This window comes from Urtica dioica, chromosome 8 (assembly GCF_054948205.1).
Source record: "Urtica dioica subsp. dioica isolate 48M chromosome 8, U.dioica_male_clone48M_v1_H2, whole genome shotgun sequence".
Lineage (NCBI taxonomy): Eukaryota > Viridiplantae > Streptophyta > Magnoliopsida > Rosales > Urticaceae > Urtica > Urtica dioica.
The window spans coordinates 40609108-40681196 of NC_142763.1; the positions used below are offsets into that span (position 1 = coordinate 40609108).

The 72089-nt window shown below is 35.2% G+C and overlaps 1 protein-coding gene and 1 pseudogene across 1 annotated transcript; one reads left to right on the forward strand and one right to left on the reverse strand.

Moving 5' to 3' along the window:
* The first annotated feature begins 28131 nt into the window (after positions 1-28131).
* Positions 28132-29478, forward strand: LOC149389806 (leucine-rich repeat protein FLOR 1 pseudogene; annotated as a pseudogene).
* Positions 29479-50079: 20601 nt separating this feature from the next.
* Positions 50080-51284, reverse strand: LOC149389807 (uncharacterized). The gene is made up of 2 exons (XM_089622727.1): positions 50857-51284; positions 50080-50588 (listed from the first exon to the last, which is right to left on the reverse strand). Exons 1-2 carry the CDS (start codon positions 51245-51247, stop codon positions 50230-50232), a joined length of 750 nt encoding a protein of 249 aa, XP_089478853.1. The 5' UTR covers positions 51248-51284; the 3' UTR covers positions 50080-50229.
* Positions 51285-72089: the final 20805 nt, after the last annotated feature.

Genomic DNA, 72089 nt, shown 5'->3' on the forward strand with positions numbered 1-72089 from the left:
ATGTGATAACAATATTTAAATATTAAAAGTATTTAGAATAATAGAAAATACTATTATACCCTTTAAAATCTTGCCATGTCATCAAAATGTGAAACTTAACGTCCAAATACTTAAGGAAGTGAGGCCTTGTAACACGTGTTTGAGTTGTGAGTTGAGTTCTGCAATATTTTCGAGTCCAGGGGGCGAAATGTAACTGAGGTACGAGTCCAGGAGATAAAAATGGGATTTATTCTAATAATTAATCATTCATTCTGAGTTATACAAAATAACTAAGGGATTATAATATTATTTTATGTCATCCGAATCAAATTTATATTCTTTTTTTTTTAAATAAATCAATGCTTTTATTTTCTTCAACGTAAGCAAATCATCTACTCAATTTTTTTTTCTTAAGCTTAAACTTTTTTAAAAAAGAAGTTTAATATTATCGATTTATTGCATTTTAATATTCATTCTTAAAAATTGCGATAAAAATACTTAATGTTACAAACTCATACCTCCATTACTAAATGACCGTTAAATTAGACGGAAAGACACATGTAAACCTCTAAAAATCCTAGAAAACTTAAAAATAAATAATTTATCTGTTTTTTTAAATATATAAATAAAATTTAAACATCTCTCTCTCTCACACACATATATATATATATATGCATATATATATATATATATATATATATATGCGCGAGAGAGAGTGGCTCAAATTTTGTTTGTATATTTATACATAACAAAAATAAATTGTTTATTTTTAATATTTTCTTAATTTTTAGATGTTTACATGTGTTTTTCATCTAATTTAACGGCCAATTAGTAACAGAAGTACAATTTTGTAACATTGAATATTTTTTCTACAACTTTTAAAGAATGAGTATTAAATGACAATAAATAAATAAAAAGATTTGAGTATTTTTGCGACAAATAACTCTTTTATTTTATGGCTTTGATAAAAGCTAGTTTTAATTATGAGAAATTGTCTCAACTACCACCATTTAATAAGTTTTTTTTATTTTCCCACAAAAAGCTTAATTTGACGACCAAAAATACTAGTAAGTCACGTGTACAAATACAATTTTACCTCAACATGATGTCAACAATTGAGATTTATTGTTGACATATGTGAGTTTTGAGTTCTCTTTGTTGACATAGATGTCAACAATCGACATCTATTGTTGACATCTATGTCAACGATTGACATAAATTGTTGACATCAATTGTTAAGAGTAAAATTGTATTTCTACAAGTGGCTTAGTAGTAGTTTTGGCCAAATTAAATTTTTAGTGGGAAATTGGAAAAAAAAAACTTATCAAATGATAGTAATTGAGGCAATTTCTCTTTAATTATTGGCTTTGTAACTTGAATAGTTTTATTTGTGGTAAATGATTCCAGTTATAATAATTATGAACACGTCATACTCTCTAGAAGTTTGTTTTCTATCACGAAGTAAGGGTGTGACTAGTTGGGTTAAATGATTTTTTGATATGCTACAAATTTAAACCAATATAACAATTGTGTTTATTTTTAAACTCAATTCAACTCGATTTTACAAAAAATAACTAGGTTGGGTTTGGGTTAGTACCTCAAATAATTATGCTGTATGCGTAATTTTACAAGTAGCATGAAATGATGTATATATTATTATATCTAGCATGTTTATATTAAATAAAATCAAAATTTTGTTTGTTTTAAAAAAGACTACTTATCAAAATACTCGTACGCATTATCAATAAATAAAGTATTACGAATATATTGTTGAATCTTATTATGTCACATTAATTTTACTAAAAAAAGATTATTGATCTGTTGTGCTTTCCATATTAAATAATAATTCATATAAAATATTTATAATCTTAAGAAAATAAAAAATTAACGTCACCGGATTAGTTCGGTTCAACCTGATCATGACCACCAAAAACCAAACTAACACGAAATACTTATTGTCTGGGTTAGTAATAACCTGAACTTCTTCAAATTCTTATGAGGCGATATAAAAAAATGTGGTTTTATTTAAATGATCAAATTATTTAAAAAGACCGTCTAATAATAAATCTAAAAAAATATTTCACACACCGGGGTATTTGTTCCTAATAATCTTACAAAATTTGTGGCTACATGTGCGACATGCCGCCTGAAATTTTCAGATATGATTCCCGAATTTCATACTGATAAACACAATAATAATGTATGACAATATGAGCAAATAAAAAAAATAATGCATCCTGAAATAATTAAGACACATTAGCACATTACTATTTTGAAAATAGAAACTCATGTGTCATATTATCTTACTATGTATACCAAATGGGAACCCAAAGTACTGTTGCATCTACAGTAATGAAATATTAACTCAACTAAAGATATTAGTGTAAAATCACCTAAAACGATTATTACATCTCTAACTTTGTTACTTAATATCTATTTGCACATGTCTAGCACATGAAAAAAGCTAACAAGGTACTATTTGACTATAAGTCGAAGTCATTAGTCAAAAGCTCATAAATAATATAATATGTAATCCATGTATTAGTATTTATCTACCATGTTTCTTTTAGGTTCATTTTGTTGTGTCTTTTATTTTTTTTATTTAAAAATATTTCTACCTGCTACACACGTGACACGCCTCTCATATACTAATAGTTTGACGTACAAGTCTCATTTGTTTGTTATGAAATTTCATTTTCTGGACCTAAAAGTTAACAAAATATTGAAATTAGACCTCATATTTTAAAAATATCTAAAATTGGACTTTTGTCTCAATTTCGGACACAAATACTTTTTTGAACAAATAAACTTATTTCATTTTCACTCTCTATCTTCTCAATCTCTCATTCGGTCTTTCACGCTCGATTCCGACGAGATATAACTAAATTTGACGAGATACGAGGGAATCCGACGAGCTATGATAACCTAGAAGGACAAAATTTCACTTGAATTTGATTTTTTCCGCTTAAAATGTCCAAAAATATGAATTTTATCGTATAGCAACGTACATTATCGTACGGTATCGTACACTATCGTATATTTGTTGTCAATGGTGCCCACAAGAAGAGTAGTAGTCATTACTTATGTACATTTGATGTAATGAAGTTTCACGAAGATTCTTGTTTGTAACTGCTGAATAATTAATAAAAGTTGAAACGTTCATTCATTCTTCATTGTCTGTTTGAAGCTTTATGATAAACTATAGTCTTTAGTCCTTAAACAAACCTAACAACAAATGAAGAGTCAAATATATATTTGCATGAACAAACTCTTCATGGTTCGCTTAAAACAATATATTCGCAATCTAAAGATCAAAGGGCTATTTATCTCAGTATGATTGTTAGGAGAATCAATGATGTCTAGTTATGAGACATTGATAGTTTGAGATTCTATAGTTCTTCCTAGGTATCTTTTAAAGGTACTGAATTGACCAGTGCACTTCTAGAGACAGAATAAGAAAAACCATTTAACCTCTTATGTCTCGGAGTCACTATGTATGAATTGATCGTGTTTACCTTAATCCTGAAATGAGACACGTCATTTCATAGCTTACGTATTCTCATTTGAGAAAGTCAAAGTTCTAGATTCACTATGTGATATAGACAAGACTTATTGGTGAAGTACTAAATTATGAAGATGTCATAAACAACTTTGTGAAGGGCTCGTAGATATGGAATTCATGTACAATCTTGCTGAAATGCAATGTATATCACCTCATGCTTTGTTCCTTGGAATGTGAATAAATGAACTGGCCGATATCCAAATTGAGTTGTGACTCTTTTGGATGAATCAATGTGACTTGTTAGCTCCTCGTCAATGCATTGTTTCTAACTTATTCACAAGCGACAAATGAGTTGAAGAAATAACAACTAGAAGGGTAAAATGGTAATTTTATAAATCTCATCTAGTTGATGATATTCATTAAGGGTAAACATAGATAATATTCAATGGATCCACTCATTACAATTAAGTAGAATACTTGAGTAGAAAATATATTTCATCTCTCTTCCATTCCTCTTTTTCTCTGAAAATTCGTAGCTTTAGATAGACAACTCAATCTTTGAAAAAAAAGGATGTATTTCTTCTATCTGGTTAAGATTCAATAAAAATAGTTTCTTAAAACGCTTACTGTAGTTTCAAATATCATTATTTTCCATCGTTTCCTTTTTGAAAAGTTAGGTTTAAATGTCTTCCATCTAAATCATTAATCGAAAAATATTTTTATGAAATACATAATATTTTCTGATTATTTTCAAATCAGTGCGCAGACCTGATTCGCTGGTGTGGCCTATTTCCGATTTTCAGGCTTTAAAACATTTACTGTGGATTCAAAAATTAATATTTTGCGTTGATTCTTTTTTGAAACGCTAGTTTTACATGTCTTCTTTTTAAAAAAGTAATAGAAAAATATTTTCATGCTATATATAATATTTTATGATTATTTTACGATCGGTCCGCAGATCAGTTTTTCACAAGTTTCTAAAGTAAGATGTTGTACTTGTTTTATTATTATTAAATAGTTCCGATTTTCTTTTGGCTGTGGTGCCTTCACAAAAAGTTCTCAAAATAACGTTTTATAGTTACTGGAATTTTTACAAAAGTTTTACCAGAGTTTTAGATTTTCCCCGAAACCCTAACAGGCAAGGGTTCGTAATTTCACATCGAATGTCGTTTCTGGAAATTTCCAGAATATAAAGTATGTCTTGAATCCTTTCCTTAGTTGATCCCCGGTAGTTTTTTTATCCTTTTTAAGTTCCGAGTCGTTTTGTGCGTCCAATTCCTTTGACGATCTACGATCGTAACCTTCGATATCTAGGTGAGAATAATCTCACTGCAACACAGATTAGTTCAAAATAAAATACGATAAGTATATGATCTAAATGTGTTAATAATATTTTTTTGAAATTGTTATTGTGTGATTGTTTGACATATGTGTGGTATGGTATGATATGGTATGGTATGATAAATTATGAATGATATGTTATGATACGCTGAGTTTATGATATGATATGGTATGGTATGGTATCTTATGTAATGATATAATATGGTATGTTATGTTATGATACGTTATAAATTAAAATATTTATATCATGTTCTTATTTCTAGTCATGTTATCATGTATATTTTATATCATACGTCATTTATGTATGTAACGAAAATAAAAAGTGAAAAGATAAAGATAAGCAAGGGAACCGTACCGCCTCGAGTTATGGAGGTCTTAAGGAGAATTTCTCGAGCCGACTTATGGGCACAAATGGGGAAATTTCTTGGGCCGAGGCCCTAAGATGTTTATTAGCTAGAGCAAAGTATGGGACCTTGCAACCCTATATCTTTGTGTCTAAAGTGCGCACTGAAATAGGTACGAAAACCCTAGGGGCACCCCAAACTAAAAGTTGAAAGAATCAAGAAAAGAAAGATCAAGTCATCAATTAGTTTTAAAATACTAATAACTGGTTCATGCATTGCATTATCTTTCTTTGTGAGCTTTATATTATTCTCGCTGAGCGTAACCTAATTTCTTCGAAAAAAATGTACGTCTGTGTTGTAGGTAAACAACTTGCAAGGAACTGAGCAAGGCAGACTAGCGGCGTCGATAGCGAGAGGGTTGAGTTATGGTTTTCATTTATATAATAAGTCTTCCGCTACAAGTCTTTAATAAATAAATTTTAAAGTTTTTATTTTCAATTATTTCAAAGTTATGAAGTTTCAAAGAGTTTTCTAATTTGGTTGAGTTTTAGATTATGGATAATGTTTTAGTATGTTTGCTGCTATGTTTTGTTTCAAATTCATATTTTCAATTTTAGTTAAGTACTTCTCATGAAATGTTTGATGTGCAATCTTCATATTTTTCTTAAATGCTTTCGTTTCTTTTTAAGATCTTTAAAATTTTGGTTCGCCTTTATTCGATGTGTTTTTTTTTTTTAAATTCTTTCCAAGTTTTCTAAAGAATTTTCTAAAGTTTAAAAAGTAAGATAAGTTAGACGGTCCGAAAAGTCGGGTCGTCACAGTTGGTATCAGAGCAACGAACCTATGACCCCCTTCGCTATTCGATCGCACGGCTGCCCCCTACTCAAGTAAGTTAGTGCTTTTATTTTTTGTTTATATGTTAGGTATTTTTTTTTACTTAGATGGAAAACGTTCAAGCTGCTCGTGGACAAGGTAGAGGTAGGCCGCGAGGCCGAGGTAGAGGAAGAGGCAGAGTTGTCGCTGATGTCCCAGTGCAAGATGCTTATCATGCCACTCTGTTTCCCGCACAACAAGGAGCAGCAGATAATCCCAACGGCCCAGCCCCCGAACCACAACTAGCCGCCCAACCAGATCTTGCGTGCTCGTTACTACATTGTTGCAACGTACCGAAGCTCAAGAAGTGGAGATACAAGAGTTGAGGAGCCACCTCACCCAAGTGAATAGAAATGTGGGAGAGGATCAACAAGAACCCACCAGCACCTCCTCAAGGCGTACCTCAGATGGGCCAAGTTCTTCTGACTGATGATCTTTTCGAAAGGTTCAGGAGGATGAGAGCTCCAGATTTTGAAGGATCGTCTGATCCTTTAGTGGCTGATGAAGGATGTCAAAGATGAAGAAGATCTTCAACTTCATGAATATCTCGGAAATTGAGAATGTCATATGCGCGTCTTTTGTTCTGAAGAAGGATGCACGATAGTGGTGAGAAACAGTAGCAGTTAGAAGAGACACACGCGCTATGTCTTGTGATGACTTAATCGAGGAGTTCAACAGTAAGTATTTCACCATGCGCGCAATGACCACTCAACAAAAGGAGTTTACGGAGTTAAACCAAGTAACGATGACTGTGACTAAAGCTGTGAGAAAGTTCAACCACCTGGCAAGATTATGCCCCCACCTGGTTCCGACCGAGTTAGAAAGAGTTCGAAGGATGATTCCCATGTTTCAACCAGAACTAGCTCTAGCAATTGATAGTGGAAGTTATCCACCATCCATTGTTGCCGACTGTCTCGAACGTGCAATGCGTGCTGAATACCATTTGGTTCAAGTGAAGAAGGAGCGAGACCAGTACATCAAGACACGGAAGGAAGAGAAAACTCAAAGTAGAGGAATATGCAACAATAAGAAGTCCGACAAGCCTCCCTTCAACAACCAAGTCGGCAAAATCTTTAAAATTTTGGTTCACTTTTATTCGATGTGTTTTTTTAGCCTTTATTCGATGTGTTTTTTTTTTTTAATTCCTCTAACTTTTCTAAAGAGTTTTCTAAAGTTTAAAAAGTAAGATAAGTAAGACGGTCTGAAAAGTCGGGTCGTCACATTAGTGGAGTCAGTTGACATTAAGCTAGAACTTGGAAAAGGTTTGTGAACTTTTGAGTCCAAGTATGCTAGCTCAAGCTTTGTTCATTTGGATCCATGAGGTCAATACCACAAGTCTTTATAGTCGGATTAGTTAAACATGAAAGCTAAGTCAAAACAAGTTCAAATGTTAAACTAGACAAGTTTTACGAAAATTATCTAAAGGGTAATTTTGTCCTTTTGGACATGGGATGGTATGAATGTCAATAAATAAGTTTTTTTTTACATTGTCATATGATGACAATGAATTAGATCACACGGCCAAGTTAAGTGAATTGGCCCTTGAGGATTGAATTTCATTTCATGGAATTTTATGTGAAAATTCTTAATGGGTTTTTCTTATGTTGTCATGAACAAATGAAGAAACATTTAGAAGCATGTTCTAGAAGCTCTCCAAACCGTCCAACCAAGAGAAGAAAGAGAGATTATTTTGTGCATTGATATATGAAGATACTTGTGAAAAGAAAAAAGAGGAAACAAATTTTCTCTATAAGGAAATCAAAGGGGGCAACCAAGAGATAGCAAGCAAAAGAGGAAACAAATCCATGTGGCAATGAGGGCATGTTGGACGTGCAAGGTAAGGATGAGGAAACCAAGGATTTGCTCATGAATATGTGATTTTCAATGGAAAATAGGAAATTACATTTTCAAGGCAAACCTCCTCCGATAAATACCACACCTCACTCACAATTCACACGACACAATTTTAGAGATTGAGAGTTTCTCTCTCTAACCTTGTAGCCGCCCACCCTCTCTCTCTCTCTCTCTCTCTCTCTATCTCTCTCTCTCTCTCTCTCTCTCTCTCTCTCTCTCTCTCTCTCTATCTCTTCTTGTCCTTTTTGTTTTGGCACCTAGGTCCTTATTAGACCTAGTGTTTTGTTTTAGCTTTTTGGCTCATAGACTAGTACTTGAGTCATGGTGTTTAAAAGTGCCCACACACTAAATCTTAATCATACTCAAAGAATCTAGTGGTAGAAACTTTCGTGGTTACTCACAAGTTCAAGAAGCGAGCTGCATGGGGAGACGAGCGTTTCAACTTTCTTAAGGCTTCTCAACGTTCAAGCTCCATTCAAGGTTGGTACCGAGTAAACACTAAATGTATTTTTAAAAATTTTAAATTATATGTTCATGCACTTTGTCTAGGTTGTAAAAATGTTTTACGAGTTTTTAAAGAAATTTTTTATATTTCGCCGTTTGCTAGAAGCGATAAATCTTTTCTTAACCCTATTTCTATTCTAACAAACGGTATCAGAGCTATGGTCAAAGTATAAGCATGTGCATATAATTTGAAATATGAGTTTGAAAATTGTTTTCTTGAATTCACTCGAGTTATGGTTTTGCTAGAGTTGTTATTTTAGATTTTTTTTAATTTATTGCTCGTGTCTTTAAATTAAAAAGCATGTTTATTTTCTACACCCTTGGGATGATATTTAAAACACATTAGAATCATTTCTAAAAGTTTTTAATTTTTTCATAATCAAAATCACGTTTTGATAAGTTTGAGAAATTTCTGGTAATTTTGTGGGAAGTAATATTCTTTTGCTTGCTTTGCTTATTTACTCACTCGTTTTATTTTTGTTGTTATTATCTCTTGTGCTATACTATTACCATGTTAATAATACACATCCAAAAGACTTAATAACACAATAAAACGTTCTATTACACTTAAATCTTTTGCACTTAAGTCCCGATCGAATTTTTGTCCAGATTTCCTTGAGCTTAAAAAATACCTATTGTAAAAGGGACGTATCTTTCTGCTCGGAACTTGGATTTGAATGGTTCTTGAACTAAATTAAAGGTCTGTGAGTTTACTTTCCAAAACAGTTAGAATTAGTTCAATTGGACATCGGAGTCGCCATTTATGGTATTTTTACTCCGAGGTGTTCGCTGCTTAGGATTCCAAGATTTCTTAAAAATTTAATTTTGAATTCCGAATTCCGACTCCCACTCCAAGAGTTCTATAATCAAATGGAAAAATTTCCTTGAGCAAAAATATTTTTCTAAATGTTATAAACATAATGTGTAAGATTGAAAAGTTTTAATTTTTGAATATTTAATTGAAATTGATTTTTTACAAAACTAGTTTGAATTTTGAAAAACCGTTTTCACTTTCAAACTTCAAAATGTTTTGTCATCCAAATCAAATAAGTTTTCAAAATGTTTTCAAAACTATATCTATATCACTTATGTTCAAAATTTATTTGCTCTTGAAAATTTAAGTGGGAGGTTGTGGGGGTCTAAAAACTCAAATACTAAAATATCGTTTTAGATGGGCTTAGGCCCGATTGAAGCCCATGATCCATTCAAGAAGCGGCCCGCGAAATCAAGTTTGGACCTGACTCGCTCTCCGCAGGTCGGCCCAAGCCCAGCAACACTTCCCGGTTCGATACTCCAGTTCGTCCACGTCATCCTAGTCAGAAGCATCAGTCAAAGAGGAGACTACGCCGCAAAGACCGGATCTCGGACGACTACGACCTCGGCGAGAAGAGTGGATCGGGGAACACGTGTCTTCGGCTAGAAGGTTCCATCTCGCCTATAAATAGAAGAGGATAGGACAATTTTCACACACGCAAGATCTTACTCTCAGTTTCCAATTCTAATTAATATTTCCTTTGTATTCTTATATTTGATCGTGAGCTCGACCTTTTGAGTTCGTCACTTCGTCCCGTTGTAACTTCCTCTAAATTAATAAAATTAATTAATATTCGTATATTATCATATAATTCTTTATTATTAACTTGTTTCTTATACGACGTCTTTCTAAACCCTTCTTAAATACTTGTCGTTTCATTCTTTATTTGTGATTGTTGATCGATCTGAAAATCGACATCAACAGAGGTCTCCTCGTAAACTAGTTGAAGAACTGCAAGAAGATGTGTAATCTCAAACTTCAAGTGTTCGAATGAGTTAGAAGTTCACACTTTTCTCGTACACTTTCCCGGGTAGAAAATATAGTAAAATTTCTGAGTATGTACCTTATGCTTTTATGCACTAACACCGCTCTTCCTATAAACATGGCGATCTAAGGTTCAATTTCTAGAATTCCACTCTATCGCTCTATAACTAGGAAATTTGTTTCCGAACTTATAAGAGACGATGTGCTAACTCTAAAAACTAAGCGGGAGGGTTGTACTTGTTGTTTGCAACCCACGATCTCCAACACTAATGAAAAGTGCAATTGTCTTCAGACTAAGAGTCACCCTCATGGCCCTCTCTTAAATGAGAGTACTCAATGGCGCTTTGAGCTCTGATCATTGCTCAAAGAGCTACGTCCGAGAGTGAGACAATGAGACAAGGCCTCCCCTCGGTGGATTGTTTTTCAAAGTCGATCTCTTGGACTAAGTGGTTGGTTACACACTTAGACTATAGCCCTAGTAATCTTCCCTCGAGGCCCTGCGAAAGGATGTGGGTGATCAAACTTTTTTATAAGGTGGCTAGTCAAATATGATGTATTGACATCTTGACTATGCACTAAAGATGAGTCATTTACTTATGAAAGAAGACTCTTTGCGGCCTTCTCTCGAAGGAGTAGAGTGTCATTTCGTTCATAACACCTTTGGATTTTTTCTGTCTTGTTCATCCTAAAAACTTAAACAAATTTAAATCCTAAACCAAAAGACTAATCATAAACTTGTTTCAACCTTTTCAGCATAATGACTCTCAACCCTCTCTCAACCATCATTTCCTCAAACAAACTCGAAGGCGAGAACTACGTAGACTGGGAACGTAACCTCGACATTGTCCTTACCGTTGACAAGTACAAGTGGATACTCACCACCCCATGTCCTCAAATGAATGATGATTCGACTCAAGAGGAAAAAGTCGCCTTGGCGGCCTGGCTCCGATCCGATGAGATTGCGAGGGGCTATATCTTAGCATCGATGAACAACGTGCTGCAACAGCAACATCATGACATAGAGACGGCCGTCCACATGCTCTACAATCTCCATGAGATGTTTTGAGGGCAAGGGCGTCAAACCAGACAGTAAGCAGTCAGACAGTTTATGAACTGTCGCATGAAGGCTGAGACTCATGTCAGGGACCATATGATGCTGATCATTAGTTACTTGAACGAGATGGAAATCCTAGGATCCGAAATTGATGGGGAGATCAAAATAGATATGATCTTGGAAACTCTCTCCGAATCTTTCGATACCATCAAGCTGAACTACTCCATGAACAAGCTAGAGTACACTGTTACCGAGCTTATGAATGAGCTTCACACTGCTGGAGGTCTCACTAAGAAAAAAAGGACTCAAGGAGAGGTACATGCTATTGAGCAAAGAGCCTTCACCTCTGGATGTAAGAAGAGACCTCGCAAGGCCGAGAAGAAGAACCAACCTAAGGTTCAGAAGAAGAAGAAGCCTCGGGTTGCTAAGGTGGACAAGTCTAAAAACAAGTGTCACCACTGCAATGAACCCGGACACTGGCGCATGAACTGTCATGCCTACCTCAAAACTAAGGAAAAAAGTATTGTACTTATTACCGAAGCATGCTTAGTAGCTGATAATGTATCAACGTGGATTCTTGACTCCGCTACTACTAACCATATTTGATGTTCCTTGACTGGTTTCAGGAAAAGCAAAAGTTTAGAGGAAGGTGACTTCTCCTTCAGATGGGTTGATGGGAGCTTGGTGTCGGCTAAGGTTGTGGGATCAGTGACGCTGTCTTTTGAAGACAGAACTTTAAATTTGAATAATGTTTATTTTGTTCCTTCCTTCGGAAAAAAGCTTAATATCTGTTGCTCGACTTTTTTGAGCAAGATTATTGTTTAAAGTTTATAAAGAATGGAATTCGTGTTTCTCTTTCAAATTCTTTTGTCACTGATGCATGTATGAAGAATGCTCTCTTTTACATTTATCCCAAGCAACCTTCACTTTTAGACACTGAAATAGATAGCGATCTAGTTAGGGAGCCAAAGAGGATCAAACTTTCTGATTCCTCCGATATAATAAAATCGACATATCTCTGGCACGTAAGACTTGGTTATATCAGTCTAGATAGGATTAAAAGACTTGTGAGGGACGGTCCACTCCAAGCCTCTGCAATAGGTTCATTACCTACTTGTGAATCTTGCATAGAAGGAAAAATGACTAAGCGACCTTTCTCTGATAAGGGTCGAAGAGCCACTGAGTTGCTGGAACTAGTACATTCTGATATATGTGGTCCGCTCAGTCAACAGGCACGTGGTGGGTACAAATACTTCGTTACCTTCATTGATGATTACTCAAGATATGGTTTTGTCTATTTGCTCAAACACAAATCCGAGACCTTTAATGTATTTAAGGTCTTTAGGGCTTTAGTGGAAAAGCAAACTGGCAAAGTGATCAAAACCCTTCGATCCGATCGAGGTGGTGAGTATATGTCTGGAGAGTTCGATGACTTTCTTAAAGAAGAAGGTATCGCTTCTCAGCTTACAGCACCTGGCACACCTCAACAAAACGGAGTGTCAGAGAGAAGGAACCGAACTCTAATGGAGATGGTTAGATCAATGATGATCTAGTCATCACTCCCTCTTTCCTTTTGGGGATATGCCCTTGAAACAGCAGCTTACACTCTAAACCAAGTTCCATCTAAAATGGTTCCTGGTACTCCTTATGAGCAATGGACTGGCCATAAAGTAAATCTAGGCCACATCCGAATTTGGGGTTGCCTTGCACATGTGCTAAGGCAAAAGACTAGCAAGTTGGCTAGTAGGTCAGAATTGTGTCTGTTTATTGGATATCCGAAGGAAACCAAAGGTTTCACATTCTATAGTCCTGAGGACGACAAAACATTCGTTAGCATGAACGCTCGTTTCCTTGAGGAGGACTTTATGAAAGATGTAAAACCTAGAAGCAAAATTGTGCTTGAAAAAAAGTTGGGTGAGGAAGCTTCTACCTCAAAATTGTGCAAAATTGAGCAATTCGATATGAAAGATCTAGGAGAAGCCACGTACATTCTAAGGATCCAAATCTTTTGAGATCGGAAGAACCGAACTTTGTCGCTCTCTCAAGCATCTTATATTGATAAGGTGATGGATCGTTTCTCGATGCAAGACTCCAAGAAGGGCCAAACACCCTTTAGGCATGGACTCTCACTCTCTAAGGACCAGTCTCCCAAGATTGCACAAGAGATTGAGGACATGAGAAAAATTCCTTACGCCTCAGCCGTGGGAAGTCTCATGTATGCAATGCTTTGTACTAGACCAGATATCTGCTTTGCAGTTGGCGTAGTAAACCGTTTTCAGTCCAACCCTGGACCCGAGTACTGGATTGCTGTTAAGCATGTTCTTAAGTATCTTCGGAGAACTAGGAGTTTGATGCTTACATATTTAGGTACTGACCTGACTATGACGGGATATACCGACTCCGATTTTCATGCGGATAAGGATTCCAGAAAATCCACTTCAAGATCTGTGTTCATCCTAAATGGTGGATCTGTTGGAAGAGTATCAAGCAATCTTGCATTGCTGACTCCACAATGGACGTAGAATATGTGGCTGCTTGTGAAGCATCCAAAGAGGCTGTATGGCTTAGAAAATTCCTTAAATATCTGAAGTCGTTCCAAATGTCGACGAGCCCATGACCCTTTATTGTGATAATAGTGGGACTGTCGCTAACTTAAAAGAACCTCGAAGCCATAAGCGCTCTAAGCATATTGAGAGGAAATACCATTTGATTCGAGAGATCGTGCATCGCGGAGACGAGGTGGTGAAGAAGATCTCAACGGTGGACAACCTGGCAGATCCATTCACCAAGGCCCTAGCCAACAAGGTCTTCGACCAACATCGGGATGGATTAGGCATGAAGGACTACTCACATCTTCTTTGAGTCAAGTGGGAGTTTGTAGTCAATGGTGCCCACAAGAAGAGTAGTAGTCATTATTTATGTACATTTGATGTAATGAAGTCTCACGAAGACTCTTGCTAGTAACCGCTGAATAATTAATAAAAGTTAAAACGTTCATTCATTCTTCCTTGTCTGTTTGAAGCTTTATGATAAACTATAGTCTTTAGTCCTTAAACAAACCTAACAACAAATGGAGAGTCAAATATAGATTTGCATGAACAAACTCTCAATGGTTTGCTTAAAACAGTATATTCACAATCTAAGGATCAATGGGCTATTGATCTCAGTATGATTGTTAGGAGAATCTATGATGTCCGGTCATGAGGCATAGTGAGTTGGAGACTCTATAGTTCATCCTAGGTATCTTTTGAAGGTACTGAATTTACCGGTGCACTTCTAGAGACATGTCATTTCATAGCTTACGTATTCTCATTTGAGAAAGTCAAAGTTCTAGATTCACTATGTGATGTAGACAAGACCTATTGGTGAAGTACTTAGTTATGAAGATGTCATGAGTAACTTTGTGAAGATCTCATAGATATAGAATTCATGTACAAGATTGCTGAAATGCAATGTATATCACCTCATGCTTTGTTCCTTGGAATGTGAATAAATGAACTGGTCAGTGTCCAAATTGAGTCATGACTCTTTTGGATGAATCAATGTGACTTGTTAGCTCCTCGTCAATACATTGTTTCTAACTTATTCACAAGCGACAAAGGAGTTTAGGAAATTACAACTAGAAGGGTAAAATGGTAATTTTGTAAATCCCATCTGGTTGATGATATTCATGAAGGGTAAACATAGATAATATTCAATGGATCCACTCATTACAATTAAGTAGAATTCTTGAGTAGAAAATATATTCATTTGAACCGAGAGATTTCAAATCAATTCTTTAGTGGAGTAAGTTGACATTAAGCTAGAACTTGGAAAAAGTTTGTGAACTTTTGAGTCCAAGTATGCTAGCTCAAGCTTTGTTCATTTGGATCCATGAGGTCACTACCACAAGTCTTCAATAGAAGGTAAGGATGAGGAAACCAATGATTTGCTCATGAATATGTGATTTTCAATGGAAAAGAGGAAATTACTTTTTCAATGCAAACCTCCTCCTATAAATACCACACCTCACTCACAATTCACAAGACACAATTTTAGAGATTGAGAGCTTCTCTCTCTAACCTTGTAGCCGCCCACCCTCTCTCTCTCTCTCTCTCTCTCTCTCTCTCTCTCTCTCTCTCTTTATCTCTTCTTGTCCTTTTTGTTTTTGCACATAGGTCCTCATTAGACCTAGTGTTTTGTTTTAGCTTTTTGGCTCATACACTAGTACTTGAGTCATGGTGTTTAAAAGTACCCACACTATACTAAATCTTAACCATACTCAAAGACTCTGGTGGTAGAAACTTTCGTGGTTACTCACAAGTTCAAGAAGACTAGTGGGAGAGGCGAGTTGCGTGGGGAGACGAGCGTTTCAACCTTTCTAAGGCTTCTCAACGTTCAAGTTCCATTCAAGGTTGGTATCGAGTAAAAACTAAATGTATTTTTAAAAATTTTAAATTATATGTTCATGAACTTTGTCTAGGTTGTAAAAACGTTTTACGAGTTTTTAAAGAAATTTTTTATATTCCGCCGCTTGCTAGAAGCGATAAATCTTTTCTTAACCCTAGATCTATTCCAACAATATTATCGTACATTATAACGCAATTTCATTTGTATGAATTTTATCGTACATTATAATTATAATGTATCGTATCTTATCGTACAGTATCATATATTATCGTACGGTACCGTACATTATAAGTATAATGTACATTATACTTTGTACGAATTTTATCATACATTATAATTATAATATATCGTATGACATCGTATCAAATCGTACACTATCGTACGACATCGTATTATGTCGTACACTATCGTACGACATCGTATTATATCGTACACTATCGTACGACATCGTATATTATCGTAATTATATAATTACGATAATATACGATGTCGTACGATAGTGTACGATATAATACGATGAGATACGATACATTATAATTATAATGTACGATAAAATTCATACAAATGAAATTGCGTTATAATATACGATAATATACGATAGTGTACGATAATGTACGATGCTATACGATAAAATTCATATTTTTTGGGCATTTTAAGCGGAAAAACTTAAATTAACGTGAAACTTTGTCATTATAGATTATCATAGCTCGTCGGATTCTCTCGTATCTTATCGAATTTAGTTATATCTCGTCGGAATCGAGCGTAAAAAGATCGAATGAGAGATTGAGAAGATAGAGAGTGAAAGTGAAATGAGTTTATTTGTTCAAAAGGGTATTTGTGTCCAAAATTGGGACACAAGTCTATTTTTATATATTTTTAAAATATAAGGTTTAATCTCGATATTTTATTAACTTTTAGGTGTATAAAATGAAATTTCTCTTTTTTATTTTTTGCTAGCCTTGGATTATCTTTACCAAATAAAAGATCATCTGTATATCTGACTTTTACCGCATTATTCTTATGCACATACACATACACATACACATACACATACACATACATATACAAAACAACATGTGTCTATGCACTTATTATTCCTTTAAGCTATACATGTATATCTACATGCAAAGCGTATCTCTTTCACCAGTTTAACTATAAAGATTTGTAAGCCATGTGATTTTGAATATAGTCTATGTTTGATAATTTTAAGGATATAGCCAAATGGTTTATGTGACAATAATTAAGGTCCGATTAGCCAAATTTATTAACAAATTTGTCACTTTCTCTCTCCTATTTTTTTCAAATAATTTTTTTTACATCAAAACTTCAAAAATTCGTATTTTTCTCATACGTACTCGAAATTGAGTGATTTCAGATCCTACAAATTCGTGGCGTCGAGATCTTCAAAAATAGACATATTGTGTTTGATGAGAAATTATATTTATGTCGATAATTTCAAAAAAATTCAGTTCTTTCCATATTTAAAGTAGTAACGTGATTTTTCTACATCTATGGTATTAAACATGATTTTTCATCAAACACGATGGATCTATTTTTGAAGATCTCGGCGTCACGAATCCGTAGGATTTGGAATCACTCAATTTCGAGTTCATATGAGATAGATATGGTTTTTTGAAATTTTTATATAAAAAAAATATAGGAAAAAAGTAAGAGATAAAATGACGTATTTGTTAATAAATAAGGGTAAATCAAACCTTAATTATTGTCACATAAATCTATTAGCTATTTACCTAAAAGTTGTGAAACATATGGTAAAAACAAATTTCATAATTTCATTTCGGCTATTTTATTACATTGCCCTTAACTATATACTACGTTCGTACCAACATACAAAAAAAAAAAAAAAAAAAAAAAAAAAAAAAAAAAAAGATTATCAGGTAACAATATTTAAGCGGGAAATTATTTCTTCTATAGACGTTGTTTATCGGACATATTTGTTTCCCTTTTCTATTACAGGGACATACCACAAACTCAATTACTACTATAATCTTGCGCTACACTATTTTTTTATAACAAGAATTAGAGATGTTTATATGTGCTTTCTATTTATACATTGTTATTGCCATACATATTAACTTTTATTTTTAATAATTCAATTTTTACATCATACATTATATCATCAATTATATTCAATATTTAAACATAAATTAAGCACAATTTACAACATATAATTTTCAAACATCAATAATGCATTTAGTAGAGATTGAATTATTGCCCTTTTCACAGAAATTGATTAACAAATTAGAAGTCTTACCATCCAAATCAAGCGCCAGAGAGTTATCGCTATTCAACTTAAAAAGAACAATATTTCTTCCCCCAAAAAAAATATGCCATATAAAATAATGCAAATATTTATATCTTATCAATATTAAGGAAAGTAGTATCACGTTAAAAACGTTAACTTAGAAGGACAAACAAAATTTCTTCACTTTTACGTGTGCCACGTGAAACTGTCACCTGACCACTGTATATGGCGAGCTTTTACAACTGTAACTTAGAAGGACGAACAAAATTGAACAAATTATAATAAAGGTTATTGGTAATAAAAAAAAAATGACGACAAAAAGAGAGATTTTGATTGTGAATAGACCTATCAGGCACGCGGGTCATTGTAAAAGCTTTGGCCGCAGATTCTTTATTCAATGAACAAAAATCCCAACCGCTTTCTAAAAAAAAACTCAGTCTTTTTTTTTTTTTTAAACGCTGCGCAGTGGACCAATCAACTCAATATACATTTACGAAGATATATATATATATATATATATATATATATATATATATATATATATATATATTAAACTACAAAAAAAAAAAAAAAAAAGACCGCACGAATAAAATAAACACAAATTCTTATAATTTTTTTTAAAGATTTTAGTCAAAATTAAATTTTATTAAAAAATAAAGAACAATTAAACACAAATTCTTATATTTTTTTTTTTAAGATTTTAGTCAAAATTTAATTTTATTAAAAAATAAAGAACAATTAAATCAGTAGTCCAATAACTTATCATTTAAATAAAATAGGTAAAATTTATTTTATTAATAAAATAGTTCATTAGTCCAAAGTTAATTAAATTAATTGTTCAATTAATTAAACTTCGGTTTGATGGACTATTTCCCTAATAAAATGAAATTTGGGCTAGATGCTTAAAAATGATGTAAGTAATTGACTATTTGCAACAAATACTTGAAAAATAATCCACTAAGTCCGCAATTATTTAATTAACTAAAAAATCAATTTAATTTACTCTTTAACTAATTAATTAACTGCACCTCGTGAACTATTTTTTAATAAAATAAAATTAAACTATAAATTACAATACAAAATTAAAATATTTTATTTTCATGTGCTTTTTATTATTATTGTCATTTTAATTGTTTAAATTCTTATGCTTTTTTAATGTTATCGTGTTATCAATTGAATCAACACGTGAATTTTTTTAACAAAATGTTTTTTGTTTTATCGACATATTTTAATATTTCGGTCACTTGTGTAAATTAGAGATATTTTTAGTACCAAACTATAAATAAAATTAAACACGTGCACTAATAAGCAGTATCACACTTAGAGTGAAGAATCACTAAACGTTACAAAGTCTGAAGATCGGAATTACGTCAGACGAGCGAATCAAGTCCGTGCACTGATTAGAGAATAATCGGAAAATATTCTGTATTTCATAAAAAAATTATCCGATTAAGGATTTAAATAGAAGACATTTAAATCTATATTTTTAAAAAGAAACGATGCAAAATAACGACTTTTGAAACCACAGTAAACGTTTTAAGAAATGATTTTTATTGAATCTGAACCAGATAGAAGAAATACATACCTATTTTTTTTCAAGGATTGAATTGCCTAAATAGAGCTACGAATTTCCAAAGAATAAGAAGAATATGGGGGAGAGAGCAGAGACTAAGCGTGAAAAGAACATGAGTGTATGCTTATATAGGACTTGATTAAATCTTAAAAGCCCAAAACTTAAAAGCCGAAACTTAATCCTACTCTACTCTTAATGTATTAATTATTACTTATATTATATATAAACACATACGTCCAAAAACGACTTTATATATATATATATATATATATATATATAAATGTACGACAACATATATAATATATAACCTACAACTTTTATATAATTAATACATAAATAACCTATATTATATACATATTCCCAATATACCAATTTTTCACTAATTATATATTCATATGTAGCTATGTAACATTTATATATACATATATACTCGATATATGTAAAAAAATACTACAGTAATGTATATATATATATATATATCTATGTATATACATATATGTGTATTGATATCAATACACGTACATGTGTACACATTTAAAATTTATATATAAGGAAATAACCTTATATATAACTATATATAATATATTACACAACATATCATATATACGTATCACAAGCACATACTATATATATATATATATATATAGATATATATAAATACTTATCACAAGCACACTATACTTATATATATAAATAAAAGGCATATATATTAAATCTACTAAAATACTAAAAAAAAAATCAACAATATTTATAAAAAAAAAAATCTGGGGTATGGCATGCATATTTCGGTCTACCAAGATCTAACAATGATATTGGGTCTACCAAGATCCCATCTTTTTGCTAATCTTGCCGAGGGTACTACTCCACCGGTCAATTATGTCATTAATGGAAAAAAAATATAATATGGTTTATTATCTAGCTGATGATATATGGTCGAAATGGTAGACTCTTGTTCAAACTATTCACGATACATGTGGCAAAAAAAAAAGTTATTTACAATTAAACAAGAAGCATGTAGAAAATATGTGAATTGTGGAGCGTGCATTTGAAGCATTGAAATCAAGATTTGCAATTGTGGATAGTGAATAATATAATAAGGGTGAATAATATTTTTAGTGTGAAATTTGATGTTGTAGTTGGAGTTGGAAAAAAAAAATTGGTGCTCAATCAATACAATAGTTGTGTGATTTCAACACCAAATTTGATGATGGGTTGGAGTTGCCCTAACACCCATTTTTTTTTATGGGTAAACGCATAGATAGATAAACTGTAAATAAAAAAAAATTACAATTTAGTATTATCAATTAATATATCACTTGTATAGGTAAAGAACAAAATATATGATACTATCACTATATATCATGGTCTCAAATGTCGACGAAAATCGTCGATTTCCGACGAAAAAGTCGATGCCGAAAGGTCTTCGGCCGACAAAAGGTGTTTTTTTTCGTTTCGTCGTCGTTTTTCGTCGTTTTTCGTTTTTTGTCGTTTTTCGTTGATTTTCGTCATCTGTCGTTTTGTCTGTCGTTTTTCTTTTTTGTGTCGTTTTTTTTCCTACCATTTTTTACTGTCGTTTTAAAAAAAATTATATATATTAATAGCACACATTTATAAAATATTATATATATATATATATATACAATTTTCTATTAAAAAGATTATATACATAATGTATTTTCTTTATATATGTTTAAAAATTGAAAAATATATGTATGTATCACATGTATATATTTTAAATATATTTTACCACATTTTTTCCGTTCGGTTTTCCATCGGCTTGTCGGTTTTCCATGAAAAACGCCATTTGAAAATGGCAAATCGAATGCCCTTTTCCACATTTTTTCGTTCGGTTTTCCATCGGCATGTCGATTTTTCGTAAATTAGGAGGCTCAAAACGGCAACAAAAACGGCATTTTGAACCTTGCTATATATATAAGTGGATTTTTAGTTATGCATTCTTCGGTGTAATATTAGTAATTACGACGGATTCATCGTTTTTCTTGGTCGAATATCATTATATAATTTTTTATGTTACAATTATTTCTTTCTTTATTTTACGTTTTTAACTTCTTTGTATTTTTTTATTTGCTATATATATATATATATATCAAGGATTGAAATGCCGATAGCCGATTTCGTGTCGATGGTCTCAAAAAATAGAAATTGCGGTGATCGATGAGAATTGTGACGGAAAAAATGTGAAAATTTGAAAAAATTGTGCCGACGAAAATTTTGATAAAACACGGAAATGACCGACAGAAATAATGTTGCATAATTCTTAATATAACAAATAAAATCCATACTTCAGACATGTAACAAAATTAGTTTCAAACACACACATAATAAGTTTAAACTCCAAATTTAAGTCTCCAACACATGTAATAAGTTCACACATTATAAAAAAAACATAAATGAAGTGTCCAAAACACTTAATAGGTTCAAAAACAAAGATAAGTTCAAAACACATACTAAGTTCAACATAGATAAAAAGACTCAGCAGTAGGTTGAGTGGCGATGAAGTTGATAGTAACCTCCGGTTCGTGCTTGGAGATCACAGTAGTCAACCCATTAAAATAAATTCGGATTCTATCAAAACAACATGAAATTCTAACTTTGAAATCTAAATCTCAAACATGAAATAAATTCGGGTTCTATAAAAAACAACAATAAACTATAACTTTGAAATCTAAGTCTCAAGTATCAAATAAGTTTGGATTCTATTAAAAAAAGTTGAGAAAAAATTTGCGAACCGCACAACATAAATACATATCTTTCATTCAGCAAGATTTTTCCAAAAAAATCAAAACAATTCGATTTTATCACAAACTCAAACTGTTGGCACAAAACAGTAGGAATAACACAGCAACGTCGCCGAAATTACCAAGAAATGACGGAAATATAGTTGATTTTGCACAGACGGCGTCGAAATAATGTGGGCACGGTCGAAATGACGAGGATACGTCGCCGATTTGCAAGGTAAAGTTTCCAGACGACATTCAGAGCGAAACGACATGAAAATTGCGACGACATTTCCACGACAAAACGATGACATAAAGTGGCAAAATGATCAAAATGTTATTTTTGTGCCGGAATCCCAAAAATAGCGCAATTTCGACGAAAATTTTCCGCAATACCTTGAAATTTTAATCCTTGATATATATTAAATGCCATCCACAACATCAGAGTCTATATCCTTGAGAAAATTACTTAAATATTCAGTTAATACTATTAATCATTACTTACAGTAAGTACGTGCTATAATTCAATGTACATAAATCGCTACTTACAATTATTAATTATAATCCAGTGTTCGAGAATTGACGAATAATGACGGAGATGAACGTTGAAATCGTGAACAAAGCTATGTAGACGAAGAGCTCAAGATTTTTTTTATTTATTTATTATTGATTATGATTGAAATGTAATCTCAATTATGATTTTGGTTTAGCGTGTTTAGAGATATTTTTCTTTGGTTATTGCAATTTTCATCAAGTCATGATACTATTTTCAAACAATATAAGGTGGTCAACAAATGGCAAAGGAAAATGATTTTGGGCATATTTGTCAATTTATTTCAGTTCATAAAACTGAAGGCTAATTTTCAATTTTTAATCAAAGCCTTGGCTAAAATACAATTTTAACATTTCCAAGTGGAAATATAGATACAATATCTGTGAATAAAATTTACATACTAACCTGATTCGACTAGCTAGAAAGAATGATGATTCCGCAATAGTATTATATTGAAATAATCGATAAAATAAAAGTCAACATCAAGAAAACAAGAAAATAAATTGAAATGCCGTGAACATACCTTAAATGTGTTAAGAAGGTTTTTCATAATGCCGTTCAGATGAAATTTGAAAGAAAAAAAAATGCTCAATCAACATAAACAATGAGAGAAATAGAATAACTCATTCATATAATTTTGGAAATAACTAAACTAATTCAATCACATATTTGATTTTAAAACTAATACAAACAGCAGGTTTTAAATTCAAACCGCGTGCAGTACATAAGTGCAAGATTGTAAATCTGAAATGCATACGTTGTGCCGCTACACCTGTGACTATTTCTAAAAAAAATTGAAATGTTAGCTCAAATGTAATTATTAAGTCTGAAGTAATTTAGTTAATTATAATTTTTGTAAACAAATGATAATAATATCAATATTTAATACGTTAATAGTCTAATAAAAATCAAAGTGACAGACAAGTATTTGGGATTATTTCATCCAAGTCAATAGCCTTGAATATGAGAAATATAATAATAATAATAATAAGTGTCCATCAGAAAAATAGCCAACTTAAATGTTTGTTATTGCTAAATAACAAACTTTTGGTAAATCTTAAGTAAATAGCCTGTTGTTACGTTATGTGTTAGCTTTTTTTTTTACTGCAAGTTGTTAAGAAAATATGTCAGTCAACATGCTTCAGGATTTGTAGAGACATATTTTTCTTTGTGCGCAGACTGTTTTTCTGGCAAGTTTGTTGTTTTGCCAGATCGTATCGCTGAAGACTTTCCCTGATGATCTTCACACATTTATGGGTAAGGAAACCCTAGTTCGACTTCCAGATTTGTATGACTGCTATAAAAGTCGAGTGCTCCCCCCTTAGCAGTTCTTGACGCTTTATCAAATATTTTAGGGTTCCTAGACGTCCTCAATTGGCAGACTAAAAAAACTATTTGTTTTGATAAGAGCGGTGTAATTCTACAAATACTATTCCAGAAGTCTGAGTGTCTGTGAGAATTGGATCTTGTGTATACGTGATTGAAGTCTTCACGTGCGTTGATATTGAAGGTGACCAAGCATCGAAGCGTGCTTGAAGAGTGGAATTCAGAGGGGTCTCAAATTCAGGGGAGTCTCTGTTTTGGTAATCACTTGTAGTAATAGTTTCTAAGGTGTTGATGTTTATGTTGTTCATGTAAGTTCTTGTTTATATTATTGACTACTTGATGGTGAAATCCTCTCCACTGACTGTGAGCCCCTGCACGTAGGTGAGACGCGTTGCACCGAACTGGGTAACCATATTGTGCGTTTTTATCTTTACGCACTGTTTATTTCATTATCCATAATATGTGATAAAGCAAGTTGTCGAACATATTGCTGCTACATTGTGTGCGACATCTTGTCTTTCACTCAAAAAATAATTTCATAGCTATTTTCATGTATTTACAGGCGTAAATCTTAGATAAATAGTCACCTATATATGTTAAGCCACGTCATTATTTACGGCTATTTACCTAAGATTTACCAAACGTTGGCTATTTAGCAATGTCAAACGTTTAAGTTAGTTATTTTTCTAATTTTCTGTAATAATAAATACTACAGTTTTTTTTGTTTTTTTTTTAACAAATATGTCGCATACCGACAAAGAGAAACGATAAATAAAATAATATTATCAATAGGATCGCGTATAGAAGATTTAACGACGACTTATCGACGACATATAATTGCAATTTAATTCTATCATTGCAATAGTTTAGTAGGATCACATGATATAAATCATACTGAGTTTTTAATTTAATTTCGGGAGTGTAGGGCATATAGCCCGTTTTAACGCTCTATGTTCTATCCAAATTATCTAAAATTAAGAAAATAACTCTAATTAAAATATGACGTCATATCATGGAGACATAGATATAAATTGGACTATCTTTTTTATATTTTGATAGTAATATTAACTATTTCATATAATTTCTTCTTTAAATCTTAACTTTTTTATAAAATGGAAAAATAACACAAAAAACTATTTGAAACTAATTAATAAGCAAAATAACTACAATTTCAAGTTTTTAGTAAAATGGGCAAAGTTACTTTGCCAAAAAAATTGTTCATACATAAATTTTTTTAGGGGCAATTAGAACACTGATCCAATAATCCACTTTGCTTTTAAATAAAGCCAAAGTTTTATTTTATTAAGTAAATAGTTTACCAAGTCGAAGTTGATTAAATTAATTGTTCAGTTGACGATTGGGCTATTTCCCTAGTAAATTGAAGTTTGAGCTAAATTCTTAAAATGAAGTAGATTTGACTAGTTGCAACAAATATTTTTATTTTTTTTTATTTATAAAGAAATTTATTACTTTAATTTTTTTAATTAATAAGTGGTAACTAGCTAGTTGGTAATTTCACACAACCTCTAAAATGGAGACTGTGAGTTCAATCATCATTAATAAGATCAAAATTATTATTGAATCCTAAACCTTGCACATTTCCAAGAAAAAAAAAATTAAACCTTTAAAATTTTGGTTATTTTTAATGTACGAATACATTTTAAATTTTTTAAAAAATAGCAAAAGTTTAATTGTATAAAGAAAGAAGTCCACCAAGTCGAAGTTGATTAAATTAACTGTACAATTAATTAAATCAACTGAACAATTAATTAAATCAACTGAACAGTTAATTAAATTAACTTCGACCTAATGAGCTATTTCCCTAATTAAATGAAACTTGAGCTAGATTCTTAAAATGAAGTAGATGATTTGCTAGTTGCAACAAATACTTGTTTATTTATTTATTTATAAAAGTAATTTATCATTTTAATTTTTTTTAATTAATATGGTAACTAGTATAGTCTAGTTGGTAAGTCTACCTATCTCTAAAATGGAGACTGTGAGTTCCATCCTCAATAATAAGAGGGAAAATATCAACAGCATCACTTTAGTTTAATCGAAAAATGCGATTTATACCCTCAGTTTTTAGAAATATCAGACATATCCTTTCAGTTTAATATAAATTACATATATCTCCCCTAAAAATATGTTATATTTCAAATACCGCCATTTTCGTTTATTTTTTTACAAAAACAATTTGAATTCTCCAAAATACCCTTTATGAAATAATTTTTTATTTTCTATTTTATATATAAAAAAATTTGAATTAAAAACTTTCTTTATAAAAAGTTAAGGATTTTTATTTATAAGAGAAGTTTTAATTTTTTTTAATAAAATAGTAAATAAATGTTTATTCTATTAATGGTATTTTGGAGAATTCAAATTATTTTTTGTAAAAAAAATAAACGAAAAGAGTGGTATTTGAAATGTAACATATTTTTAAGGGAGATATATGTCATTTATATTAAACTGAAAGGATATATATGATATTTCTAAAAACTTGAGGTATAAATAACGCATTTCGATTAAACTAAAGGGATCCTGTTGATATTTTCGCATAATAAAATCAAAATTATTATTGAAACCTAAACCTTGCACATTTCCAAGAAAAAAATTAGACCTTTAAAATTTTGGTTATTTTTAATGTACGAATGCATTTTAATTTTTAACAGTGATTGACTGGCTATCTATAAAATCACCAAGTGTGGATCAGAAAATTACTCCATCAAACAAATTAACTCTCCAAGAAAGAAGGAAAAAAGAAAGAATGGAAATAACGAACAAAAATATGATAATTTCGGTGGCTCTAGTGGTCTCCATCACAGCAACATTTCTGACCCACTCTCCTACTCGTGCAATTAGACCACTGATCCAATAATCCACTTTCCTTTTAAAAAAAGTCAAAGTTTTATTTTATTAAGTAAATAGTCTACCAAGTCGAAGTTGATTAAATTAATTGTTCATTTAACGATTGGGCTATTTCCCTAGTAAAATGAAGTTTGAGCTAAATTCTTAAAATAAAGTAGATTTGGCTAGTTGCAACAAATATTTTTTATTTATTTATAAAAAAATTTATTACTTTAATTTTTTTAAGGGTCAAGCGGCTATATAGCCAAATAGAACTTAAGCTTTTGTAAAATAGCCATAGTTTGTCAACTATAAGCAAACTAGCCAAAGTAAGATTAATCTAGGCTGGATTAAATTTAATCTCAACAAACTATAAAGACAGAATGTAAGTTTTATGAAGATTGGATTAAAATTAATCGAGGCAGGATTAAAAGTCGTAGTACTCTCAATTGACTATTTTGCTATACCTAATGAAACTATGACTATTTTGCAAAAATCATAGTTTGAATTGGCTATTTCATACCATTTTTTTTTAATTAATAAGTGGTAAGTAGCTAGTTGATAATTTCACACAGCCTCTAAACTGGAGACCGTGAGTTCAATCATCATTAATAAGATCAAAATTATTATTGAATCCTAAACCTTGCACATTTACAAGAAAAAAGAATTAAACCTTTAAAATTTTGGTTATTTTTAATGTACGAATATATTTTAAATCTTTTAAAAAATAGCCAAAGTTTTATTTTATTAAGAAAATATGCCACCAAGTCGAAGTTGATTAAATTAACTGTACAATTAATTAAATCAATTGAACAGTTAATTAAATTAACTTCGACTTGATGGACTATTTCCCTAATAAAATAAAACTTGAGTTAGATTTTTAAAATGAAATAGATGATTTGCTAGTTGCAACAAATACTTGTTTATTTATTTATTTATAAAAGTAATTTATCATTTTAATTTTTTTTAATTAATAAGTGGTAACTATTATAGTCTAGTTGGTAATTCTACCTATCTCTAAAATGGAGACTGTGAGATCCATCCTCAATAGTAAGATCTAAATTATTATTGAAACCTAAACCTTGCACATTTCCAAGAAAAAAATTAGACCTTTAAAATTTTGGTTATTTTTAATGTACGAATGCATTTTAATTTTTAACTGTGACTGACTGGCTATCTATAAAATCACCAAATGTGGATCAGAAAATTACTCCATCAAACAAATTAACTCTCCAAGAAAGAAGGAAAAAAGAAAGAATGGAAATAACAAACAAAAATATGATAATTTCGGTGGCTCTAGTGGTCTCCATCACAGCCACATTTCTGACCCCACTCTCCTACTCCTGCAATCCCTACGACAAGCAGGCCCTCCTTGAGATCAAGAAAGGCTTCGGAGGCGAGCCATCCCAGTGGGACCCACAGACGGAGTGCTGCAAGGACTGGTTCGGCGTGGAGTGCGACGGCTCCGGCCGAGTCTCCGCCCTCTTCGTCAACGAGCACGACGGCCTGTCGGGACCCATCTCCCCGGCGATCGGCAAGCTCACCGGACTGCGGTTCATCAGCCTCAGCGGATGTCCCGGCATCGGGGGAACGGTCCCGAGCTCCATCGCCAAGCTCACCAGCCTCGAGAGCCTCATCCTCAGCGGCTGCAACCTCTCCGGCCCGGTCCCGGAGTTCCTCGGCCACCTCAAGAGTCTCGACTACATCTCCCTCTCCTCCAACCGCCTCACCGGAGCCATCCCCAGCTCCCTCGGAAACCTCCCCAAGCTCAGGCTCCTCCAGCTTGACGGTAACCAGCTCACCGGTCCCATCCCCGACACGTTCGGGAACTTCAACCAGACCAACTACTTCGCTCTTTACCTGAGCAACAACCGCCTCTCCGGCAAGATCCCGCCCCAGCTCGGCCGGAACAAGGGCCTCTCCCACTTGGAGCTGTCGGCGAACCGGCTCGAGGGCGACGCGGCGTTCCTGTTCGGCTCGGAAAAGAAGGACCTGTTCTACGTCGACCTGTCGAAGAACTTGCTGTCGTTCGACTTGTCCGGCGTCAAGTTTCCCAAGGATCTGATCGTCTTGGACATTTCCGGCAACAAGATATTCGGAAGCCTACCGGCGGGTTTGACAAAGCTGAGTTTCGATACGTTCAAAGTCAGCAACAATCGGCTCTGTGGAAAGATTCCGGTCGGCGGCAGCCTCCAGAAGGTCGGCGCTTCGGCCTACAGTCGCAATCGCTGCCTCTGCGGGGCTCCGCTGCCCAACTGCGTCAAATGAATGTTCTAAGCTTCTTATACTTTCTTTGAATGGCGGTAACTCTGGGGTCAAGTAGTTATGATGTTCCAGCCACTTGCGGTTCGTTCGAATTTTCTTGTCGTTTTTCCCGTTATTTCTCGTTTTGTCCACAAGGTTTGGATTCAGTGTTTAAGGATCATTGTTATGGTGGTAATTTCGTGTTCATGTCTTGTTTATTGCGGTTTTAAAATTTCTGGTAGTTCCAAACCTGGCCATGGATTAAGCCCGCTTGAAATGTTATATCTTTTTTTTAACTATTTTCTTTTTATTACAAAAATCATCGGTTTAAATTATACTGTTTATTAATCATATTAAATGATTTATATAATTAATAGTGTTTTAATCGTTTTCACTCATCTAAAAAAACATCTCGCACCAAATCAACTTCTTCTCCTTTTAACCCTGAACCATAAATTATAGCATTATATATCAGCTAAAGTAACCATATTTAAAGAAAAACAAAATATGACTAAGATGCAGAGTTTGAAATAAATACTGTATATCCAAACATGGACATGTTCGAACCAGATGCTACCATGGACATCCAACTCTCTTGCCGCCAGTTATTATGAAAATGTAGCTATTTTTAAAGATCAGGGCAGCTCAGGCGGGTCCAATAACTGATTAGGTTTTAGGCAAAAACAAAAAGAGAGAATTAAGCATATAACTCATTTAAACTAGCCATATAATTAAAATATTGACCTAATTATCTAAAAATTAACAAAAAAAAATAGCTTAATTTCAAACACATTGTCATACCAATGATTAACTTACCGCCTACCGCTACTGTTACCGCAACTTCGATTTTAATGGTTTATTGCTAGTGATATACTGTGGTAAGCGACGGAAGTTTACCGCGAGGTATTATATAAATAAATAAATGGATGAGTTAGCTCAATAGCCAATAGCCCACCTTCATTTTGAAAAATAGCAAACATTTGGATTATTTAAAAAGATAGTCCGCCTTAAATTAGACTGAAAATTCAAAAATGCCCCTAAATCCTAATTTATCTCTTCTTTAGTCATCGCCGTTTCTCTCTCCTCCAAATCATGCGCCCAAATCCTCCCCTTTTTTTCTACACCAAAGCCACGCCTCCATGCAGTTCCTCTGACGATCAGCTCAACGCCGATTCGGGGGAGGGTCCAATTCATGGACTATTTGGACGAGGAGGAGCTGCGAGCCATCACATTAAAGAGCTCATCTGTGTCACTACTACAAATTCAATTTTCTAATCCGAAAAGGTATTAGGTGCGACATGTCGCATTTAAAAGTCGCACCTAAGCATATATTAGGTGCGACCAGGGACGAAGCCAGGATTTCACTTTAGGGGGGGCTAATTTGTAAAAAAAAAATTCGGGGGGGGCTAATTTGTAAATTTTAAGGGTAAAAAATTGTAAAAATAAAATAAAAAGTGGGTAAAAAGTACAAATTTTTTTTTGAGGGGGGGCTATAGCTCCCCTCATATACACATGGCTTCGTGCCTGGGTGCGACATGTCGCACCGGATACCCATCCAGATAACTAAATATTTCGCTAAAGTTAAGTGGTATTCGGTGCGACACTTTTCAACCTCATCGACTCGTTGGGGCGCATGGACTTTTAGGTATCCACAACGGAGCGGCTGAGCGACGTTGCTCTGGTTTTGGTTGACGCGGTGGAGGGCGTCCACACGGTGAGTCAACGGTGTTTGGTTTTGAATTAGCAGGGACATCGTGAGATTCATAGCACTTCAGTAAGGCAACGATGCATACAAAGTTAGACGAAGGTCTACGAGATTTTGCGGGGAGACTTGAGCAACAGATCCACGCAGATCTACCACCACCACCAGGTCTACCGTCTGCAGTAAATTAATTAACTGGAATAGTAAATTAAATTAACTTGAAGAGTAAATTAAAATTAACTGGAATGGTAAATTAAATTAACTCTTCTCCGACGTCAACTCTTCTCTTTTCACTACAATAAATCTCACCATTACCGACGATTTTTTTCGTCGCTAATAACCCCATAATCGTCGCTAAATCTATTTAGCGACGATTTTTATCGTTGCTAAATGTCCGTGCCTAAATATATTTAGCGACGAAATAGTCGTCGCTAAATATTTACCGATGATATTAGCGACGATTTTTTCGTCCCTAAATGTTTAAACGACGAGTTTTTTTTAATTATTTAGCGGCGACTTTATCGTCACTAATTTGCACGGGCTAATTTCGCGCGCGTATTAGCGACGATAAAGTCGTCGCTAATAAGTTATTTTTTTAATAATTAGCGTCGCTAATTATTATTTTTTTTTCGATTTTTGAAATTATTAATTTTTATCGTCGTTAATTATTTATTTTTTACTTTGTTTTTCGTTTATGAAATTCTAAAATGAAAAATCAAATAAAAATCAAATTATATTATCGAAATGAACTTATATATAAAATACGGTTACGATTTCGATTATCGACAAATATGTAAATAAAAATCTACTATATACAAAATATGTAATAAAACACTAGTCGCGACCTTTGCTTCGTCGTCCCGCCGCTCGTTTTCCCCCGCCTCGACGTGAAACGCTCTTCTGCTGGCGCTGAAACTATGCATGGTGCGGCGGGATTACAATTTGCTCATCAGCCAACTGACTCGGACCGCCGGGCGTCGTCTGCTGGCTACCATCGGGAGTCATCTGATGGCCGCCCGTTGGAGTGTGGACGTCGGGCGTCGGAGTGTGGACGCCGGTCGTCGGAGTCTGCTGGCTGTGGGTCGAAGGAGCCTGCTGCGAACTCTGCGGAAATTACGGCAAAAACGAGCTCAGGTTGAGGCCGGGCACCTGAGTCTGTATTGCCTCGGCGAACGAGGCGAGGGTCGACGTGAACACCTTATGCGAGATATATCCTGAATGTGAAGTCCCAGCCTCCGAACCGTAAACTTCGGCGATTTCAGCCGCCATCCGCGCTCCCTGTGGCACCAAGCGTCCGACGCCGGTCAAGTGATCACTCCGCGAACCCATAATATCGCGGATCGCCTGCTGCTCTAGGACGACAATATCAACGTTCGCTCCTTGTTGCTCAGCCTCCGCTCGCAACGTGTTGAACCTATCGACCAGTCGATCCTGATATAATTAACTAGTTACTAAATATTAATCGAAAAATAAGACAAAATAAATATAAACTTACATAACGTGCGGAGGCTTCAGCAGTCCGCCATTCGGACTTGTCGGACTGATGTTGGCGCTTGTAGTTCGCAAACAAGCTCTCGAAAGCGCCTGTCTCGGCGCTCTTCTGCGTGTAAATAAAATTTCAAGTGTTAGATAGTTTTAATGATTTGATGTATCATATAAACATAAAACTTACGTTTTTCATGTGGTGGGTCGAGAACCCAATCGTCCCCTGTCGAGTCTTCGTCTTCTTCTTCGCACGATTCGCATTGTTCTTCGCTTGTATGGCATGTAATTTAAATAAACATACACGTAAATAATAAGTTGTATAATAAAAGAGTAAACACATATTTAACGTAAATGATTTGATTACCTTAAACTCATCGCTCGTATATCGTTGTATCAGCATCTCCCATTCGGTGTCGAGCTTAACGGTCCTCGGTTTCATCGACCGCGCCACCTGTACGCTGCTCTTGCAGTCGATGTCGAACCATGACCGCAAGGTATGCTTCCAATCGCGAAGACGAGTCTTCGCGTCTCGAATGATTGCCGCATCGACAATCGCCTTCTTCTTCCCGGTTGAATCACCATCGACTCGAATGTCGTACTTGTCTCGAATCGCTGCTCGGATCTCGGCCTCCTTCGCCGACCCCACGTTCGCATTCGTCCACCTTGGGACCGTAGGCGAGATCTTGTCTCGGACGACAAACCCGAGCGTGTTCGCCAACGTCGCGAGATCCGGATCCATCTCTCGCTCTGGCTGCAAGAACGACTGAAATTCCTCGTTATAAATAACGACTTCCTTCACCCCGGGGCGCCGTGCACGCTCATATCGAATCCTGAGCGTCGGCCCACACACGGCCGGTTCGATATCCTCGTCTTCTTCTTCGACGCCATCGCGTACGGGCGCCGACTCGCAATAATTCGGGAGACGGGATAAGTAGTCATCCCCGCCTCCGCTGCCTCTAGCTCATGTAACCGTAGCCATCTGAAATTCAAAACAAACGATCCTACCGAAATTTCGGCAGAACCTCCCCTATAAACTTAACAACCCGGCATCAAGCCTTTAACTTTAAAACCTGCATAGAAACATCCTAAAACTAACAATAAATCGAACCTCAGTGGTTCGTTTACTAAAATACATAATCCATAAGCAACTAATTAATTTCACATTTTTATTCTTTTTTAAATCTATACTTAAACAATTAAACAATTTTAAATTTTCTAATCGTAATTAACAAAATTAAATTTCCTAATTTATTAATCTCTAATCTACTATACTTATATACATAATTAATCTCTAATCCTAATTTACAATTTTAAATTATCAAACATCCTAAATTATATCGTAATTAAATCCTAAATACTAAATTATATACTAAATTATATCCTAAATACTTATATCCTAAATAATTATATATATAACTAATTATGTAAATACTTATATCCTATATAATTATATATATCACTAATTATGTAAATACTTATATACTAAATTATATCCTAAATACTTATGTAAATATTTATAATAAAAATAATTTTAATATTTATACCTAATATATAACTAATTATGTAAAGCTAAAATATTTATACTAAATTATGTAAATATATAAAATATAACTTATATATATATATATATATATATATATATATATATATATATATATATATAAACTTACCGGCGGTGGCGGAGGAAGAGCCGTGCAGGCGGAGGAAGAGGCGGACCGGGGAGGACGAGATGGACTTCGGCGTCGGCGGCGGATCGGCGGAGGACGGCGGTGGACGGCGACGAGCTTCGGAGAGACAAATCTGAGGAGAGAGAGAGACGTGAGGAGAGAGAGATGTGAGGAGAGAGAGACATGAGAAGAGAGCGACTTACCGGAGCTTCGGGACGGCGGAGGACGGAGATTCGTCGGAAGAGAATCGGTTTTTTGGGAGAAATGGGAGAAAATGAGATTTTTAGGTCGGGAAAGGAAATGGGGGAAGCTGATACGCGACCTGGTATTTAAACACATTTACCGACGATTAAATCGTCGCTAAATGGTCAATTTCGTAGCTAAATGAACTTGCCTTTTCAGTTCATGATAACTAGGCATTTAGCGACGATTTAATCGTCGCTAATAGTTTTTTACACATTTAGCGACGATAAAATCGTCGCTAAATCATTTCGTTTAAATTAATTTGGAGGGATTTTTCCCTCTTTAAATTTCGTTAAAATTCGAAATTAATTCCAAACTATTAGCGACGATAATATCGTCGCTAATTGTTTTCCCGCGAACTTAGCGACGAATAGAAATAATTAGCGACGAAAATATCGTCGCTAATTATCTTTGCCGCCAAACTTTAGAAGTTTTGGCACCAAATAATTAGCGAAGATATTTTCGTCGCTAAAAGGGTGATTAGCGACGATAAATTAGCGACGATTAAGTCGTCGCTAATACTTCCGTAGCTAAATGTCATATTTCTAGTAGTGTTTTCACCTCTCGCGCAACTACAATCACCACTAGTGAACTAAATTAACTTAGAAATAAATTAAATTAAGTACATATTAAATTTAAAAAAATCTCACATAGTAGGTCACTTGAAACACTGGATTTGCAATCTAGCCAATGTTTTAAGCATGCTGAAAATGGAGCCACATTTGGTGATGTGGCTTCGTTAATAAGATAGTATTTTACATGATTTTGCTTAACATTTTCATACATTAATTTTGATAAAAGGTTAATTTATCAAAATAAACGAAACGTTGGCTAGTTTCTAAAAATAAAATTTGAAATTGGCTAAATAGCTACAACTCCCCCAAATAAATTAACTTTGCGGTAAATTAAATTAACTGAAAGAGTAAATTCAATGAACTCTTCTCCACATAGGTATAATACTGTACCTACGAAAATATGTGGGATATTTACCTACTAAAATTAAACTTAGGCTGGATTTTTAAAATTATGTAGAGAATTAGCTAGTTACAACAAATACTTGTAAATAAATTAATATGAGTGAAACATGCGGTATCTGTGAAATTTGCGGAAAAACATTATGGTATCTGCATAATTTGATAAAATATATATGATATTTTATAAACAATTTTGGTATTTGCGGAGTATTTTGCGATATTTGCAGAATTTGCAAAAATTAAGACATTTGCATAATATACTTGAACCTCTACCATGGGCGGGAACTCGCGCTCGAATCGCATGGGAAGTGCAAAATTTTATTATGTGTGTCATACTAAATGAGACATAAGCATGAGTTGAGATATATGATTATTATTTAAATAGTTTTACTTCAGTAGTCATTGGCTATTTATTTACAGTTTATTCCTCAATAAAAATATGCATTTTCGTGGTATCTACCATAACGTAGTTGGTCATTACATATCACCTCTAAAGTGGTGGTCATGAGTTTAATCCCACTTACAGCAAAGCTGTCCTTCAAAAAAAAAAATTATGCATTTTCAAAATATGACAAAAAAACAAATAATTATGTATTAAAAAGAACAAAAAAAAGTCGAATAATCTTTACAATAATTGATATAAAAGATCAAAATATTACATGATCCAATATAAATTACCAAAATAAAACAATTAAATGTCTGTCAGTTTTTGCACTTCAAGTTGCGCATTTAATCCATATATCTAACGAGTAAACAAACATGCAAAAGTAAAATATGATTGGATGAATGAACCAAGTTAAAATTTCGTCACTTTACTCTTTTTTGTGGTTTCAAAAGATTTATCGTATTGAACGTGGATAGTATTGTGACGTTTGTTGGATCTTTTGTAGTATGTGTTTTAAGTTTGACAAAACAATTTGTGATTATTGTTCAAGATTGTCTGTGACGACCCGACTTTTCGGACCGTCTTACTTATCTTACTTTTTAAAACTTAAGAAAATTTGAGGTAAATTTTTTTTTTAAAACATAACTTAAAATATAAAGTTTGAAAACTCGTAACCTAAAAATAAATTTTCATTTAAACTTGATGAACGAAAACAACCAAAAAGTCGAAGTTGCATAATGGAAATTTAAAACCAACAAAATACCATCGTAAAATAAATTCCATAAATAAAGTCGTAACCTTTAACGAAATTGAAAAAAAACATAACTTTAACCATGAAAAATAAAACCTTGGGTTTGGATTATTGAAAACTGAAAGCAAAGCGGAAGTCTTTTATTTTCGAAAACGGCAACCATAACCCAACCCTCTCGCTATCGCCGCCGCTGATCCACCCTCCTCACTTGCTCATATGTTGTTTACCTACAACACGGACGTAAATACATAGAATGAGCTAACGCTCAGCGAGAATAACTATAACTCACAAAACATAAGCAATAAAACAAAAATGCATGAACCGGTTATTCGTATTAACTGTGACATGAAATACCCTATTAAAAGTCTATCGTATTTTAGTTCGGGGGTCCCCTAGAGTAGCCGTACCGATTTCAGTGTACACTTTGGTAACGAACCATGGGGCTGCGACCTCCCATAGTACGCCCCGTCACATACATAAACATATGAGGAACTCTCTATGTGAGCCCGTAGTTCGGCTCGAGAAATTCCTCTAGGTACCTCCGTAATTCGAGGCGGTACGACTCTCTTGCTTACTTAACTTATTAATCGTGTTTATTACGTTAAAAATATGAGCGACGTAAGATAAAAACATACATGATAACATAGCTAGAAACATAAGACGTGTTATAGATATTCTAACACACATCATAAGATAATAACATAAACTCACATATCGTCATATCATATCATAACAAGCACATTCCGAACAAACACGCACACACAAAAATTCACACAATACATAAATACTTCATATCACATAATACGTATTATATATATTTTTTTAACTAATCCGTGTTGCAGTGAGATTATTCTCACCTGGATATCGGAATTACGATCGAAGACCGTCGAATGAAAAGGATGCTCTTAATGACTCGGAACCTAAACGGAAAAGGTTGACTATTACTTATCAGGTAAGAAAAGGATTTAATACATGACTTAGTTTCTGGAAATTTTCAGAAACGAGATCCGACGTGAAATTACTAAAATACCCCTGGCTATTAGGGTTTCGGAGAAAACTGAAACTCTGGAAAAACTTTTGTAAAAAATCAAGTACGTATAAAATATAATTTTGAGCACTTTTTGTAAAGGCATCACGGCCAAAATAATATTTTAACTATTTATTAAAAATAAAAGAAGTGCTAAGATAAATCTTTAAAGTTTTTGTCAAAAACTGTCTGCGCATCGTTTTGAAAATAATCAGAAAATATTCAGTATTTGATAAAAATATTTTTCGATTAAAGGTTTAGATAGAAGACATTTAAACCTAAAGTTTCCAAAAAGAATCAACGCAAAAACAAATTTTTTGAATCCAAAATAAGTGTTTAAAGTCTGAAAATCGGGAATAGGTCTCAGGTCTGTGCGCCGATTTGAAAATAATCGGAAAATATTCTGTATTTCATAAAAATATTTTTCGATTGCAGATTTAGATAGAAGACACTTAAAACTAACCTTTCCAAAAAGAATCAACGCAAAAAAAAAAAAATTTGAAACCAGCACAAGCGTTTTAAGAATACGTTTACAGGGAATCCGAAACAGGGAGAAAAGAAAGCATACCTAATTGGAGCTACGAATTTTTCAAACCAAAGTGGAATGGGGAGAGAGAGCAGAGAAAAAGCGTTAAAAAAAAGAGGAGGGGATGCTTAAATATGACTTAAATAAACCCTAAAAGCCCAAACCCTAAAAGCCCAAACCTAATCCTACTTCTAATATTAATATATTAATTATTATTATAATAAAAAAAAACATAATATATGCTTACGCACATCACATGCACGCATATAAATAACTTTATATAAATATATATATATATATATATATATATATATATAAAACGTATACAAAAAAAACTAAACTGATTTATATATATATAATATATATATATATAATATAATATATAAGATACTTTTATATATCTATATATATATATATATATAAAAAACGTTAACTAATTTATATTATGTAAAATAAAGTAATATGTATACTTTAATTTATTATAATGTATATATATATATATATATATATATATATATATATATAAAAAGTATGTATACATAACTTATTTATAATATATTATATCCATATTTTGTAATCTAAAGAGTATATTAAATTTTAAAAAAAAATACCCTAAAGCTACCACATAAACAAATCATTCACTACTACTTTATTAAAAAAAAAACTAACGTAACTCGAACACAAAAATTTTAGCTTTTTAATTAAGGTAAAAAAAATTGGGATTTCACAATCTCCCCTACTTATTAGAATTTTCGTCCCGAAAATGAACAAAAGTCGAGAAAAAACATAAGAATTCTTACTTGGACATACTAAAAATCTCTGAAAAGATCGGGATATCGTGTTTTCATGTCTTTTTCCCGTTCCCAAGTAGCTTCTTCTATCTTATGATTCCGCCATAGCACTTTTACCAAAGGAATCACCTTGTTCCTCAAAACTTTCTCTTCGCGATCGAGAATCTGGACAGGTTTCTCTTCATACGTCAAGTCTTCGTGAACTTCGATGGGCTCTTGGATTAAGTCGTGCGTTGGGTCAGGTAGGTACTTCTTGAGCATCGAGACATGAAACACATTGTGCACCAATGCCAACTCGGGATTCAGGGCTAGACGGTAGGCTACTTTTCAGATTCTTTCTATGATCTCGAAAGGACCAATGTACCTCGGGCTCAACTTTCCCTTCTTGCCGAACCTCATCACACCCTTGAGAGGTGCTACCTTCAAGAACACCAAATCTCCGACTTGAAATTCCAAAGGTCGTCTTCTCTTATCGGCGTAACTTTTCTGTCGACTTTGGGCAGTTCCCATTCGATCACGAATTTTCTTGATAGTCTCTGTTGTGTCTTGGATAAAATCTGTTTTCTGGAGATTATTTTCTCCCGCTTCAAACCAGTTAATTGGAGATCGGCACTTTCTCCCATAGAGAGCTTCATACGGTGCAACGCCGATTGAGGCTTGGTAGCTGTTGTTGTATGAGAATTCAATAAGTGGCAGCCTCTTACTCCAACTCCCACCAAAATCCATGACACATGCCCTTAGCATATCCTCTAGGGTCTGAATCGTCCTCTCGGATTGGCCATCCGTTTGGGGGTGAAAAGCGGTGCTAAACTTCAGTTGCGATCCTAGCGACTTTTGCACGCACCTCCAAAAGTTAGAAGTGAAACGACCATCGCGATCTGAGATGATGGATAGAGGAACGCCATGCAGTCTCACCACGTTATTCACGTATAACTCAGCCAACTTCTCCACGGAGTACGTGACCTTCATCGGGATGAACCTAGCAGACTTGGTCAAACGGTCCACCACTACCCAGATAGCATCATAACCCTCAACCGTCTTAGGTAATCCAACCACAAAATCCATTGTGATTTGTTCCCACTTCCATTCAGGAACTTCGATTGGCTGTAATTCTCCAGCTGGTCGTTGATGTTCGGCTTTCACTTTCTGGCAGGTAAGACATTTACTGACAAACTTTGCAACGTCACCCTTCATTCCGTTCCACCAAAAGTGTTCTCGGAGGTCTTGATACATCTTCGTGGAACCTGGGTGAACTGAATACGGTGTCTCATGTGCTTCGGTAAGAATTTGCATTCGTAACTCATCTTCGTTGGGTACACAAATCCTTCCATCGAAAAAAAGTACATCATTCTCCGAAATGGAAAATTTTGACTCTTGGCTTTCCAACGCATCGTCCTTCAACTTTGACATCTCCGGATCACGCATTTGCGCTTCCTTGATCCTCTCAAAAAGATCTGACTGTAAGGTCATATTGGCTAATCCTTGTGTGATAATTTCAACCCCTAAATTGTTGATTTCATCAGTGAGTTGAGGAGATAAAGCTCGCATCGTCGATAGACTAGCCTCACCCTTCCTACTTAAGGCATCTGCTACCACGTTTGCCTTTCCGGGGTGGTAATGGATACCACAGTCGTAGTCCTTAACCAATTCTAGCCACCTTCTTTGCCTCATATTCAACTCCTTTTGAGTGAAAATATACTTTAAGCTCTTATGATCGGTAAATATCTCACACCGAACACCATACAGGTAGTGTCTCCAAATCTTGAGGGCAAAAACCACTGCGGCTAACTCCAAATCATGAGTAGGATAATTCCTCTCGTGATTTTTGAGTTGTCGTGACGCATAAGCCACTACTTTGCCGTTTTGCATTAACACAGCACCAAGACCTGTCTTTGACGCGTCGCTGTAAATAGACAAAGGTTCTCCACTTTCAGGGACTATAAGTATTGGCGCGCTGGTGAGTCTTCTCTTCAACTCGCGAAAACTCTCTTCACATTTCTCGGTCCACTCATACTTCTTATCTTTCTTCGTGAGGGCGGTGAGTGGAGCAGCTAATGTAGAAAACCCTTCAACAAATCTTCTATAGTAGCCTGCTAAACCGAGAAAACTCCTGATCTCTGTAACATTTCGAGGCGGTTTCCAATCATTGACGGATTCTATCTTGGAAGGATCAACGGAGATCCCATCCTTAGAAACCACGTGACCAAGGAAATGCACCTTATCCAGCCAAAATTCGCACTTCGAGAATTTGGCATATAGTTGATGTCGTCTCAAAGTCTGTAGTGCAACTCGCAGGTGTTCTTCGTGATCTTCGACACTCTTAGAGTAAATCAGAATGTCATCAATGAAGACTATTACAAATTTATCCAAGACGTCGCTAAAGATCCTATTCATCATATCCATGAAGGCTGCTGGGGCGTTAGTGAGTCCAAAAGGCATGACCGTGAACTCGTAATGACCGTAGCGGGTGCGAAAAGCAGTCTTTGGAACGTCGTCCTCTTTGACTCGTAATTGATGATAGCCGGATCGCAAGTCAATCTTCGAAAATACTTTTGCTCCCTTGAGTTGGTCAAACAAGTCATCAATCCTAGGAAGCGGATACTTGTTCTTGATGGTGACCTTGTTAAGCTCTCTGTAGTCGATGCACATACGGAAAGATCCATCCTTCTTCTTCACGAATAAAACTGGTGCTCCCCATGGTGAATGACTTGGGCGGATGAATCCTTTATCCAACAACTCTTGAAGTTGTGTTTGCAGCTCCTTGAGTTCAGCTGGCGCCATTCGGTAGGGGGCTTTAGAGATCGGTCCCGTACCAGGTAGTAATTCAATCCCAAAAGAAATCTCACGCTCTGGAGCTAAGCCTGGTAATTCTTCGGGAAAAACATCTACATAATCCTTCACCACTGGCACGTCGTCGGGAGTTGCTTCTACATCCTTAGTCTTGTCCACTACCGACGCTAGGAATCCATAACACGCTTTACTCATCAATCTTCTAGCTTGTAATGCTGACACCAACATCTTAGATTTCTTGAGTGGCCTTCCTTCAAAGGTAAACCCTCTTCCCGTTACCGGTTTGAAGATTACCCTTTTTCGGCGACAATCGATCATTGCATTATTCTCGCCTAAGAAGTCCATACCCAAGATGGCATCAAAGTCTTTTATTTCTAAGACAATGAAATCGATCCTTAACTCATGACCACCAATTATTATCGGTACTCTTTTTAAACAGTACTCTGATAATAGCACATCACCAGACGGTAATGCCGTCCTGAAAACCTTCCTAGTTTTCACTACACTATCGCCTAATTTCCTAGCCAGTTCTAACGAAATAAAACAATGTGTAGCACCAGAGTCAAACAATACTAAAGCGTCAAAATGAGCTATAGGAAGCTGACCTGCTACCACATTCGAAGAGCTGGCTAGAGCATCAGCGTTGGTGTAGGCGTAGATGCGGGCTTGTTGTGGTGGTGGAACTTGGGTGGTTGGAGGTGCTTCTAAACGACCTTGGGAAATCTGTGGCCCTTCGATGGCAGCTTGCATGAAGTTAAGTCGTCCATTTGGGTTGTGCTGCTGATATTGTCCATTCTGAGAGGAAAATGATTTCGGACAATCCTTGAGAAAGTGTCCAGGCTGACCACACTTGAAACAAGTCATGGTTCCCTCCCGGCACTCTCCAGGATGCATCTTCCCACAAGTCTTGCATACTGGAAAGGTCGTTCCCTCTACCTTGATCTTGTTGTTGGCGTTGCCACCATTTCCAGGATGACTTCTCTTCTTTCCATTCCCATTCCATTGGGGTTGTGCCTTGAAGCCTTGACGGTTATGGTTAGGCCGGGGATTTCCTGATTGGTTTGGCTTCCTGTTGTCGGGACCTCTGCTTTGACCTTTCTCCTCTTTTCGAGCCTTGTAAAACTGAGCTCGTTCCTCCTTTACTTGGATCAAGTGGTATTCAGCTCGCATGGCACGTTCGAGGCAGTCGGCGACTGTGGTAGGTGGCTGACTTCCACTATCAATGGCTAAGGCCAATTCCGGTCGGAACATCCCCATCATCCTCCTAACTCTTTCTGTCTCTGTTGGAACCAAGTGAGGACACAGTCTGGCCAATTGATTGAACTTACTAACAGCTTCAGTCACAGTCATCGTCCCTTGCTTCAGCTCCGCAAACTCCTTCTGCTGAGTGTTCATCGCTCGCATGTTGAAATACTTACTGTTGAACTCCTCAGTGAAGTCTTCCCAAGACATAGCGCGTGTGTCTCTTCTAGCTGCTACTGTCTCCCACCAGTAGCGTGCATCCTTCTTCAGAACAAAAGACGCACATATGACTTTCTCAATTTCCGAGATATTCATGAAGTTGAAGATCTTCTTCATCTCTGACATCCACTCATCAGCCACTAAAGGATCAGTGGAACCTTCAAAATCTGGAGCTCTCATCCTCCTGAACCTTTCGAAAAGATCATCAGCCACAACAACTTGGCCCATCTGATGTACATTCTGGGGAGGTGCTGGTGGTGCTTGTTGATCCTCTTCCACATTTTCATTGACTTGGGGGAGGTGGTTTCTCAACTCTTGTATCTCCACTTCTTGGGCTTCGATACGTTGTAGCAATGCAGTGACGAGTACCGCAAGCTCGGGCTGGGCCGCTGGCTGAGGTGCGGGGGCTGGACCGTCGGGATTCACTGCCGCTCCTTGTTGTGCGGGAAACGGAGCGGCATGATGAGCATCTTGCATTGGGACATCAGCGGCAACTCTGCCTCTTCCCCTACCTCGGCCTCGTGGCCTACCTCTGCCTTGTCCACGAGCAGCTTGAACGTTTTCCATCTAAGATTTCGAATACATTTTCGCGATTAGGGTTTTTGGCTTCTAAAACTATTAGGATTGATTATAGAAAAGACTTAACATGCAAAACACCCTCATACAAAGAACTTTATGAAACTATTAAGATAATAGTAACTTAAACATATAATCCAAATTCGAAAGTGATACTCAAAACCAAAAAAAAAACAAAACTAAAACCTCACAAAAAATAAAAGGTATTTCAAACTTTAAGGAAAAACAAATAAAACCAAAAATCCTAGAATAGCAAGAAGAATTTAATCCTCGACTGGATCATCCTCAGAAGGATCTTCCTCCGATTCTTCCTCTACCGGGTCCATATTGGAATCGCCCTCTGGAGGTAGGTCATCGTCGACGAGCTCCATATAATGCTTAATGTATCTATTAAACTCTTCGAAAGTTATTCCAGGCGCGGGTTCATAGGTGCAATACTTCCCTTCCTGTTTTTCAAAATCAGAAAGTCCATTCCAGTACACACTAATCGCGTCTTCATCATCCAAAAGAAAAGGAACGTGGGATAGCATGTCAGAGGTTCGATTATGGTACTCCTTTGCAGTCTCCCCATCTTTCATCTTCCATGACCTCAAAACATGACGATAACGCCTTCTTTCCATTTTTGCACGCCAGCCCTTATTGGTGAAATTTCGTATAACCCCATCCTTCATGTACTCCCATCCAGCTCCGGGGTGATCCCTTAGCTTTTCTTGCCAATACTCCAATACCTTCCAGTGGACCTTTAGTTGTGCAAAGGAAACTTGCAATCTCTCTGGAACTTGCAACACCTTAAAACGGATGTCTATGTTATTGCACCATTCTCGTGTGCCGACGATATCTGTCATCGCGCTGCTAAGAACTAGAGGATTTGTCTCTAAGAATTTGATCATGAGGTCACCATCAGCAATGCGGCTCTGGCTTTCCGCGATCACGTGTTTTGTTACTTCAACGTCCATCTAACAAAGAAGAAATATAAAAGCTAAACATACAACATAATAAAACAAAATTAACTTACTTGAGTAGGGGGAAGCCGTGCGATCGATAGCGAAGGGAGGTCGTAGGTTCGTTGCTCTGATACCAACTGTGACGACCCGACTTTTCGGACCGTCTTACTTATCTTACTTTTTAAAACTTAAGAAAATTTGAGGTAAATTTTTTTTTTTAAAACATAACTTAAAATATAAAGTTTGAAAACTCGTAACCTAAAAATAAATTTTCAATTAAACTTGATGAACGAAAACAACCAAAAAGTCGAAGTTGCATAATGGAAATTTAAAACCAACAAAATACCATCGTAAAATAAATTCCATAAATAAAGTCGTAACCTTTAACGAAATTGAAAAAAAACATAACTTTAACCATGAAAAATAAAACCTTGGGTTTGGATTATTGAAAACTGAAAGCAAAGCGGAAGTCTTTTATTTTCGAAAACGGCAACCATAACCCAACCCTCTCGCAATCGCCGCCGCTGATCCACCCTCCTCACTTGCTCATATGTTGTTTACCTACAACACGGACGTAAATACATAGAGTGAGCTAACGCTCAGCGAGAATAACTATAACTCACAAAACATAAGCAATAAAACAAAAATGCATGAACCGGTTATTCGTATTAACTGTGACATGAAATACCCTATTAAAAGTCTATCGTATTTTAGTTCGGGGGTCCCCTAGAGTAGCCGTACCGATTTCAGTGTACACTTTGGTAACGAACCATGGGGCTGCGACCTCCCATAGTACGCCCCGTCACATACATAAACATATGAGGAACTCTCTATGTGAGCCCGTAGTTCGGCTCGAGAAATTCCTCTAGGTACCTCCGTAATTCGAGGCGGTACGACTCTCTTGCTTACTTAACTTATTAATCGTGTTTATTACGTTAAAAATATGAGCGACGTAAGATAAAAACATACATGATAACATAGCTAGAAACATAAGACGTGTTATAGATATTCTAACACACATCATAAGATAATAACATAAACTCACATATCGTCATATCATATCATAACAAGCACATTCCGAACAAACACGCACACACAAAAATTCACACAATACATAAATACTTCATATCACATAATACGTATTATATATATTTTTTTAACTAATCCGTGTTGCAGTGAGATTATTCTCACCTGGATATCGGAATTACGATCGAAGACCGTCGAATGAAAAGGATGCTCTTAATGACTCGGAACCTAAACGGAAAAGGTTGACTATTACTTATCAGGTTAGAAAAGGATTTAATACATGACTTAGTTTCTGGAAATTTTCAGAAACGAGATCCGACGTGAAATTACTAAAATACCCATGGCTATTAGGGTTTCGGAGAAAACTGAAACTCTGGAAAAACTTTTGTAAAAAATCAAGTACGTATAAAATATAATTTTGAGCACTTTTTGTAAAGGCATCACGGCCAAAATAATATTTTAACTATTTATTAAAAATAAAAGAAGTGCTAAGATCAATCTTTAAAGTTTTTGTCAAAAAACTGTCTGCGCATCGTTTTGAAAATAATCAGAAAATATTCAGTATTTGATAAAAATATTTTTCGATTAAAGGTTTAGATAGAAGACATTTAAACCTAAAGTTTCCAAAAAGAATCAACGCAAAAGCAAATTTTTTGAATCCAAAATAAGCGTTTAAAGTCTGAAAATCGGGAATAGGTCTCAGGTCTGTGCGCCGATTTGAAAATAATCGGAAAATATTCTGTATTTCATAAAAATATTTTTCGATTGCAGATTTAGATAGAAGACACTTAAAACTAACCTTTCCAAAAAGAATCAACGCAAAAACAATTTTTTTGAAACCAGCACAAGCGTTTTAAGAATACGTTTACAGGGAATCCGAAACAGGGAGAAAAGAAAGCATACCTAATTGGAGCTACGAATTTTTCAAACCAAAGAGGAATGGGGAGAGAGAGCAGAGAAAAAGCGTTAAAAAAAAGAGGAGGGGATGCTTAAATATGACTTAAATAAACCTAAAAGCCCAAACCCTAAAAGCCCAAACCTAATCCTACTTCTAATATTAATATATTAATTATTATTATAATAAAAAAAAACATAATATATGCTTACGAGCACATCACATGCACGCATATAAATAACTTTATATAAATATATATATATATATATATATATATATATATATATATATATATATAAAACGTATAAAAAAAAACTAAACTGATTATATATATATAATATATATATATAATATAATATATAAGATACTTTTATATATCTATATATATATATATATAAAAAAAACGTTAACTAATTTATATTATGTAAAATAAAGTAATATGTATACTTTAATTTATTATAATGTATATATATATATATATATATATATATATATATATAAAAAGTATGTATACATAACTTATTTATAATATATTATATCCATATTTTGTAATCTAAAGAGTATATTAAATTTTAAAAAAAAATACCCTAAAGCTACCACATAAACAAATCATTCACTACTACTTTATTAAAAAAAAAACTAACGTAACTCGAACACAAAAATTTTAGCTTTTTAATTAAGGTAAAAAAAATTGGGATTTCACATTGTCTGCATCAAGTTATTCAAGGCCTCAGATTACTTAAGTCACATGTCCTCCCGCGCGAATAAAAGTGGAAATATTATGCTTTCAGTTCAGATCTTAAAGGATAGATATTATCAGATATTTGGTTTTCAAATAATATATATAGATTTTCAGAAGATTTAGTGCAAACCTAATAAATCTCTCCTAGGGTTGAAATTAAGTTTGTTACCTTTTTTTGGTCAATTCTTGCCGATCTTACTCTTAAGCCACTCTCTTTTCCTTTGGAGATCTTCATCGACACTGGTTCAAGATTGCGCTAATGTTGTGTTTATTTGTGTAGAGTCTGTGAGTGTGTGTTTTGCATTGATTTGTTAAGTAAATCTTCAGGAGAGGATTGTGTGGAAAAGAGAGAGAGAGAGAGAGAGAGAGAGAGAGAGAGAGAGAGAGAGAGAGTTTCTGATCTAAGGGTAGATTAGGTCGCAATCTGTTGAAGAATCAAAGAAGCTAGGCGTTTGAGAGGGAGTCTGCAAACCTATATCGTTGTACCTTTTATTGAGAATTAGTTGATTGATTTTCACCACTGGACGTATCAGTCCCCATGAGTAGGTGTTTTATCACTGAACATGGTTACTAAATCTTTGTTTCCTTTATCGCTTTCTGCTTTAGATTGCTTGTTCGATTATTTGGTTTATTTTATCTTGCATAAACAATCAGTTCAATTTATTGTCATAACTAATAGCTGAACAACCATCTCTTAACACGTTTTGTAATTTCAAAGTTCACACTGAACTAGTATATTTGAGATCACTTAGTGACTAATAACAATTGACGAAGAAATATTGAGCTAAATAAACACATAAATCAAATGAGATTAAATTCAATAATAACGAAACCTAGGATAAATTTCAGCAAACTTATTTACTTGCAATTCAATATAAAGTGTGGTTAACAATGATTCTGCCGTCACGAAAAAAAATTCCACGCCGTGACGAGCAGTGTTTCCTCGACAGAAAATATGTCCGTCGTGGTATAAGTTAAATAAAGAATAAAATTTAAAACTTTGCCCATGTTTCGGAATAAAATAAATCGTCATGGTAGCACTCGTCACGACAAAAAGTATCGCGTCGTGACGATTATACGTGACCGTCGTTGAAAGTGAAGACATGACGTTAAAATTCATGTCATGACAAAAATCAAAACAACGAATGCTGACGTCATTAAAACATGTCGCTGTGACGTGATATAATTTTGTCATGACGAAACATGATTACGTCATGACCGATGAATCTGAAGTCGATGTCCCTGTGACGTGAAACAATTTTGTTATGATGAAACATGATTACGTCGCGACCGGTGACTCTTAAGTCGTGACGAAAATGAAAACAAAAAATACATGCTCTCGGGAGTTTAAAATGGAAATTATCGCTGCGACGAAAAATAATTGGATCATGACTTTACTTACTTTTGTCTCGTCTCCGAAAAAGCTCGTCGTGGCGTAAACGCCATTGCTATGACTAAATCAAAGATAATTAATATTTTTCATACAAAACACTTGACTTGCTTGCATCGCCAAAATTAAAAGAATAACTAGGTCGTCTAAAGTCGACATAAAAATAAACATTTAAGTGAATTAAGTATTTAGAGTATTATAAAAAAGCTGATAAATATATTTGTAGATAAAGCTTTTGTGCCGTATTGTTTGGGACTCCAATTGCATTTACTTTGGCTGAATACACTGAAAAAAATTCAATTGACTCGTCTTGCAACTAAGATTTTTGCATACTTTAACATATATTCACATATAAAAGTGATCTAAAATTATGACTATAAAAGTGGTTAAAATATATTAATATTTATATTCATGTAGAAAACCTAAAATGTTCAAAAAATAAGATATATTGATATCAATATAAGTTCATGTAGAATAACGTATAGTCAATTGTATTGACTTCACGAGCTACAACCTTTGAATCATATAGTCGTATTGTCATTGAAAAAAAAAATTATATGGACTAATATTATCAATTAGTTTTTACACATGGGAAGAGAGAGAGAGAGAGAGAGAGAGAGAGAGAGAGAGAGAGAGAGAGAGAGAGAGAGCAAATTTACTACCCCGTAAAATACGCAATAAACAATAAGAACCGTTACGACACACTAATCAGTGTCGCTATGATGATCACATTGAGATTTAATCTAAGATATTGTCTTTTATTCTTTGTCCATAATTAATTTCAAGTTTCATTTTATTAGGGAAATAGCCCATCAGGTCTCCGTTAATTATATTAAGTGTTCAATTAATTAAATTGACTAAACAGTTAATTTAATTAACTGAGGCCTGATGGACTATTTCCGTAATAAAATGAAATTTGAGCTATATCCTTAGAAATAGGTAGAATTTTGGCTAGTCGCAAGAAATATTTGATTAAAAAATGTCATATATGCTTTTTTTTATTAAGACGTATACACAAAAATAAAACTTTTTACTTGATCATTCTCTCTTCTTTATAATAAGGGTCTTTTAGCTATATAGCCACCATTTGATTTATAGCGTTTTGTATAATAGCCAATATTTTGTTAATTTTTTGTAAATAGCCATCTCAATTTATTTACGGCACTCAAAAAGACAAAAAGCCCAAAATAGTTGGCAATAATGTTTTTAGATATTTTTGTCTTTTTTAATGCCATAAATAAGTTGAGGTGGCTATTTACAAAAAAAAAAAAAATTAGAAAAGGTTGGATATCTAGCAATTCTTAGACTTTCGGTGGCTTAATTGGCTAATTTTTTGTTATAATAATCAAAGCTATCGTAGAGTTGGCTTTAGTTTTTTTAATAGCACTTATAATTTACACTGAGGTGGGAGAAAAATGAAAATTTCATATTCACAAATTATGTGTTGTAAAATTTGATTGAACATGATAGATGGATTTGGAATAAGAAAAAATAATCATAGCAATATTAATAAGCTCCCAACAAACACGCATATATAGTAAACGGGGATTCTTAGAAGGACAAGATCGGCTCAAACGAGAAGTGATAAAATTATACAAGCGAAAAATAAAAGAATTTGACCATCAGTAATTAGAGAAAGGAATTTTTATGTAAACCACAGTAACATTCTTCAGTAATGAGGCACTGAAGGTTTCTCTTCTGGCACGGTGGGCTCTTCATCCTTGGGGTAATGAGGTGGCTCCTCAGTGTAGATGAGGGATCCAGCGTTGTAATAACTTGTGTCTCCCTCATTTCGTGACGGACTAAGGTATGATTCACTATTTGGTGCAATGACATCACAGGTCTCCATCGGAGAGTACTCGGGATATGCCTTGCACTTTTTCAGATTGATTGAATGCTTTACGAGCTCTTCCATTAACAACGTCGCAACGAAGCACCCTTTTTCGTTGGTTTCTGAGCTTGTCACATAGTAACCGTTGTTGTATCCGCTTGCATATGAACTTTGGCACTTGATTATGGCTCTTCCTCCTACAAAAAGAAAAATAATTAGTAAATTATTATTTGAAGTAGCTTATGAAAAGGATGTTTTGGTCTCTTAAACTAATGTTTGTAGTAAAATATCCTTACTCTATCATTTGATAGAAATTTAATATTTTTCATACTATTACTCTTTAGGATATGCAATTCTACCCATAAATTATTTGATTTTTTTTTTTAATTAAGCCGTTTCTAAATTCTAGAAAGGATCAGTAGACCTATTTTATATTATTATTGATGAGCTTCAGCTTAAAACTACCTTGAATCGGAGTAAAGGCGCTTCCCGATTTGCAAAGAATGAGTCCTTCGACGGCAATTGCATGGATGTTTGGAAATAGCCCTTCGTGGAGTTGGTAGTCGTATGTCTTCTTCTCGATACCATACTGAGGCACTTCTGGCTCCTCGGGATTTTCTTGCGGGGTTGGAAACGTGTAGCCCTCCTTCTGGAAGTATTCATCACCGTGTAACTTATAACCGTGAAGCACATGCTCATGAAGATCATGATCATGGAGGAATTGACCCCTATGCTCAAACGGGGAAACATTACTAGTATCGGGGTTTTTCGTGTTACTACCGTAATCGGGGTTGGCAGAGGAAATCAAAACTAATGACAAAAGAATCAAAGGAGAAATGAGTTGCGTGGGAGCCATATTGAAAAACTATTGCCACTTTGTGTAATGATAGGAATTCGACTGTGGGTTGATGACATATGCCGTGTTGCTTAAAGTACTATATATACATGCAGCAAAATAACTTGTTATCGAATAAGTTATTTTCTTTACAATTTTTTAGTTGATTGCACGATGCCAAACAGTCTCAATTTAAATTTTATATTGGTTGTATTGCGATTTGCAAATCTAGGTCGGCCTTATTTTTTCAATGATTTTTCGTCGAGCCAATATATATATATATATATGCGCCGGCGGCTTGTGTTCCTAGACCAACCATCAATAGCCGGAATGTGCTCTCATCAACTTCTATCGTAAAGAATTAAAAAAAAAAATGAGATTACAAAAGATTCGTGAATCGATTTTAATTTGAAAGCCTTGTACAATCAAGGATAGATATTGATATAACAAGCTTATAGTGGGAGCCAATGAACCCATCTACATACCTAACGAACATACAAGTACATGTGCAGAATATAAAAGTATATTTTCAGCGTTGTTGTGTCTATTGATATTAATTATATATTCAAGCGTTATTGAATGATTGAGATAATAGGTTTTCTTGAATCCCCTTTATTATCGTCAACAAGAAATGTCATATTTTCCAAGGAAATATTGTTTAAGAAACGCGGTAAACCATCTAAAATTTGTAATCTTGATGAAGAACAATGAGTCGAAAACTCGGATTCGAATGTATCATTAATTGTTCCTAAATTAAAAAAAATTGGGTGGATAGAATATATGTAAATCTTCAACTTATTCTTTCCAAATCCTTTATTGCATTTCGGATGAAAATAGATTCACATATACATAGCTAGACTGTTAGTTGTCTAACATATATACGTAATATGTAATATGTATGTGTGTCCAAGGTTTAAAATATCGATATTGATATCCATACCAAAGTATTGATTTTACGGACACATCGAGTATCGACGGATATTCTATAATAATTTCAATACCGACTACCGATTATATCGGTGATATATCGAGTACCGATGAATATATCGACAGAAATCCTATAACAAATATATATTTTTTAAACAACCAAATATATATATATATATATATATATATATATATATATATATATGTATGTCTTGGAGTCCAAATTATAAAAATACAAAATCAAATACTACAAAGTTCATGACAAGAAATAAACTTAAAGTAGACATTACAAAACATAAAATAGTTCTCAAATGCTTCAAATTAAAGAAGAGTAAAAGACTACGACCTTTGAAAGTCCGAATCAGTTATAGATCGAGTGTCGAGGAGGTTGAAACATATGGGATTGCACCAGTTGACCTTGACAGTATACGAGCCACGACATGTATGATGAATAATATTTCATCTCTGGAATCCTTTTCTGCTTCGCACTCTCTAATCAATATAGAGACGGAGCCGAGGGGGCACTGTCCCTGAGCCTCCACCGGGACTCTCAAACCCCCTAGCAAATCTTTCTGAGGTTTCTTCGTGACGGTTCTTTTTGAATTGTCTGAACAACTCTCTTTTCACCTCGGCTTCTTCATCTGAAATTTTGTATCAACCTTCGACCGACGTTAATATCAGAACTCTTCTTCTTCTGCCTCTTTTGGGAGCTTCTAGAAGCATTTCTCGGATCTCAATTCGAACCTCGGGAGGAGCTTTAGTGTATGCTCTCGCATTTTTATTGGGATTGTTATCACTCAAGTGGTATTTCATTCGAGTTATCCCGCCACCTTTCATTTTCCAATCACAAAAGTGCCACGTGAACCCGTTCGCACTCCGTTGGATGGGCTTACAATACTATCTTGCCCCTTCGTCGGTCATTTCTATAAATAAAAATTCACAATCACAATTTATAATTCGCAACTTTTTAATCACAATCACAAGTTTTGATTCGCATTTTCTAAAATCACAATTTATCTATCCTTATTTCAATATCACATATTCTTGTCCAGAATCATAAATTCCAATTCACACGCCGGATTATCCTAATTTCTATACAATACCATAATTTCTACACTAACCTCTTTTAAATAATGATTCTGGAAATTTTCAACTCGTCGAAAAATTCACCAGCCATAGTCAAAATGGGTGGCAAGTAGCCGAAAAATAGAAAAACTCGCCGGATCTCTAAAAAAAAGTTGGAGATCTGAAAGATAATCAAGTCTAATCTCAAGTATTCAAAAAATTTCACCAAAACTCGAGTTAAATCTATGTAAAAATGAAAAATAAATTAAAAACATCACAAACTTAATTTTCAGAGCTAACCATGCATTCTGGTGGAGATATCACTGGTTATCGGCGTTGGTCCATAAAATTTCTTCTAAGCTCAGCGATTTCTAATGGAGATGGAGGTGTGACGGTGATTATCACCGATATGCTATAAAATCTCCAAAGCTTCTGTCGATTTTGAGCTAGTAAAGTTCGGACGATTTTTTCAAATTTTGGCCGATATATAGCGCTATTGATACCTTACTAATTTATCGCGATATTTTGAAAAAAAAATCCCAATATATCTCGATATTAGAACGATATTTTATAAAGCATTAACGTTTATTAGTGATATTTTATTGATGGTACAAAAAAAGGAGATATCAACGATATATCCCTATATATCGTCGATATTTTGAACATTGTGTGTGTCCATGTGTTTGATCAGAGCACATTGGTTATGAATTAAAAAGAAGTGGGAAAATCTCATTTGAAAAAGAAATATTGTTGATCTCAAAAGAGAAGATTTGCAAATCACTTCACAATCAAATGAAGCAAGTTATGTTATTTTGAGGGTGACAATCGTGCATTCAACTAAAAACTGTCGTGAAGAAAAAATAAATAAATTATATGATAATGTAACAAGCTATTGAGCTATCCCTATATATATAGTATCTCATCTACCCATACAGTCTCATTATTATCGATACACTAAATACTAACAATAATATTTAGTTTAAATTAAATGGCTCTCACCCGCCTTATTATTTCTCCTCTGGTACTTTTGTCATTGCTTGTCATTTCTTTGGCAAACCCTAATTATGATAGTCATAACGAAAACCCAGATACAACTAGTCAAGAAACTAGTAATGGCTATTCTATTGAGCACAGTCAATTTTACAAGGTTCGAGGAGATCGTGACCAGGATACTCAATATTGGGTCGACGAATTACTTCACGGAAACAAGTACAAACAAAAAGAGGGAAACAAGCCGGCGATCCCACAAGAAATGCCAGAGTATGGAGTTCCAACAAACAAAACGCCAGAAGGGCATGAGTATGTTCCGAGTCATGGTCTTGAGAAGAAGCCTTACAGCGATGTCGTTGTTGTCGAAGGACTCATTCTTTGCAAATCGGGCAGCGCATACACCCCAATTCAAGGTTCTGTCACAAATCTCTCAAGAATTATGATTTCGCTATTTGTTACAAAACAAATTTGAAATAATTACTCATAAATTCATTTGTTTTTGTAGGAGCAAGAGCGATAATTAAGTGCCAAAGTTCAGACGTGAGCGGGTACAACGAAGGTTACTACGTCACGAGTTCTGAAACCAATGAAGAGGGATGCTTTGTGGCAACGTTGTTTATGGAAGAGCTCAAAGAGAAGTCAATCCATTTGAAAAAGTGCAAGGCATACCCCGAGTACTCTCCGATGGAGACCTGTAATGTCGCCGCGCCTAATAGTGAATCATATCTTAGTCCATCACACAATGACGAAGGAGAAAATTATTATCACGCAGGATCACTCGTGTACACCGAGGAGTCATATCATTACACTAATGATGAGCCAAAGCTGCCCAACGAGGAGCCTGAGCTACCGAAAAAGGAGCCTTCCGTGCCTCACTATTGAAAATTAACCTACTTCCATATATATGAATTGTCTTCCAATGATTTATTTGACTATTTATTTCTTGTTCGTTATTTTGTTTCGTCACTTCTAGTTGGATCATCCATAAATTGCCTTTCACTTTCCATTTAAACGGGTTGTTAATCTATTTTTGTGTTATTATTTATTTATAGTGATATATGCAACATTTAAGATGAATCAAGAAATTTATTTGAGGGTGGGTTAAAATAGATTCTTTCAAATGATGTGCAATAATAAAATTTTAATTTTGTTAATCCATAGTATTTAATAATTTTTAACGAAAAAAGAAAGTTTACATAATTTTAAGAAGGAAATGGGGTTTTTTTTTCTATTGATTGCAGCTTTCTCCAGACCCCTGAGATATGCATGAAAAAAGGCTCAAATGGAACGATCCCTCCGTCACCCCATAATGAAAGGGGTGATCTTGTAGATTTTGGTCTGTGAAGATACATTGTTATGTGCTCCGTTTTATTTTCTCATTGAGGCCGAACCTAAATCTGTGTTCGAGAGATAGCGGACCATATACTAATAAAGGACATATGGATTCTCAAGAAGAAAGGAGCCATGGTGGTCCCTCTCGGACCAAATAATATCTAATATATTCCTCTGTCTCCCTAAACAACATCACCACCATGTTTATTTATAAGTGTCTGCGACATCATCAACATCAATTCTAAATTTGTTTCTTCTAAATTACGTCAGTTAATAATCAGTAATAATTTTCAATAAGTTTATGAGTTTTTTTTATGGTTTTCATATTTTTTTCAAAATTGAGTAGTTAATAATTTGTAATAACTATTAATATGTTTCAGAGTTTATGGTTTTCTGTATTCAAAACTGTGCAATAAACATTCGTTCAAAACTTTTCATTAATTTATGGGTATATGATGTTTTGGTTTTTAGTTCTATTTCTATTCGCCTTCTTCGATTTTTTTTTGTTCGTGGGTTATGTCGAAGAAGAAACGAAATGGAAATGTGATTTTTTTTTAAAATAAATCTTTTAGGAGTTACTTTCTTATTTTGCGATAAGTCATCAAATTTGTTTAATTTTTCTTCGTTTTTTTAAAACAATTTCTGAAAAAAAATATATAAAGGAAGTTGGCCGACAATGTATGAGGGTATTAACATGAAAGGATAGAGGTTAATAAATTCTCTTGGTTAATTAACTAAAAGTTTCAAAACGTTGACACCTTAAAGTTACAAGGTTTCTATGAAATGGTTAGTTTGCTAGGTATCTAAAATAAATCTAACAGAATACTAAAATAAATTTATTTATTGGAAAAATAATTCCAGCCCTCCTCACAATTATACAGCCTTCTCTCTCTCTCTCTCTCTCTCTCTCTCTCTCTCTCTCTCTCTCTCTCTCTCTCTCTATATATATATATATATATATATATATATATATATATATATATATATATATGTATGTCTACATTAAGTATAGGGAGAAATTGCCTCATCTACTACCAAAACAATAACTTTTTCCAATTTCCCACCAAAACCATAATTTGACCTAAAATGCCACTAACTCATTTGTACAACTACCATTTTACCCTCAACTACATTTTTTCTTACAATCTCAAACCAACCCACATCAACTCGTTTTAATGAGCAAATATTTAAGTCTGAAACATTTTCTCTTCTTATCTCTTTCTCTCCGTCGCTCTATCACTCTCTCTCTCCTGTAAATCTCGTCCAAGGTCGGTCACCCATGAAACCCCCACTCAAACATTGAAACCCTCTGCTTCTAAAAACCCTCACCCAAGCGTTGAAACCCTCACCCAAGCTATGAAATCGTGGCTCTGAAATCCTCGTCCAAGTTCAGCCCCCGCACAACGTCCTTGCCCAAGTTCTGACCCCAGATCCTCGCTGAAACTAAAGCTCCAGGTTCGTTGTTTCTTCATTTAAAAAAAAAATTGTGGTTTAAAAAGTTTTATGTCATTTTTATAGATTATTTAAAGAGATTTAAATGTTCTGTTTGGTCTGGGTATATACCAGATTTTCTGAAATCGTCAACGAAGTTCATTAATTGTTTACTTTAGATGTCAACAATGGACGTCAACTGTTGACATCTGAAGTCAACAACTGATGAGAGAAATTGACGTCTAAACTCTACAGACTTCATCAGTTGTTGACATTAGATGTCAACAATGGACGTCAATTGTTGACATCTAAAATTAACAAATAATGAACGTTGTTGACTCTAATATTGTAAAAAAACGCAGAAATGTAAAAAAAAACACTCCCTTGAATCTCCGGCAACAAGCTCTGACGAGTTCGAACCCCGAAAGAGAAAATGTTCTAAAAATGAGGTACATTTTGATGCCAAGAAAAGTTGATTTTTTGTTATTATTTTTTGTGATTGTAGATGTGATTTTTTATTTTTGGTTACTAAAATTGTAGTCAATTGATGCACAACTCACGGAGTTCCAAATGAGCCAGGCTGAGTACATATGGTACTTGGATACTTTTTCTAGTAGTGAGCCTGGATCGCGTCTGATCATCGGTGTCGAAAGTGTTATGAAAGAAGTCTTCGGAGACGACTGGGAGACTAAGTTGAACGAAAAGGGAGATTTTATGGAAGTCGTGCACATGGGAACACGACTCTTTATGTTGAAAAGCCAGAGAGAGGAACTCCTCTTCTATAGGATGATGAGGATTAAGAAGAAATGGCCCTTAACTTGAATGTTTGAAACTTCTTTATATTTATATATAAATTTGTGTATGGGTTTTTGTATGACTTGAATGCCTGAAACTTCTTAATATTTATATTTGTGTATGGGTTTTTGTATGATTTGAAAGCCTGAAACTGCTTATTATGTCTATTTAGACTATGTTTTATATATCTGTAGTGTTATGAATTGAATGCCTAAGTAAAGAACTAAATTTAAATTCATCCATTAGATGTCAACAATTGATGTCAACTGTTGACATTTGATGTCAACAACATCTAATGTCAACAGTTGACGTCAATTGTTGACATCAAGGTCAACAATAGACGGGTTTTGTTGACATCAATCGACAAAAAAAGCAAATAGACATCAATGTCATCATGTTTAACACAAAAAATGAGTACTTAATCTATTACATGAATAAACCAAATGAAGAAGAAGTCATAAATAAGTACTTCAATATTACTTTAACCAACCAAAATAAAAATTTTCCTAATCATCATCCATCTCCATGTCCGATCCCACTTTGGTCCCTATTTTCACCGCCCCGTGTCGGTATAGGTCGATCGTGAACTTCTGTAGGTTTTTATGCCGTGGCATGTTGGCGTAGGTTTCGACTTTAAACCGCGCTGAACTGGTGTCTTCAATACCCAGGGCCAAGAGTGTTTCAGAGCCTTGTAGCCGCCATCACTACGTACAACAAAGCATAGGCAGAATATTTGTTGACTTTAGACGTCAACAATTTCCATCCATCGTTGACATTGATGTCAACAAAGTTCATTATTTATTGACTTCAAATGTCAACAGTTGACGTCCATTGTTGACATCTAAAGTCAACAATTAATGAACTTCGTTGACGATTTCATAAAACCTGGTGAACATACCCAGACCAAACAGAACATTTAAATCTCTTTAAACAATCTATAAAACTGACAAAACTTTTTAAACCACAATTTTTTTTTAAATGAAGAAACAACGAACCTTGAGCTTTAGTTTCAGCGAGGATCTGGGGTCAGAACTTGGGCGAGGACGTTGTGTGGGGGCTGAACTTGGACGAGGATTTCAGAGCCACGATTTCATAGCTTGGGTGAAGGTTTCAACACTTGGGTGTGGGTTTTTAGAAGCAGAGGGTTTCAATGCTTGAGTGGGGGTTTCATGGGTGACCGACCTTGGACGAGATTTACAGGATAGAGAGAGTGAGAGAGCGATGGAGAAAGAGAGAGAGAGAGAGAGGAAGAGAAAATGTTTCAGACTTAAATATTTGCTCATTAAAACGAATTGGTGTGGGTTGGTTTGAGATTGTACTAAAAAAGGGTAAACTAGCAACGTAGCCATTTTGAAACATGGTTTTTGGAATCTAGCCAACGTTTGGTGAATTTTGCAATATAGCCAGTTAGTGAAATTTACGAATATAAAATACCTAATTTACCATTTTTCTTATACTTACTTGATCAAAACACTAGCACACGTTTGACCGGTTTGAATTGTATACAGCCAATTAATTTCAAATTTTTTTCGCAATTTAATTGGATATTTAGCTAATTTAATAGGAGATTCGGTGATATAATTAAAAGAGAAAATTTAATGCAATAAATGCACAAAAAATTTACCATAATTAACAGGAATTAACAAATCAGCAGAGATATACAAAAATTTACACTGTATTTGCTTACACGGCTATAATTTCAGCAATTTAATTTCAGCTTTTTGAATTCATAATAGGAGATTCGGTGATGTAATTAAAAGGGAAAGGAAATATTTATTTGATTGAATAAAGTCAAACAAGATAAAGAATACACGTAATTATGATAAAATCCTGTTCAAAATTAGAAAATAAATTTGGAAAACAAAAATACCGTATTAAAGGAAATGAAAGAAATCGGCTCTACCTGCACATATGTAAATTTACCATAATTAATAGAAATTAACAAAACTACGAAGATTAACAAAAATTTACGAACATTTACACTGTATTTTCTTACACGGCTATAATGTTCATTAAAGAAAAAAAAAGTTCTATAACCAACTTTGCCAAATATAGAATTTTTTTTAAAATTCGAAATATAAACCGAATATAACAAATTCGGCTACAAAACCAAGTTTCAAAACGTGGGCTAGTATTTTTGAAACCAAACCAAGGCTAATATAGTAAATACCATCTTACATAAATATGATACGTCATCAAATTTGGCTAGATTCGAAAATTAAACGAAACGTAGGCTAGATTACAATTGCAACGTTTGATGTGGCTTAGATCGACTAATTTTTCAAGAAAAAATGTAGTTGAGGGTAAAATGGTAGTTGTACAAATGAGTTAGTGGCATTTTTGGCCAAATTATGGTTTTGGTGGGAAATTGGAAAAAGTTATTATTTTAGTAGTAGATGAGGCAATTTCCCTTAAGTATATATATACATATCTCCTTAAAAAAATGAGACCATACACCTACATTCTTATGCGCGAATTGCTGCCTAAATCGGGAGTCTTAGCCGAGAGGTAAACAAAATTCATTTTTATAACCGTTTTCAGATTAATTTAAAAAAGGATAAGTTACATAAATGCCCCCTGAACTTTTGACCATTTAACAACGTGGTCCCTACTTTTATTTTTCTTACAGCGTCACCCTTGAACTTTGACAATCTTACAAACTTAGTCATTCCGTCTATTTTTCTCAACAATCCATCCATTTTTGCCCATGTGATTGGCATGTGACTATTTAAACAGGGACAAAATTGTAAAATAACAAAAAAATATTGATTTTATAATTATTTAATATTATTAAAAATTATTATTTATTATATACAAAAATAAATAAAAATAAAATAATTATTTAAAATATGAATTTTTAATAAAAATGAATTGTAAAAATGAATTATTATTTATTATTAATTTTCTATTATCGTGAAAAAAAAATATAATGGAAATGTATAAAAAAAAAGTATTAAAAAAGACAACAAACAAAATGAAAAATGAAATTTTTTAATTTTAGTTTATTAATTTTAAATATAAAATAATTAAATAAAGGATATATAGGTAATTTTAAATATTCAAGTTATTACACAAGTTAAAATAGACGGAATATACTCCCAAAATTTGACGGAAGGACTAAGTTTGTAAGAATATGAAAGTTTAAGGGCGACGTTGTAAGAAAAATAAAAGTAGGGACCACGTTGTTAAATGGTCAAAAGTTCAGGGGGCATTTATGTAATTTATCCTTTAAAAAAAATCGGCTAAAGAACTAGTCTAAATAACACCCCCCTAGTTTAGGAAAATAACCAATTTATCATGACAACATTTCAATATTCCAATAATACCCTTAGGTTAATATTATTAACTATCATAGTAAATAATATCATCCATAACAAAAAAAATTAGTAAATCTAATTAACAATAACAAAAACTATAGTAAATTTTATTTGTCGTAACAAGAACAACAGTAAATCTTATTTACCGTAACAAGAAAACAGTAAATCTTATTAACCGTTACAAGAACAACAGTAAATCTTATTTACTTTAACAAGAACAACAATAAATCTTATTTACCGTAACAAGAACAAAAGTAAATCTTATTTACTGTAACAAGAACAATAGTAAATCTTATTTACCGTAACAAGAACAATAGTAAATCTTATTTACCGTAACAAGAACAAAAGTAAATCTTATTTACTGTAATAAGAACAATAGTAAAACTTATTTACCGTAACAAGAACAATAACAAATCTTATTTACCGTAACAAGAACAATAGTAAATCTTATTAACCATAATAAGAACAACAATAAATCTTATTAGGTACATTTACAGATTAACCATAACATTTTCTAGTTAATCTAAAAGGAAAACTATTAGAGATGAAGAATAGTTAATCTAACAGTAAATACGATTTACTAATTATTTCCGTGAACAATCGAAGATAGTAAATCATATTTGTTGTCGCTGTTTATCAGACAACTATTTAGAAGCCCCAAAACGGTTCGACCGAAGGCCGGACCAAGTGGTCGCGTTCGGACTTGAGCGTCCTGAACTCGGTACCCCAAGTTTTCCCTAGCTGTGATTGGTCTTTCTCGTCCACCGTTGATCCTGCAAGAATGGGAAATGGTGAACTACAAAGGGGAAACAGAGGGGGTGCCTCTGTTTACCTCTCCGACACTCAACATTAGTGGGATTGAGGTGGAGTGTAGAGGTTTTAGAGGATGATGGGCCAAAGATGAGTGAAACGAGCAACTCGGGAGTACGACAGCGTTTCAAGACTACAAAATTGGATTACCTTTAGAATAGAGAGGGGGTCTCTGTTTATAGGTATTGAGAAGCATTTGAACTGGCCATTGAGGAGACCACTCGGCCATTGGCAGAGTGAAACGAGTCATTGGCCGAGTGAGTCATTCGCCGGCTGGGAGAATGACCGAGTGAACCGAGCGGGCGGCCAAGTGAACCGCACGGCCGAGTGGGCTGGACGGCCGAGTGGACTGGACGACCAAGGGAGGCTGGACGACTGAGTGGGCTGGACGGCCGAGTGGGCTGGACGGCCGAGTGGACTGGACGATCGAGTGAGGCTGGACGGCCGAGTGGACTGGACGACCGAGTGAGGCTGGACGGCCGAGTGGACTGGACGACCGAGTGAGGCTGGACGACCGAGTGGGCTAGACGGCTGAGTGGACTGGACGACCGAGTGGGCTAGACGGCTGAGTGGACTGGACGACCAAGTGGGCTAGACGGCTGAGTGGACTGGACGACCGAGTGGGCTAGACGGCTGAGTAGGCTGGACGGCCTAGTGGACTGGACGACCAAGGGAGGCTGGACGACTGAGTGGGCTGGACGACCGAGTGGACTGGACGGCCGAGTGGGCTGGACGGCCGAGTGGACTGGACGATCGAGTGAGGCTGGACGGCCGAGTGGACTGGACGACCGAGTGAGGCTGGACGACCGAGTAGGCTAGACGGTTGAGTGGACTGGACGGCCGACTGAATGAGCTGGACGGCCGAGCGACCCCGGACGGCCGGGTGGATGGTCGACCGACTGAGCCCATGGCCGATAGAGTTCATGGCCGGCATTATCCTCGGATGTAATTCGAGTGGTAAACTAAAAAATATATCAGCCTTCTTTTCAACCCGTCGCACATTTCCGAGATCGTCGTCTTGACCTTTGTTGGGGTGGTTCGACGTCCAAGAGAGGAGGTATGTGACTCGACTTTTCTCCTTTACCCTTTTTTATTATTATTTTGTGTTTTGCGTGTTGTAACCATTTTATGTTTCCCGTGACAGGTGCTTTGGCTCGAGAGCGTTCTCGTGCGAGATTACCGAGGGTCTTGCCCTCCTCTGATGATGTTGTCGCTGCCCGTTGCCGAATCGTGGCTCGCCAAGGGAAGTAGCCCGTGAAGGCCCCTCCCCCAACACAGAATGAGGTGTGCTCGTCCAGCAAACGACCCTCGTCGTCCACGACGCACGATTCACCCTGTCGCTCAAAGAGTGCCTATGTGTCATTGGCAGGGGACGATTCGGAGTTGATGCTTTTGGCGGAAGCGGCCGAGCTAAGGGAACAGTGTTCTCGATGAATTTTGGTGTCTTCCCTGAAAGATTTCAAGGGCTTCCTGTGTTGGAATTGATCTAGGGTTAAGACAAAGTTTAACGCTTCGAGCAAGCGGCGGAATTTAAAACATTTCTTGAAAACAAGTAAAATGTTTTTGCTAACCTAGACAAAGAGCAAGTACATATAAATTAAAATTATAAACGAGCAATATAAGTTTACTAACCTTTGAGAAGCTTGAACGTTGAGAAGCCTTTGGATGGTTGAAACGTTCGTCTCCCCTCGCAGCACGTCTCTCTTCTTTCCTCGGAAACTCGAGCAACCACGAAAGTTTCTATCACTAAAATCACTCGAGAAAGAAAGGAATTAGTGTGTGGTTACTTTTAAACACGACAACTCGAGAACAAGTCTCAAAGTCGAAGAGCTAAAACACCAGGTCAAATGTGGACCTAGGTGCCAAAACAAAAACCGAAAAATAATTAGAGAGAGAGAGAGAGGATCGGCCACCACAAGGTCTAGAGAGAGAAGCTCTCAATCTCTAACTTATGTGGAATGAGAAAACAATGAGAATGAGGCATCTATTTATAGGAGAGGGTACCTTCAATAAGGCAGTTTCCTCTTCTATAGAATATCACATATTCATGAGCAAACATTTCCCCTTTTCTCTTGCCTTTGGACGTGCAACATATATTATGCAAGTCCTTGAGTTTGTTTCCTCTTTTGTCTTTGCTTCTCTCTTCCCTTATCTTGGCCGAAATTCTTCTTTCCTCATAGAGGAAATTTGTTTCCTCTTTTTCTTTTGGCAAGTATCTTCATACATTAATGCACAAAATAATCTCTCTTTTTCTCTATTGGGTTGGACGAAATTCAGGCTCTAGAACATGCTTCTAGATGTTTCTTCATTTGTTCATGACAACATAAGAAAATCCCATTAAGAATTTTCAAATAAAATTCCATGAAATGAAATTAATCATCAAGGCCCAATTTACTTGAACTTGGCCGTGTGATATAGCTTCATTTGTCATCATATGACAATGTCAAAAAAATTATTGACATTCATTTCATCCTATGTCCAAAAGGACAAAAATACCCTTTAGACAATTTTCGTAAAACTTGTCTCGTTTTTGTTTTGACTTAGCTTCTAGTTTAACTATTCCTACTCGATATGATTTGTGACAGTGACCTCATGGATCCAAATGAACAAAGCTTGAGCTAAAATACTTGGACTCAAAGTTCACAAACCTTTTCCAAGTTTAGCTTAATGTCAACTGACTCCACTAAAGAGTTGACATTGAGAATCTCTCGGTTCAAATGAATTTATTTTTTACTCAAGAATTCAACTAATTGTGATGAGTGGATCCACTGAATATTATCTATGTTTACCCTTCATGAATATCATCAGCTAGTCAGGATTTACAAAATTACTATTTTACCCTTCTAGCTGTTATTTCATCAACTCCTTTGTCGCTTATGAATAAGTTAGAAATAATGTATTGACGAGGAGCTAACAAGTCACATTGTTTCATCCAAAAGAGTCAAGACTCAATTTGGACACTGGCTAGTTCATTTATTCACATTCTAAGGAACAAAGCATGAGGTAATATACATTGCATTTTAGCAATCTTGTACATGAATTCCATATCTATGAGAACTTCACAAAGTTACTCATGAAATCTTCACAACTTAGTATTTCACCAATAGGTCCTATTCAGAATCACGTAGTGACTTCGAGACATAAGAGGTTAAATGGTTTGTTCTTATTTTGTCTTTGGAAGTGCACTGGTCAATTTAGTACCTTCAGAAGATACCTAGAAGAACTATAGAGTCTCCAACTCTCAATGTCCCATGACCAAACATCAAAGATTCTCCTAACAATCATACTGAGGTCAATAGTCATTTGACCCTTAGATTGCGAATATATCGTTTTAAGCAAACCATGAAGAGTTTGTTCATGCAAATCTACATTTGTCTCTTCATGTGTTGTTAGGTTTGTTTATGGACTAAAGACTAAGGTTTTATCATAAAGCTTCACGCAAGGAATAATGTATGAACGTTTCAACTTTTTATTAATGAATAAGCAATTACAAGCAAGAGTCTTCGTGAGACTTTATTACATCAAATGTACAAAAGTAAAGACTACAACTCTTCATGTGGGCACCATTGACAACATCCTGACGGTTGGTGACTTAGAGTATTTTCAGCATGGGATTGGCGACGCCCGTAAGGTAAGGCTTGTTTTTCTTTTTCGATGTTGTTCGTCACTATCATGACTGCACTCACTTATGTTAGAGGATGGAAGTCGCCTAAGAGCAGAGATGGCGACCGAGGAGGCATCTCGAGAAAAAGCCGAACAGTCCGCGGAGACCTTCTCGAGAGAGGCAAATAAGCTCTAAACGATGCTCCCAGGTCGAGACGATGAGCTGAAGATTGTCCATGCCCAACTGTCTGCCAGCGAGATTTCATATGTCTAAATGGGAAGGGAACGTGACTCTTTGTTGGTAGAGGTGCCGGCCATCATCAAGAAGAGGGACGATGCTGTTCGAGCCAAGGCGGATTTGGAGGATGACTAGGACGTTGCCTTGGAGAAGGCCCGGTATGCCGCCGTGGTTCGGGTTCATGATGCGACCGCAGAGGAAAACGCATCTTGTGGGACAACATTTTCCTTCTTCGATGACATGTTTCCTTCTCTGGACGACGTGCCACAGGTGGATAGCCCACGTGTTCACCCCCTCACTGAAGCCACCCAGTCGATGAATCATCCCCTCGATGGGGAAGTTAGCGGGGAGCTAAGCATCCCTCTGCAAGCGGCCGACGAGGAGCAGGTCAATTTTGGCTTCGAGTAGTCGAGTTTTTTAGTTTTTGAGCATTTGTTTAGCGCTCACCTTCAGCGTACTTTGAACCTTTTGTGGTTTTACTTTTCCATTGGATCCTCTTGAACTTGGTTGAGTTTCGATATTCCTTATCAGGTTTATTTATTAGTGTATGTCTTATTTTCTCAATTTACCAGTAGAGGCATAATTGATTTGCACGATCCGGGACTTGTGGGGCCTTGAGTTGTTATCATCCTGAGTGACCTTGCTTCCCGTGGGCGGCCGGCCGGTTGTTCACCCTGCAGACGCAAACCATGAACCCGACGTAGTCAACAACCTATTGGCGTGCGACTCGTTCCGTCGAGTGACGAGCGCGATACGCATCTCTGCGAGTGCGACGTGTTTGTGTGCATGTTGCGCGTGAGGATTGACCTTGATCATTTTCCATGGACGCTGGCCGAACCAGTTGTTCGTCCTGTGGACGCATGCCTTGAACCCAGCGTGCTCGATGGCCTATCGGCTTATGAGTCGCTTGATCGGGCGGCGAGCGCGGTGGTCACCTGGAGGCATGGTGCCTATCAGCGCTTATAGCCATGTGTTGGGTCGTGCCTCTCGTGGACTGGACCCCTTGGTGGTCACGCTTACCTATCGGTATTCGCGTTGCGCTGCCGAGTTGAGTCCTTTGCTGACTTGATCCTTTGGCGAGCGTGACACCTTAGTGCGCTGGCAGCTTTTGGGGTCGTCGTTTAGGTGGTCGCATTTTAGGTTTGCGAGATCTTCGCATCGTCCCCATTAGCCCCCCGAGTTTCTCGTGTTTGTTGGGCAAAGCCTGAAAACTATGATGTACAAGATATGCAACAAAATGTCTAAGTTCAAGAAACAAAACAACTTTCCATTTCAAATCAAAAAGGTTGTAACATAATCCAACTACGATCGCCGTCAGTGAATGTGTTGATCACTGACGGTGAAGGTGATCAAAAAAGGCAAAGTCCGACGGGCCGACATGGCGGAGCAGATCGAGAGGGAAATCTCGGTGATGCGGTTGTTCTAGATCCGGTAGGTGATGGCGCGCTCGCGTATCTTTGTGGTGATGGAGTACGTCCGTGGCGGCGAGTCTTCACCAGGGTCGCCTGAGAGATGATCAAGCGCGGCGTAATTTCAGCGGTTGATCTCCGCCGTTGATTTCTGCCACAACCGCGGGATCGCCACCGCGACATCAAGCCGGAGAATCTGCTCCTCGTTGATGTCGACGACTTGAAGATCTCCGATTTTAGACTCTCCGAGAAGCTCCGACAAGACAGACTTCTTCACACCATCTGTGGGACCCCTGCTACGTGGCGCCGGAGGTTCTCCGCCAGAAAGGAAACGACAGCGCTAAGGCTGACTTGTGACGGAGAAAGTAACAGAGAGAGGGATGGAAGCAGGGAGGAACGACAAAAAGGGTTGGCTAGAAAGGGTAATTTTGGAATCTAAAATTATTTGGGCCATTTTCTTAACAAAACTGATAATTTGGCTATTATTTTAATTGCCTCCATTCAAAATGGCTACTTTGTCACAAATCTCTTCAAAAAAAAATCAAAATAACACATTATAAAATTATCTTTAAACAAAATATAAAATATAAACTTACAATACAACTTTATTTAATTAAATAAAAATTTTAAGTGCTGGTTTTTTCTGAAATATATTTTTTCATAGACCGAAGGATATTTCTTATTCGATATATTTTATTATTTAATTTTTTTCTTATGTTGACAAAAACAAATGACAAACATATACACAAAATTATTATTAAAATAAACAAAACATATAAAAGAAAAAAGTAAAAAATATTGAAGATAAAATATTTAAATATTGTAGCTTAGTAAGTATCATCCATATAGAACATCTTTTATTTATTTTGTATATTTCTTGACCCTTTGTTTTCCTCTCCACTATCTAATCATTTTGGATTGAATTGAGACAAATTTATATTTGTTCTTGATTAAGATTCATCTAAGTTTTATTTAATTTGGATTTTGACTATTGCTTCTTAATTATTGTTGATTTAACAGTATGGTTTCTTCATTTCTTTTCGTATGGCTTTGATGTTTTAACTTATTTTTATGAAAATTATAAATAACTACTCCACTTAAAATATACTAATTTTATTGTAGTCAACGTTTAATTAATAATTAAAAATTAGCCAAATTGATGATGTGGCAAGTGAAACCACTTATTTTGTACATAATATATCCTCATTAATTCTCTCGGTCCTTAATGCATGCATGTACGGAAGGATTGTTTTCAATTCCATTTTTTTTTTACTAATCACGCACTATTCTTTGTTTCAATAACTCTCTCTCTCTCTCTCTCTCTCTCTCTCTCTCTCTCTCTCTCTCTCTCTCTCTCTCTCTCTCTCTCTCAATTGTCTGTTTGAGTTTTTTTTTCTCCGAGTTTTTTGGACAGGATTATGAATGTTTGGCGAGAAAAAAGAAGATCTGCAATTGAAAAATTCTCAACGCCATGCTTGAATTGATGGGTTTTTTATTTTTATTTTTATGAATATTGTAAGTTATAATCATTAATATATGTTAATAACAGTTAATCTTCGTATATTATTGGTAATACGTTACATGTTCATCTTCTCCAGGTATTTTTTCAGCATTTTTTATAACTTGGATGGAAAATAAGAAGCTAGCTGATTTGTTGCCTCGTTTAATGGGTAGTTATTATTACTATTTATTTTTTTATTTCAAGTAATAATTTTGTGTCACTGGGCTGGAAATTTTTTAAGGTTAATTTTGTCTTTCTTCACTGGGTAGTATGGTTGTTGGCTAATTAATAAAAAAAATATATATAAACAATGACTACTTTGCAATTCTAATTTTTAAAATGGCTAATTAGCTGCACTGCTCCATTTTTATTGTCTTGCTTACTTAAAATAAGAAGAATCATACGCACTAAGGCCCTTTAAACGTTGATATTGCAAAGTAGGTAATGTCTCAAGATTTTAAGTAAAATAGCCTATTTTGATAAGGAAAAATGGTACGAAGTAGCCAATTCAAACTATGACTTTTGCAAAATAGCCATAGTTTCATTAGGTATAGCAAAATAGCCAATTGAGAGTACTGCGATTTTTAATCCTGCCTCGATTAATTTTAATCCAGCCTTCATAAAACTTACATTTTGTTTTTATAGTTCGTTGGGATTAAATTTAATCCAGCCTAGATTAATCTTACTTTGGCTAGTTTACTTATAGTTGGCAAACTATTGCTATTTTGCAAAAGTTTAAGTTCTATTTGGCTATATAGCCGCTTGACCCTTTTGATAATGTGGCAAAAATTCAAATTTTGCATTCCAATTTTGTCCTTTTGTTATTTCAATCGGTTTCTTTAGTTTTAGTTTTTTTATAGTCGATTAAGTACACAAGGACAAATATGACTTTTTGGTGCGAATGACTATCGGATGCGACTAGTTGCATTCAAAAGTCCCATCCAAATAACTTTCGGATGTGATTCGTCGCATCCGAATGGGTCACCAGATGGCCAAAAAATCTCGATGATTCAAATGGAATTTTGAGAATCGGATGCGACTCTTGTCGAAATTAAAATCGGGCTAAAATTTCTCCCATTTTTTTGTTCATTTAATGACGTGTCATTTGTGTTTAATTTCAATTTTAATACTTTCGGATGCGACTTGTCGCTTCTATTTAGTGTTTGGAAGCGACAAGTCGCATCTGATAATACTTTTGGATGTGACTTTGTCGCATCCAAAAATTAAGTCAATTCTATTTGAACTCATGTTCTCTGCCTTCTTCTTCCCGAAATCATTTTTCTAGAAACCTATCTCTCCAAATGTCTCTCTCTCTCTCTCTCTCTCTCTCTCTCTCTCTCTCTCTCTCTCTCTCTCTCTCTCTCTCTCTCTCTCTTCTCCATTTCTCTTTTCTCCGACCACCACCACCCATCATCTCCACCTCCGTCACTCAAAAGCTCTAATTTTTTTCTCCGGTCGTGTTCCACCAAAGACCAGCGGCGCCGCTCTCATCTTTGCGCCGACCGTGCTCCGACCTTGCTCTGAGCTCCGCCTCACCATGTACTTTTCTGCAGATCTCTCTCTCTCTCTCTCTCCCTCTGCCTTTGTCTCTCGTTTTCTCTCTCACACAGTGTCTCTCTACCTTCCCAGTCACTCACAGCCCATGACCACGTGCTGTCCAGAGACTATCGCCCCGACCCCTACTGCATCCCCAAAGCTGTCGTGAACCACACCTCACAAGCATATCCCAACAGCTCTGTCGGGGAGACACGCGTGCACGTTGAGTTTTAGTTCACCTGGCTTAGGTGGTTTCCATTTCTTCCTCTTCTCTGCATTGTCCTCTATTGCCTTCGGAACCCTTTTACGAGCTTCTAGAAACTCATGCAACCAGACTCCATCAGCCTTATGAGGGATGGATTATGGGTCATGTGACATCGATATATGGACCTTATATTCCCGGTTCTGACTATCGCGATCACGAACGACCCTCTTCCGCGGTCCAGTCAGGCCTCGACCATGTATAGGCCTGAGCGATCCCATCCATGTGGGCCCTTAAGTCCATCATCTATGTCGATAACATCCAGCCCCGTCTTTGCCAGAGCAGAGACGTAAACCACCGTGCTCAACGACGTTGTCAAACCCATGCTCAGCCGTTATTGAACCCAAGATAGCCGTTGTCGAACCCCGAGACCACCGAGCCACTTAGCTCTCCCTCTCACTCTCTCTCTCTCTCTCTGTCTCGTCTCTCTCAAGTTAGTTTTTTTTCTTTATTATTGTAAAATGGTAATTTATTAATTAAAATTGTGAATTATGTTAGGTTAGTATAGTATGTTTAAAATTGTGTTAGTTTAGTAAATTAACAATATATAATGATATATAAAGTTTGTTAATTGATTGTAATATTGCCAATTTGTAGTCTGTAATTGTGTTAGCTTAAAATTGTGTTAATTTAGTAAATTAGTAGTATATGTTTAAAATTGCGTTAGGTTAGTAAATTGTGTTAGTTTAACATGATTATTTCCAATTTGTAATCTGTAATTGTAAATGTAATTGATTTAAGTAATTTGAATTGAAATTTGTTTTAAAATATTTATTAGTTAGCATTTATAGTTAATTAATTTGTAATTATTTTGTGTAGCTGATTTAACATGAATTATATTGTAATTTTCTTCAAGAAAAAATCTTGTAATTATAATTAGTTTAGTTAGTTTGTAATTGTAAATATAATTGATTTAGTTAATTTGAATTGAAATTTGTTTTAAATTTGTTTAGTAGTTTGAAATTGATACAAGAAATTGTTGTGTCCGAGCCATAGAGGCTCGATTTAGGGCTTAGTTTATTAATATGATAGTTCTGAATGGTACCTATATGTTTTAAGAGGAATTTGCAGGTTTTTAGATTATCAATATTTTAGGGGAAACTCTGCCAAAATTTCGATAGAAATTCGAACTAATTAGGCTCAACATCCATTGGAAATGGTATATCACTGCTAGATTTTTTTTTTTACCAGCGATGTTGATAGGTCAACCTTCACCACAGCCTGTTTCTTGAAATGATGGTTTCAGGAAACGAATTGTGGTGAATGTTGATGACCGGATAGAGTCGTTGGCACAGAAAGAATATGGCTGTGTTATACCATTTTTGGTAGATTTTGAGGCGCATTCATATCTTTGCCCACAATTTCTACAATCAGACTTCAAAAATAATATACCTTTCACAATCTCTCTCTCAGACACAACAAAATTTGCTCGCAGTCCTTTAGTACTAATCTTCTTTCAAAGTTAATTAATAGTTGTATTTGTCCTCTCGTTTTCCTTTCTCGTTCAGCGAAATGTCGAATCCAAGTAAAGATTGGATTACCGAGAATGATCGATTGTGCTTGCAATACAAAACTGTGGTTAACAAGTTTATCTGCCTTGCAAGCAAACGACTGCACGAAAATGGCCAATATGAGGCCCTTTCCAAG

Bases quoted from the DNA above. Each gene is read 5' to 3' on its own strand.
- LOC149389807 (XM_089622727.1), bottom strand. From the start codon at position 51,247: ATGGCTCCCACGCAACTCATTTCTCCTTTGATTCTTTTGTCATTAGTT. The intron at 50,589-50,856 runs GTAGTTTTAAGC...TTCTTTTTGTAG, and splicing joins CGCCTTTACTCCGATTCAAG to GAGGAAGAGCCATAATCAAG.